At 43.7% G+C, this 72,089-nt stretch overlaps 1 protein-coding gene across 2 annotated transcripts; it reads right to left on the minus strand.

Moving 5' to 3' along the window:
- Positions 1 to 20,981: 20,981 nt before the first annotated feature.
- LOC113122362 (aldehyde dehydrogenase, mitochondrial) lies at positions 20,982 to 57,069 on the minus strand. 2 transcript variants are annotated; one of them, XM_026293660.2, is made up of 13 exons: positions 56,875 to 57,069; positions 50,691 to 50,795; positions 43,161 to 43,301; positions 42,636 to 42,715; positions 42,351 to 42,462; positions 41,646 to 41,774; positions 39,416 to 39,529; positions 35,321 to 35,423; positions 32,175 to 32,359; positions 31,857 to 32,021; positions 26,993 to 27,150; positions 26,630 to 26,744; positions 20,982 to 21,405 (listed from the first exon to the last, which is right to left on the minus strand). In XM_026293660.2, the coding sequence occupies exons 1-13, from the start codon at positions 56,992 to 56,994 to the stop codon at positions 21,373 to 21,375; spliced, it is 1,560 nt and encodes a 519-aa protein (XP_026149445.1). In that variant the 5' UTR covers positions 56,995 to 57,069; the 3' UTR covers positions 20,982 to 21,372. The 2 variants fall into 2 exon arrangements, with proteins under 2 accessions (XP_026149445.1, XP_026149446.1); XM_026293661.2 differs by lacking the exon at positions 50,691 to 50,795.
- Between the last annotated feature and the right edge of the window lie 15,020 nt (positions 57,070 to 72,089).

The raw sequence follows: 72,089 nt of genomic DNA on the forward strand, positions 1-72,089 counted from the left end.
AGTGTTAGGGTAGAAGGTTGTAAATAACTGCCAACAATTTGTTTCTTTGATGGTAAGAAGACTGAAGATAGTACCTGAACAAACGTGGAGTCTGTTCAAGATTAGTCCACCCCTTTCTTGTCAAAATGTATATAAACTGGTCTTTTAACACAGACGGCAGAGGACTTTCTGCAAGGACGTCCTCTCCGGGCCCGTGATTAAACCTGAGATGATTCATCACACTTGTGGTTGTTTTCTGAGAATTAGCAACTCTCAAACTTAAAGAAATTTCTACCACACACCCAGGGAAGTGAGGGCTGCAACAGGAATGGTTCAGACAGGCAGTGATGGAAGGAGTGCCCCCATCTGTTAAGACGCCATGATGGCTAACCCCGACCTACCGGGAAGTGAGTCTTCCGTCTGGGAAAGACACCTATTGCATCACCTCCAAAGAGCCAAGGACGATAAGACTAAGGGAGAAAACGACATGAAAGAATTACAAACACAACTGCTTAAATTACAATTGGGGGAAGCCAGAAAAAAGGTGAATGATAACGAGAAAGACCATAAACTAGGAAAACAACTGGTCGCTCAGCCCACTTCAAACCCCGCTATCCAGGACACGCCCGACCTCTTCCCTATCCCACCGTGGGTAGATCCCCACCCCCCACAAGGAGGACGGTGGGGCCAGAACAGCTGGAGAATATATAAGCCTTACAGGGGAGCTCGGGGAGGAGGATATGGCAGGGGGGGGGGAGTCTGCGGTCCGCCCCGGGGAGACGACATTTGCTTTAGGTGCGGTCAGCTGGGACATTGGTCCAGAGAATGTCCAACTATGGGAGGCCCTAGACAACCACCAAGGGGCCATGGAGGGCCCTCTAGGGGGAATGCACCCACTCGACAAGCGCCAAACGCACCTACTTATCAGGCGCCAAACCCATCCGCCGCACCCCAAGGGCAGTTCCCAATGATGGAAGGGGGGGACTGGAATGATCACCCCTCCCAGTATTGACACACCCCACAGAGAAATCCCAGCAGTAGGGGACAGGCAGACCCCATACTGCAGATGCGGATAGCACAACAAACGCTGCCATTTCTTGTTGACACAGGTGCCACATATTCCACTCTGACAGGGGCGCCTGACCAAAGTGACATTTCACACCACACTGTTGATGTGGTGGGGTTCTCTGGGGTACCTCAAAGACTGCCTGTTACCAAGCCGCTACCTATTCAGATCGCCGGCCAGCTGTTAGCCCATGAGTTCGTTGTCTCACCCCAGGTCCCAGTTAATCTCATGGGCAGAGACCTCCTGACTCGTATTGGGGCCTCTATACTCTGTGGGCCGGAGGGCCTGCAAGTCTCTTTCCCAAATGGGGAAAAGGTGGATTGTTCCTCCAGCACCACATCCCTTGGGGGTCAATGGATAATTCGACCACTTCCAGGGCAACATGAAACAACAGACATTTACTGGGGAATACTAGAACCTGAAGCTCCCACCTTCAAGGGCATTATAAGCACATACATGGAGTGGAAACCGTGGATCTCTCTCTTGGAGCCATACACCAACCCCCCTGACCATCCCCATGTAACATTGTTCTATGACAGAAACTCCTGTGATTGGTATCAGGAAGAATTTCTAAATCATTTGGAAGGGCGGTCAAAGACAATGGAGTGCTCTGAGCTCTTCGTGGGTCCTGAGGGAGTGGCTGCGGGCATCAAACTCACTCCTGAGCAGATGATCTGGTATGAGATGGCAAATGAGGCCGCTCCACATATTTCCTTAGCCTTACATCCAGGGCACCAAGCTAAAGAAATAGGTCCTATGGTAAAGGGAGCCCTTGCACTCACTGATTGGGCTTCAACCCAATTGCCTGCGATCCACTTTTCTCCCTCTTCCAAAATGTACAGAATTACTTGTTCGACGACTGATTTGACCATCCTTGAACATTGTCAGCTGTCAAGAGATCATGGCAGAGACAAAACTGACCATGATCTGGCAGAGCACCTCCTACAACAACTCCCAGACAGTCTCTGGTCCCAGGGCTCCACGGACGTGGGCATCTGTAAATCCTGCCCTCCCATTTCTTTCGACGTTTCCGCCGAGGGGCCAATATGGCAGGCTCAATATCCCCATAAGCATTAAGCAGAGGTGGGAATTTATGAAACTATACAGGGCCTCCTGAAATCCAGTGTCCTTGAACCTTCCACCTCAGCCTGGAACACTCCCATCCTCCCAGTTGAGAAACCGGGAACGGGTAAATATCGTATGGTCCATGATCTTAGGAAAATAAACTTGGTTACAGTCACTCCTACTTTACCTGTTCCTAATCCCTACACTGCACTGACCAATCTTACTCCAGAACAGAGATGGTTCACTTGTATTGACCTAGCGAATGCCTTCTTCTGCCTCCCTCTTCATCCAGACTGCAGGGACATTTTTTCTTTCACTTTTCAGGGCTAACAGTTGAGGTATACTCGGGTGCCACAGGCTTCGTCCTCTCACCGGGTCTTTTTAATCAAGTCCTGAAAAATATGTTGGCTGGCTGCCCCTTCCTACCTGGTACTACTGTCATCCGGTATGTGGATGATATCTTGATTGCATCGTGCACTGACACAGACTTCCTTGCAGCAACGCTTTCAGTGCTACAGGGGTTGGCAGAAAAGGGCTTTAAAGTCAGTAAATCTAAGCTTCAAGTTGCCAGGAAACAAGTTTCCTTCCTAGATCGCATTCTTCATCATCTTCATCTTCATTAGATCTCGGTCAAAGGTGCTGGATTCTCACCATCCCATCGGTCCACCATCCTGCATCATCCCAAATCACAAACTGAAGGATATGCTGTCCTTCTTAGGTTTAACAGGCTTCAGCAGAAACTATATCCCCAACTACACTCAAGCTACTCAGCCTCTTCGCAAACTGGTCAATGATGAAGGCATGAGAAACCTTGCAGCTAGACTTCAATGGGACACAGCCACAGAGATGGCCTTCATCTCCCTGAAAATGACCCTAGCACAGGCAGCAGACTTAGCTCTCCCTGACTACACAGCACCATTCTTCCTGGATGTTTCTGGAACAGGAGACACTGTAAACGGTATCCTGTTTCAGAAAAAAGGGGGAGGTAGAAGGGTACTTATGTACGTAAGTGTGATGCTTGACAACATGGAAAAAAGACATCCAGGATGCACACAACATGCAGCTGGAGTAGCAAAGCTCATACAAAAAACAGCACACATGGTCATGGGACACCCTCAGCACAGAGAGCAGAGATGGTAGCTGTAGTAGCAGCACTAAAGGTGGGAGCAGGAAAGAAAGTTAATATCTACACAGACTCTGCATATGCAGTGGGAGCAGCACAGGTAGACTTGAGACAATGGATCAGGACAGGGTTCCTCACCACGGATCAAAAGCCTATAAAACATGAAGAAGAAATGAAGGAACTGGCAGAGGCACTGAAGTTGCCGCAGGAAGTGGCTATCATAAAGTGCAGAGGACATGATCCCTCGGAAGGTCTCATAGCAAGAGGAAACAGAGTCGCTGATGAAGCAGCAAAAAAGCTAGCAGGATACCAGGTCCGACTACAGATGGTAATTACTGAATCTGTTCTCACGGAGCTCCTGCCACCCATAACTTTGGATCTGATTAAGCAAGCACAAAAGGGGGCCTCTCCCCAAGAGAAATCAGTGTGGACACAAAGAGGAGCCACAGAAACGGATGGGTTGTGGAGAAGTCCGGATGGCAGGTTGGTCCTGCCCCCAGGACTGAGGAAGAGTGTGCTGGAGGAAGCACATGGGCTTGGGCACGTCGGACACCGCCAAATGGACAGAAATTTGGCTCACTGGTGGCATCCATTCATGACAGATATGACCACAAATTTTGTGAAAAGTTGTAAGCTATGCACAGAATATAACCCGAAGCCCACAGTGAAGCCTCATATGGGAGCATTTCCCATTCAGGTAAGACCAGGACAAGAGGTGGTGGTTGACTTTACAGATATGGGAGAGAGAGTGCAAGGGTACAGGTACGTATTGGTGATGGTAGATGCCTTTACAGATTGGCCGGAGGCTTGGCCTACAAAAAGAGAAGACAGCAAAACAGTCATTAAATGTCTCATCAACCATTACATCCCCAGACATGGCTTCCCCGAGAAGGTTAGGTCAGATAATGGTACTCATTTTAAAAACAGTGACCTGCAGGAGGTGGAAAAGGCATTGGGGATAAAGCATGCATTCGGTACAGTGTATCACCCACAGTCCCAAGGAAAGGTTAAGAGGATGAATCAAAACTTAAAAACCAAATTGGCTAAAATCTGTGCACAGACCAAATTGAACTGGGTAGATGCACTCCCCATAGCCCTTATGGCAATTCGGAGTTCGTTGAATCAGGCCACAGGGTTTACTCCTTATGAGCTCTTAACAGGAAGACAATTCCGAGGCCCAAACTCAAGTACCAAGTTAGCAAAGCAGGTTGAACAGTCACACAAGTACCAACCATATTTTAATGAACTTAAAGCTTTGGTGTCAGCTTTTGCATTACAGGTGAAGGAGAACCAGGAGGGGGAGAAAGGAGCTGATCCACACATGGCAGAGTGGGTTCTGCTAAAGGTCATCAAACGGAAGTGGACAGAACCCTGGTGGACAGGCCCCTACCGAGTGGTGGAAAGAATGTCTCATGCTGTCCGGCTGGACGGCAAAGGAGAGACGTGGTTTCATTGGAGCCAGTGTGTGCCGGCACTGGAACCAGGGCACACCCTGCAAGACATCCAGAAGGAGCAGGAGGAGAGCGCATCTCAAAAGGGGGACTCGGCTGAGTCTCCCATTCAGTCTGGTCCTCAACAACAAGGGCAGAATAATCCCTTGGACCAGGCTCTGGCTGGGGTAGTCTACCCCCAGACCAGCAACACGCCTGATCCGGATGGGTCAGGCTGAAGAATAGAAGAAAAGAATCTGAGGAAGCTAACATCCAAGAAAGAGACTCTTGTGTAAAGTAAAACGACTTAAATCTCCTGCAATTAAAATTGCCAGGGCAATACATAAGGGGGGGAGCACACGAGTCAAAATGGGAATGTGGGGTAGCTGGAAATGGATGGGGATGCTAAGGGGGTTGTCTGTCTTAATAATAGGAATGACTCTTGTTTTACAGAATTTGCAGGATACCTCCACTGAGCCACACCCGCTGGTATCTGATCCTCCAGGGGAGTATTCACACAATAAGTTAATTGGTCCAACCCGACAGGATAGGGACACATCAAAGAACAGGATACTGACCAGGTATAAGAGGGGAACTTATTTTGGCAGACAGAAAAGGAGCTTCTGGAGCTCACCATGTATACCGCGGTTAGTACTCAATTATACTAAAGGTTCGTCCACCACGTTTACATTTGACAATGTGATAGACTGTGGAATATACCACACCACATGGAAAGGATATGATATTTACGTGTGCGCCCCGCCCGTTAGCGTTAAGGATTGCGAGAGCCGAGGGATACATGACATGTGGGGTCCCTGCGAGTGGGGACACAGGACTAAATACACAGGTAATTGGAATCCCCTGAACTACTGGGACTCATATCTAGACCAGGCGCGCGTCAACTGGTGGAACAAGGTCAGCTTTCAAAGAGATTTCAACCCTTCCTCAAACCCTCTGTCCCTGTCACTGTCTCAGGTACAGGATTCTTCCTATAACCATCCCCACACTTATTTTTTCCTAGGGGTCGACATTGTCGGGAGAGACCCGGTGGGTACTATTAAGATTAACTTTCTAAACGCTCCTATACCTCCAATGTCCTACAATTCTTTGGCCGCCAACACCACCACTCCCAGCCCTCCTACGCCCGACTCTAGAGTTATTCAGGTCAATTTTACCAAATTAAAACCTCGATGTAATTGAAAGGGCCACAGGTTACGCAGAGACAAATTTATGGCTAGAATGGATCGCCAATACTGCCAACGAACAGGGGGTGGGTAACTGCATTGCCTGCGCAGCTGCAAGGCCTCGGTTGTTTACTGAACCAGCTCCACTTCACTTGAGTGATACGTGGGGTTACGGTAGCATGCTAAATCTGACAAAGGCTGCCTCTCCCACTAACTTTACCACTTTGGCGTCTATCTTTCCTCCCATTGACAATAAGACAAAAACGGGTCCTTTCACCCCATTCAAAGGCCAAGCTAGATATACTTGTTTTAATTTTACCCACCCTAGCCCTAAGACTAATGTTGGGGCCATAGACCCCACATGGTGTAACCACACAGTTCAAAATGCTAGCTTAGTTATTGGCCCGTGGGAAGGGTAGGCCTATATTATTACTGTGGAGACCGAAGACTGTTGGTTAGAAAACAGAACGAAACTACTGGAGTTTGTGCAATGGTGAGGCTGGGGGCCCCACTGACATTGATTGGAAAAAATTTGAAGCCCCTGGAGTCTCCGGTCACTCCAGTCCAGCTAACTGCAAGAAGACGTCGGCACGTCCTTAAAAAACAGAAAGTCAATGCATTTGATCCAACGAAGGGAAGTCCCACTTATATAGATGCGATAGGTGCCCCCCGTGGTGTCCCCGACGAGTATAAGCTGGCTGACCAAATCGCAGCAGGGTTCGAAAATATACCGATTATCGCGGCTCTTTTCCCTGTCACTCCCAATAAGAATGTTGACCGTATAAATTACGTTCATTATAATGTCCTCCACCTCACTAACTTAACAAGAGACGCAGTAGAAGGTTTAGCTGACCAATTGGCTCCAACTTCACTCATGTCAGTTCAAAACAGGATGGCGTTAGATATGTTATTAGCCGAAAAAGGGGGTGTGTGTGCCATGTTTGGAGAAATGTGCTGTACTTTTATTCCTAATAACACTGCCCCGGATGGCTCCGTCTCCAAAGCATTAGAAGGGTTGCGCACTCTATCAAAGACGATGCATGAGCACAAATGGCCTGAAGTCGTTGTCAACGTTGTCTTTTCCAACCACTTCCACAGGTTGCATGGCATGTGGCGCGGTTTGTATGAGAGCTATTGGAGATGAGGATTTGATGGTTTTGTAAGTTTTAATTTGCTCTTTTCTTTTTAGGGTGGGACAAGCAGCGATGAGGTGACCCTGCTCAGGGCAGTAAAAACACTTGCATTTTTCAGAGGCCACTGGGAGTGCACGACGGAAACTTTTGGGAGATGTAATTTTCCTCTCAGCTGAGCTCAGGTCATGCTGGACTAGTGGAGAAAAAACGCTCTTGTGCATTAAAGCAAACTCGTCCGCCATGACAGCAGCATTATCAAGGGACGTGACTTTTTGTTCATTTAGATAAATTACAATTTTCTCCGGCAACCAATTTTTGAACTCCTCCAGTAATATGAGCTCATACAGATTGTCTAAGGTTTTAACCTTACTGGCCTGACACCACTTATCAAAAAGAACGCCCTTTTCCCGTGCAAACTCTACATATGTCTGGGTGGCAGTTTTTTCACAATTCCTAAGTTTTTGCCTATAAGCTTCTGGCACTAACCCATCAGCACGGGGGACTGTGGCTTTTACCTTATCATAATCTAAACTGTCTTCAATAGACAAGGATGTACACACTTCTTGGGCTTTTCCCACAAATTTGCACTGAAGAAGAAGAGGCCACACAGTCTTTGGCCAATTTAAGGTGGCAGCTATACGTTCAAATACGTTGAAGTAAGAATCTATTTCTGACTCTCTGAAAGGTGGTACTAGAGCGATGTGCCTGCTTACGTCAAAGTTATCCTGGGGCCTAGAAGAGGGTGGCTGAAATGAGGGACTGACAGATACAGCGGATCCCCGCTCTAACTCCAGAGCCCTTAGTTTTAAATGCATGGCTTCCACCTCCAACTGTTTGTTTCTCAGCTCCATCTCCCTTATTTACAGAGTTAATTTTAACTCCTCTGTGGTCAGTCCAGTCTGGCCTGCGAGGTCTTTAGGTGGGGTAGGAATACCAGCTAGCTCATCCTGCCCGACTCCATCTATGGGAGTTGGTTCACCAAACGACCCCCTTTCAGTTAGCTTTGCTATGAGGAGTTGTTTTATCTCCTCTTTTTTAGCATTGATCGGCACATGCACATCAAAGAAATTAGCAATAAGCACCAAATCAGCTTTGCGACATCTATCTAATTTGTCTTCAGTTGGATTCATAGTGAAATCCTCCAACTTAAACTCCATGCTGCCACCACCACAAAAGAAAAAAACTGCCAAACAGACAAGTAGAGAAAAAACACTTACTTACCAAAACCATGCTGACGAATTCGGCAAAAGAGTTAAGAACGGACCAGCCCCCAAATCTATGTTACGCCCGGCCTAGGGGATACCGGGACATAACACGATGTGAGTTTTCTCAAAAACTCTCCCACTCTCAAATAAATCCAGCAGTCCACTGAATGCAATTAAAGGAAACCATTTATTTTCCAAGTTAAGTCAAAGTAACTCTGTCCAACACTATAATGCCCAAAATAACAAACAAAAACGCTAAAGTAGCCCTACTATTTCCTACCCAAACAAAACCAACAAAAGACAGGTATTCTAACCCTGGTCTCCTAACATAAACAGGAGAAAACATAAGAAAATAACTGGGCTTCTTACCACAATGAAGAGTATTTAGTACTCAATATTTACAGTGCAAGTAAAGTCACAAAAGTTCTTACTCAAACTAACCATTTGTTCTACACATCTTAGACTTCTTACAAATACAGAGTTCACAACAATGAGTGCTGGTTTGGGAGTGGCAGAGATGGAGAAGAGCTCTCGGCTGCAGTCAGTGTGAGCTTCATATACTCTTCCCGGAAGGACTGGACCAATCCAGGAACATCAATTCACTTCGAATGGACCAATCCCATGGATCCACCTAGACTCCACGCCCACTCCTTTCTCTATCACATACACACACATACACACCAAGAACTGGGGAGGAGAGAGCTAACAAACAACTCACAACAAACCTTACAAATAATGACCCAGGGTCATAACATTAGTAACCTGTGGATGTGGTTGTATCCCCTGTGCTAGATCGCTTTGCACCCGTTTAATTGCCACTGCTGTAGAAGGTAAACAGGATGTTAAACAGATGATGCCCCTCCTCGCCACAGGCACTCTGGAGAAGGAAGAACATGAGTTCTTGCAACAGTATGATCTCTAGAAGAGATCAAAAGGGGGAATTGTGAGGGGTCAAAGATAAAAGATAATCACTGGTGTAAAGACCGTGAAAATATTACTGAGCATATACTGGTGTAGAGACCATATATAGGAGGTGAAATATTATTGAGCATACGCTGATGTAAAGGCCATATATGGGAACGAGCTGAGCAGCAAGAGTTACAGTTGAGAAGGGCGTAATCAGACTATATAACCACTGCATGTTTCCTTGTTTTCAGTTCTGTGGCTGCATGCATTAGAAATAGTGTCACAGAACTCCAGATATATCTGACTGTATTTGCTCATGTAATCTGTTTTGCTGTGGAAACAATAAAAGTATAGAATCTTCAATAGGCTACTGACTGATCTCTTCAAATAAACCAACTCGGGGGGACACAGGTGAAGTTCTTGTCCCAACAACCCAAACCAGCGCCTTATGAGATGGTGTCTTTTTCTTCAGCCATACCACTTGGACATCCACCATGTTAAGGGTGTAAATAATGTTTTGGCTGATACATTGTCCAGAGGGCTACCACACTAAAATATAACAAAATAAAGTCCAGATTCTCGTATAAGGTCCCATGATTCTCCTTCAGCACTTTGTCCTTTCAAAATAAAAGCCCTGAAACAGCAACATCATCTTAAAATGGTTGTATACAGCTTCAGGCACCAATTGAGGTAATTTTTAATGTCAGCCATGGTGTCTGCCCCCAGGACATGGTGAGACTTTCACAATAAAAGTCTACAGCTATTTATAGAACAATATTACATTTTTGTAATGTTACAGCCCCCGGCCTCTTCGCTCCTTCTCCCTCGGCATTTTGCTGTGGTTCTTTGTATTCCCCTCGTTCTGTGTCTGTGTACTGTTGATTGTGTGCGTTTTCGACTATGAGAATCAACATCCGACCGTGTCCAGTGGAGCTGTCCCCTAGGTTCTTGCCGTTGGCTGAGGGATCTGCGACTCTGCAGCTGTGACGTCATCATCCATGGACCGCGCCTCCTCACCCGATTGGCTTAGCACCTGAGCTCTCCACCAACCGGTTACGTCCACACCTCCGCACGCCAGTACTTAGGGAGTGCTGATTCCCAGTGCTGGGAGCAGACCCTGGGCAATCTCTTACGATGCTTTGGTTATTGTCACACATTGTGTTATGGTATGAGCCGACCAGGGGTCGTTTGCCCCGTTGTATGTTCTGGATTGTGTGTGTGTGCTGTGTTATGTGTGTGCTGGCTGTACCTTCTTATGGGCAGTCTGGCTCGTAGCGATGTTTTAACTTAGGAACTGCTTGGAACATGGTGGCTTTGATAGCCGGTTAACCCTTTTGTTAGCTTGTGTATTGTACTCAGCTTGTAGCTGAGAGTGGTATGCATCTCGTTTATTAACCTTTACGGTGTTACGGGACTACGTTCCCACCTTTCGTTCGTTGTTTTGTTTTGTGTTGTTTTTTTGTTATTGTGTTGTTTTCCATTACTTGTACTAGTTATTGGTGATATGACAAACTCTGGTGCTTTTGGTTCCTTATAAGCCGTTGGCTTTGTTCTTTTGTTTACCTTGTGATTTATGTTGGTACCAGAATTTGTCCCTCCCTTAGTTATTGTTATTGGAAAGCTCAATTTTCTTTGGATCTGTGAATAACAGATCTTGCCTTTTAACACCTTGGCTCTTATGTTCCTCCAACCTTACCCCTAGCATTTTTGGGTTGTAACAGTAAAGTAATAAGGAATATTCAAAATAAAGTCCAGATTCTTTTGTAAGGTCCCATGGGTCTCCTGCAGCTCTTTATCCTTTCAAAATAAAAGCCTTTTCATAGCATTTTCTCAAAATAAAAGCACCCTCACTACAGTTTGTATTTCTTGATTATTCCAACTGTGTCAGGTGATTCAAAACGTGCTTCTGCGATGCAGTTTGCCTAAGCTTTTTGTGGTGGTCAGCAATCCCAACGCAATTTCGTCAGAAAGTGCATCGTCTAGTTATTATTGTTGGGATTGCTGTGCAAACAAGATATGTTCTTCGTTTTTTCTCTTTATTATTATTCCACCGTTTTTCGGTCACTATCCAGTCCTACACCATTCGACGTAGAAACGTCATTCAAACACCGTTGCGTTCAGCTCGATGAGGAGAGGGTGGCAATATCTTTTATATTTTCTGAGATATTCCAGGTTTTGTCTGAAAATTTTCCCATAGAAATGAATGGGGGAAATGTTCAAATCCTCTTCAACTTTGTCCTCTTTCAGCTTTAAATGTGTCAGCATACTTTCAGCTAGAAACACCATTTGACCTTTAAATGGGTCAGAAGTTAACACTGTATTCAGCTTTTTGATATCTTTTATGGTTTTTCTTTAATCACAGTCTTTTCTGAATTTTGAATTGGTGTGTATGGGAGCGGAATGTTCACAGCTAGAGTGGTGACATCATCGCTAGAGTGGGAGAAGCTGTTAAGTTTATTGAAAATTTTTTTTGCCTTCATGGCCGCAATTTTGCCTCTTCATACACCATTTTCTCAAAAGTAGTAGAGATTTTTGTCTTCTTTCAGGTAATGCTGATCTCATTTTGACCCATGGTTTTTCCACCAGAGGTTGGTAAGGAAACCAAATGCCATAGGATGTTCAGTGTTTCTAGACAAGCTGCTGAGTTTGTTGCTCTCTGGGTAAGCGAATCACTTTCTCTTGCAAGTGTGTCGTGTTGTGTTGTAGTGTTGTGTTGTAGTTATCAAGCTCCTCTCCTGTGGAACCAGCTCCCAGCCTGGGTTCAGGAGGCAGACACTCCCTGTACTCTTAAGGCTAGACTTAAAACCTTCCTCTTTGATAAAGCATATAGTTAGGGCTGGTTTTAGGCAACCCTGAACCATCCCTTAGTTATGCTGTTATAGGCCTAGACTGCCTGAGGACCATCGGTGCACTGAGCTCCCCTACCCTAACACCCCCCCTTTCCCTTGCCCTCCCCTCTCTTCCTCTCCTCCCACCTCACATGTATTATTGCACCATTGAATGTCACTAACCTTGCTCTCTCTCTCTCCCCTAGTTTGTGCTCCATGTTAAACCTTGGTGTGTGGCAGGACTGTGCTCCCTGTTGGTGTTGCTCTCCGGGTAAGCGAATCACTTTTGTCTTGCAAGCGTGTCGAGTTGTGTGTGTTGTATAGTTCATCTACAGACTAGCAACAGACTAGCTATAGTTTAACAAACCTAAAAACCAACTAAACTCTAAACAATTCATTAACTGCTACAGGAGGCGAGGATCACTGATTTGGAAGCGCGGCTCTGCACCTTTGAACAAAAGCCAGCTAGCTTAGCCCCCTGTTAGCAGGTGTGGAGCCACCGAGCTCAGTCTCAGGGTCTGTTAGCAGTCCAAGGGCAGCTCCGGAGCAACCCGGAGAATTAGCCTGGGTGACGGTCCGACGGAAATGTATTCCTAAGCAGAAGCCCATGCCTATTCAATAGATTTTCCCCGCTCAGCGACACACCCGCTGAGAAACCGGCTCTGATAATTGGTGATTCAATAGTCAGAAATGTGAAGCTAGAGACACCAGCGACCATAGTCAAATGTATTCCTGGGGCCAGAGCGGGCGACATCGAGTCAAATCTGAAGCTGCTGGCTAAGGCTAATCGTAAATACGGGAAAATTGTTATTCACGTCGGCAGCAATGACACCCAATTACGCCAATCGGAGGTCACTAAAATTAATGTTGAGTCGGTGTGTAACTTTGCTAAATTAATGTCGGACTCCGTAGTTTTCTCGGGACCCCTCCCCAATCTGACCAGCGATGACATGTTTAGCTGCATGTCGTCGTTCCGTCGCTGGCTGTCTAGGTGGTATCCAGCAAATGATGTGGGCTTCATAGACAATTGGGCCACTTTCTGGGGAAAACCAGGTCTGGTAGCGAGAGACGGCATCCATCCCACTTTGAATGGTGCAGCTCTCATCTCTAGAAATTTGGCCAAGTTTATTAGCCAACCTAAAGCTAAATCCAGAGTGGGGACCGGGACGCAGAGACTCAGTCTAAAACGTCTCTCTGCAGTTTCCTTAGAGCCGCCGCCCCCCCTTAAACCACATAGAGACTGTGTCTGCCCCTCGAACATATAAATCAAATAAATCAGAAGTTAACAGAAGAAGAACTGTTCATAAAAACTTAATAAAAATTAAGACCACTCCTCTTATTGAACAGAAAAACAGAACTGTCAAATGTGGATTAATAAATATCAGGTCTCTTTCATCTAAATCTCTGTTAGTAAATTATTTGATAACTGATCACCAAATTGACCTACTTTATCTTACTGAAACCTGGTTACAGCAGGATGAATATGTCAGTCTGAATGAATCAACCCCCCTCAGTCATAAAAATTATCATGTTCTTTGAAGCACAGGTCAAGGTGGAGAAGTAGCTGCAATCTTCCACTCAAACTTATTATTAAACTTTAATTCTCAGAACAATTAGAACTCATTTGAGAGCCTCACTCTCTCGCATCCAAATTGGAAAACACAAAAACCAGTTCTACTTGTCATTGTGTACCCTCCACCTGTCCCTTACTCAGAGTTTTTAACTGAATTCCCAGACTTCCTGTCTGATTTAGTGCTTAGTTCAGTTAAATTCATTATAGTAGGAGATTTTAACATTCATGTAGATGCTGAAAATAACAACCTCAGCATTGCATTTAATTCTATATTAGATTGAATTGGTTTCATTCAAAATGTTAACAAGCCCACCCACTGTTTTAATCACACCCTTGATCTTGTTCTGACCTATGGCATCGAAATTGAACATTTCATAGTTTTTCCCCAAAATCCTGTTTTGTCAGATCATTCTTTAATAACTTTTGAATTTAAAATGATGGATCATGCAGCGTTTGGAAGAAAATTCCACTACAGCAGATGTTTATCCGACAACGCTGTTAATAAATTTAAGAAAATGATTCCATCTTTATTTACATCTATGCCAAGTATAAACATAGTGGAGGGCAGCTGCTTCAATCCCACTCCCTACCAAGTTGATTATATTGTTGACAGTGCTGTAACCTGTTGGGACATGAACTTCACCTGTGTCCTGCCGAGTTGGTTCATGAGAAGAGATCAGTCAGTAGCCTATAGAAGATTCTATACTTTTATTGTTTCCACAGCAAAACAGATTACATGAGCAAATACAGTCAGATATATCTGGAGTTCTGTGGTACTATTTCTAGTGCATGCAGCCACAGAACTGAAAACAAGGAAACACAGTGGTTATATAGTATGGGTTAAGCCCTTCTCAAATGAAACTCTTGTCCACACACTTTTGTCGGTTAGCTACTCAACACATTCTTGCCGCACAGCTCGTTCTCATATATGGCCTTTACAGCATATGCTCAGTAATATTTCACCTCCCATTTATGGTCTCTACACCAGTGTATGCTCAGTAATTTTCCACTTCTCATATACATAGGCATACACCAGTGATTACAATAATTCAATCTTTTATCTTTGACCCCTCACAAACCTCACTGTGTGAAACGCTTGATTCTGTAGCCCCTCTGAAAAAGAAGTTAGTGAATCAGAGAAGACTAGCCCCATGGTATAATTTACATATTCGTACCTTAAAGCAGGCATCACGAAGGCTGGAAAGGAAGTGGCGTTCCACAAACTTAGAGGAAATTTTTCTAGCCTGGAAAAACAGTCTACTAACATAAAAAAGCTCTCCGTAAAGCCAGAACTGCATACTATTCATCACTAATAGAGGAAAATAAGAACAATCCCAGGTTTCTTTTCAGCACTGTAGCCAGGCTGACAAAAAGTCACAGCTCTGTTGAGCCCAGTGTTCCCTTAGCTCTCAGCAGTGATGAATTTATGAGTTTCTTTACAAATAAAATCACAACTATTAGAGATAAAATTCAGCAGATGCTTCATATACCTGCAATAAATGAATCTTCTACTACAGTAGCTCTTGAATCATCTGTAGGACCTCAGTTATGTTTAGACTGCTTCTCTCCCATAGATCTCTCTGAATTTACATCAGTAGTTGCTTCATCCAAATCATCAATGTGTCTCTTAGACCCCATCCCGACTAGACTGCTTAAAGACACCCTGCCATTAATTAACTCTTAATTAGACTTGGTAAATTTATCTGTAGTATCAGGCTACATACCACAGGCCTTTAAGGCTGCAGTAATCAAACCCTTACTCAAAAAGCCTAGTCTTGATCCAGGAGTCTTGGCTAATTATAGACCAATATCCAACTTACCATTTTTTTCTAAAATCCTAGAAAAAGCTGTTGCTAAGCAGCTATCAGACCACTAACACAGGAATGAACTATTTGAGAAATAACTCAATATCAGAAATAACTTTTCTAAAATTATACCTACTCTAGATGGCCTCCAGCACTACTGTAAAAATCCTTGGAGTTATTTTTGACCTGGACATGTCCTTTAACTCACACATAAAACAAATCTCTAGAACTGCATTCTTTCACCTGCGCAACATTTCCAAAATTAGGAACATCCTGTCTCAAAATGATGCAGAAAAACTAGTCCATGCATTTGTTACCTCAAGGCTAGATTACTGTAACTCATTACTATCTGGATGTCCCAATATCTCCATAAAAAGCCTCCAGTTAATCCAGAATTTCGCAGCCAGAGTCCTGACAGGAACTAGCAAGAGAGATCATATTTCTCCTATATTGGCTTCTCTTCATTGACTCCCTGTAAAATACAGAATAGAATTTAAAATCCTTCTTCCTTAACCATCCCTTAGTTATGCTGCTATAGGCCTAGACTGCCCGAGGACCATTGGTGCACTGAGCTCCCCCCCCCCCCCCCCCCCCCCCCCCCCCTTGCCTTCCCCTCCCCTCTCTTCCTCTCCTCCCACCTCATGTATATTCCACCATTGAATGTCACTAACCTTGTGCTCTCTCCCTCTCTCTCTGTTCTCTCTGTACCTTCTGCAGATGTCCCTGGTCCTGGAGCTGTATATCGCTGATGTGCAGTTACTGGTCCCACCAACCTGCAGTGTCTATTTGTTGTTTATTGTTGCTGTTCTTTTCTCTCTGCTCTATCCACTCACCCCAACCGGTCGAGGCAGATGGCCGCCCAAACTGAGCCCGGTTCTGCTGGAGGTTTTTTCCTGTTAAAGGGACTTTTTCCTCTCCACTGTCGCCAAGTGCTTGCTCATAAGGGAATTGTTGGGTTTTTAGTTTTAGTTTTTGTAAAGTGCCTTGAGATGATTTGTATTGTGATTTGGCGCTATACAAATAAAATTGAATTGAATTGAATTCCACCAGGTGGCCAAACCCACAGATAGTGACTGCTCAATCTCTCATTCACTCCCATTATAAAAGATATCCAGGTGTTCTGGTGAAAAACACAAATGAAGGCTGTTTCTACTCACCACAAATCCTTCATTTTTGGAATATTTTCACAAGAAGTGGATCAGTCTCTTTGTTGAAGCCTTCTGGCACTGTTAGTGAAAGAATTGTTTTGATTGGTCTTATAGACCTTCTGTATTCCTCCATTTTGTGAGGTGAAGTTTTGTCAGATTCTCCATTCTGCGTGTGCAAAGTGCTGTGTCACTGTCACTCCCCCTCCCACTCTGGGCTTAGGTCACCAACAGCTCACAAAGCAGCAGTATAAGGTACATTCAAAATAAAGTCCAGATTCTTGTATAAGGTCTCATGAGTCTCATGCAGCTCTTTGTCCTTTCAAAATAAAAGCCTTTTTATATAATTTTCTCAAAATAAAAGCACCCTCACTACAGTTCGTAGTTCTTGATTATTCCAACTGCGTCAGGTGATTCAAAACGTGCTTCGTTTGATTAGCGGTCGGCAACGCTGTTTGCCTCGAACTTTTTGTGGCAGTCAGCAATCCTAACACAGTTTCTTCAGAAATTGCATCGTCTACTTTCATCTTATTCTTCCATACGTTTTTTCGGTGTCTAACTTCTTCCACATACTTTGTGCTAGAAAGACCGTTCAGGTATCAAAACGTTCAACTTCTTAAGGACATTTATGCTTGTATTTAACTGTCAGCATACTTTCAACTAGAAACACCATTCGGTCAGAAGGCATTAATCTATTAGTCTTGTATTCAGCTTTTTGATATCTGTTACGGTTTTTGATTAATCGCAGTTTAAGTTTTATGGTGTTTTTAGATCTTTTCTGAATTTTACATTGGTGTATGAGAGGCCTAGACTGCCCGAGGCATCGGTGCACTGAACTCCCCTACCCCTCCCCTCCATTCCCTTCCCCTCTCTTCCTCTCCTCCCCCCTCATGTATATTCCACCACTGAATGTCATTAACCTTGTGCTCTCTCCCTTTCTCTCTCTGTACATTCTGCAGGTGTCCCTGGTCCTGGAGCTGTATATCGCTGATGTGCAGTTACTGGCCCCACCAACCTGCAGTGTCTATTTGTTGTTTATTGTTGCTGTTCTTTTCTCTCTCCTCTATCCACTCACCCCAACCAGTCGAGGCAGATTGCCGCCCAAACTGAGCCCGGTTCTGCTGGAGGTTTTTTCTTCTGTTAAAGGGAATTTTTCCTTTCCACTGTCGCCAAGTGTTTGTTCATAAGGGATTTGTTGGGCTTTTAGTTTTTGTAAAGTGCCTTGAGATGATTTGTATTGTGATTTGGCGCTATACAAATGAAATTGAATTGAACTGAATTGAATTCTTGCTGACACTCTTTTATCACACATCACACCTGACACTTTCCTCCACCCGTTTCAATCTGCTTGCACACGTCTCTTCACTTCTTTTCCACACTCTCCGTTGCTCTGGACTGTTGACCCTAGGTACTTAACATCCACCACCTTCTTCATCTCTACTCCCTGTAACCTCACCTTTCTACTTGAATCCCTCTCATTTACACACAAGTACTCTGTTTTACTGCGGCTAACCTTCATTCCTCTCCTTTCCAGAGCAAACCTCCACCTGTCTAGATTTTCCTCCACCTGCTCCCTGCTCTCACTACAGATGACAATGTCATCTGCAAACATCATGATCAACGGAGACTCTTGTCTAACCTCATCTGTCAGTCTGTCCATCACCACAGCAAACAAGAAGGGGCTCAAAGCCGATCCTTGGTGCAGTCCCACCTCCACCTTGAACTCCTCTGTCACCCCTACAGCACACCTCACCACTGTCTTACAGCTCTCATACATGTCCTGCACCACTCAAACATACAGTGGGTACAGAAAGTATTCAGACCCCTTTAAATTTTTCACTCTTTGTGTCATTGCAGCCATTTGCCAAAATCAAAAAAGTTCATTTTATTTCTCATTAATGTACACTCAGCACCCCATCTTGACAGAAAAAAAAACAGAAATGTAGAAATTTTTGCAAATTTATTAAAAAAGAAAAACTGAAATATCACATGGTCATAAGTATTCAGACCCTGTGCTCAGTATTGAGTAGAAGCACCCTTTTGAGCTAGTACAGCCATGAGTCTTCTTGGGAATGATGCAACAAGTTTTTCACACCTGGATTTGGGGATCCTCTCCAGTTCTGTCAGGTTGGATGGTGAATGTTGGTGGACAGCCATTTTCAGGTCTCTCCAGAGATGCTCAATTGGGTTTAGGTCAGGGCTCTGGCTGGGCCAGTCAAGAACGGTCACAGAGTTGTTCCGAAGCCACTCATGACTTAAGCCACAATGACTTAGGGTCATTGTCCTGTTGAAAGGTGAACCTTTGGCCCAGTCTGAGGTCCTGAGTACTCTGGAAGAGGTTTTCTTCCAGGATATCGTGGTACTTCATCTTTCCTTCAATTGCAACCAGTCGTCCTGTCCCTGCAGCTGAAAAACACCCCCACAACATGATGCTCCCACCACCATGTTTCACTGTAGGGATTGTATTGCGCAGGTGATGAGCAGTGCCTGGTTTTCTCTGCACATACCGCTTAGAATTAACGCCAAAAAGTTCAATCTTGGTCTCATCAGACCACAGAATCTTATTTCTCATAGTCTGGGAGTCCATGTGGTTTTTGGCAAACGCCACAATTCTGTCTCTGAGCTCCTTGGGCAGTTCCTTCGACCTCATGATTCTCATTTGCTCTGACATGCACTGTGAGCTGTAAGGTCTTATATAGACAGGTGTGTGCCTTTCCAAATGAAGTCCAATCACTTTAATTAAACACAGCTGGACTCCAATAAAGGAGCAGAACCATCTCAAGGAGGATCAGAAGAAATGGACAGCATGTGAGTTAAATATGAGTGTCACTACAAAGGGTCTGAATACTTATGACCATGTGATATTTCAGTTTTTCTTTTTTAATAAATTTGCAAAAATTTCTACATTTCTGTTTTTTTCTGTCAAGATGGGGCGCTGAGTGTACATTAATGAGCCATAAGATGAACTTTTTTACTTTTGGCAAATGGCTGCAATGACACAAAGAGTGAAAAATTTAAAGGGGTCTGAATACTTTCCGTACCCACTGTACTTCTCTGTCAACACATTTCCATTCCTATCCTTAATCACCCTAACCTGCTGCACATCCTTCCCATCGCTGTCTCTGCCTCGTCAAACTGTACAAATCCACCTCTCCCTTCACTTTACGCTGCATCTCCCTGTACTCCTGTCTGTTCTCTTCTGTCCTCTCAGTGTCCCACTTCTTCTTAGCTAACCCTTTCCTCTTAACACACTGCTGAACTTCCTCATTCCACCACCAAGTCTCCTTATCTGCTTTCCTCTCTCCAGATGACACACCAAGTACCCTCCTACCTGTCTCCCTGATCACTTTAGCTGTAGCTATCCAGTCATCTGGAAGAACCTCCTGACCTCCCAGAGCCCGTTTCAGCTCCTACCTGAAAGCCACACAACACTCTTCCTTTTTCAACTTCCACCACTTGGTCCTGTGCTCTGCCCTTGTCCTCTACATCTTTTTCACCACCATCCTATGCTGTCTTGCTACAATCTCCCCAACCACTACTTTGCAGTCACTGATCTCTTTCAGGTTGAAACGTCTGCACAAGATGTAATCAACTTGTGCTCCTCCCTCCACTCTTATATGTCACCCTATGCTCCTCCCTTTTCTGGAAAAATGTGTTCACTACAGCCATTTCCATCCTCTTTGCGAAGTCAACCACCATCTGTCCTTCTGCCTGTCCTGCATACCAAACTTACCCATCACTTCCTCGTCACCTCTGTTTCCCTCACCAACATGTCCATTGAAGTCTGCCCCAATCACCACTCTCTCACCACTAGGGATACCCTACGGCTGGATACCCATAGTTTTCCCTGACACAGTCCCTACATTCAAAGTCCCTACTGTAAGTCCTACACTCCTGCCCTTCCTCTTCTCTCTTTGCCTACGAACACGCCTTCCTCCTCTCCTTCTTCGACCAACAGTAGTCCAACTTCCACTCGCAAGTCAACAGCACCAGTGGTGGTCGTTGTTAACCGAGGCCGCGACCGATCCGGTATGGAAATCATGTTTGTGATTCGCATGTTTGATTTGGCTTAAATTTTACGTCGGATGCTCTTCCTGACACAACCCTCTTTATTTACCTGGACTTGGGACAGGCACATGAAGACACTGGATTGTGCCCCCCTGTGGTTGCATTAAACACCCTACCCTTAAAAAATCCTATTTAATCAGGGTGTATTATGTAAGGAGTATTTTTTTTAGGATACTGGATTGTTTTGCAAATGATTTTTAGAGCTGCACTAATGAGTGATATGGGATGATAACTAGATGGGAGTACTGGGAGTAATGGAAGTTCTGTTACCATTCTATAAAATATTGGGGCCTCCATTGTCAATATTTCCTTATAGAATTTTGTCTGACCCCACGTTCTTCCACCAAAAGAGATTTCTGTTGTTTTCACGTTTGCCTCTGGGCACTTTAAACAAAAGGAGAAAGCAGTAAGAAGCTTTGATGTAAACATCCCGTGTAACAAAATAACATACAAAGTTGACAGGAAACCAAATTACTGAAATACATTTATTATGAAAATTTCAAAATCAGAGCCAACACATTACAAAAGTTGACTTTTTAGTTTTATGATTTCAACAAAAGTGGAGAATTTAGCACTTAAAAACTAAAATGCAAAACACTTTTGAGACGTCAAATATTCTGTTTAATGCTCAACTCTATTCACTATTTAAGCTTAATTTGAAAAGTGTAAATTTTAAGCACATACATTTTCACAGCAAAAAAAAGATCCACAGTGCTCAAATAGATGGGATTCTACCCTGGCTTCAACAGCTGTGTGCGGTGCATTTATAGAAAAATTACCAGTAAAATTGCCTAGGACATATCACAGAGCAATATCCCACTGATGTTTCTTTTCAGCTGTTGACTGGGCTCGGTGCACATGCCTAAGAATTCTTCTGTGGTACCTTGATGGTCACCTGACAATACAAAAGCAAGAATTACTCAGTTTGTGTGCTTATAAGGCCAATGAATCTTCATCTTTAAATTTGGTGTCCATTATGTTATTTTTCCCCCACTCTCAATGTAGTAACCCAAATACTTTGAAATACATTATTCAGTCTTCAGTCTAAGTTAGTGTTGGGAAAAATATTATTAGCAGTTACATCCTATTTAGCTTGTTAAATATTGTTTATGCACACATTGTTGCAAAGAGTTATGCAGACCTGACACGCTAAAGAAAGGTTAAAAGCACTGTCTCCACGGTGTGAAGAGACATACAAGGTAATGAAAGGAGCGTAGGTCCCTGCAGAAGGAACACACCGCTTACACTCACACTAATATTGCATACTAATATACCTATGTAGATGTAGATACAGTATTGTTCAAAATAATAGCAGTACAATGTGACTAACCAGAATAATCCAGGTTTTTAGTATATTTTTTATTGCTACATGGCAAACAAGTTACCAGTAGGTGCAGTAGATTCTCAGAAAACAAACAAGACCCAGCATTCATGATATGCACGCTCTTAAGGCTGTGCAATTGGGCAATTAGTTGAAAGGGGTGTGTTCAAAAAAAATCTTCAGCAAAGCTTCACATCTGTGTGGCATGGAGTCAACCAACTTGTGGCACCTTTCAGCTGTTATTCCACTCCATGATTCTTTAACAACATTCCACAATTCATTTACATTTCTTGGTTTTGCTTCAGAAACGGCATTTTTGATATCACCCCACAAGTTCTTGAATGGATTAAGGTTCAGGGATTGGGCTGGCCACTCCATAACATTAATTTTGTTGGTTTGGAACCAAGACTTTGCTCGTTTACTAGTGTGTTTGGGGTTATTGTCTTTTTGAAACAACCATTTCAAGGGCATGTCCTCTTCAGCATAAGGCAACATGACCTCTTCAAGTATTTTGACATATGCAAACTGATCCATGATCCCTGGTATGCGATAAATAGGCCCAACACCATTGTAGGAGAAACATGCCCATGTCATGATGCTTGCACCACCATGCTTCACTGTCTTCACTGTGGCTTGAATTCAGAGTTTGGGGGTCGTCTCACAAACTGTCTATGGCCCTTGGACCCAAAAAGAACAATTTTACTCTCATCAGTCCACAAAATGTTCCTCCATTTCTCTTTAGGTCAGTTGATGTGTTCTTTGGCAAATTGTAACCTCTTCTGCACATGCCTTTTTTTTTTTTTAACAGAGGGACTTTGTGGGGGATTCTTGAAAATAGATTAGCTTCACACAGATGTCTTCTAACTGTCACAGTACTTACAGGTAACTCCAGACTGTCTTTGATCATCCTGGAGCTGATCATTGGCTGAGCCTTTGCCATTCTGGTTATTCTTCGATCCATTTTGATAGGTGTCTTCCGTTTTCTCTCTGGTTTTGCCCTCCATTTTAAGGCACTGGAGATCATTTTAGCTGAACAGCCTATAATTTTTTGCACCTCTTTATAGGTTTTCCCCTCTCCAATCAACTTTTTAATGAAAGTACGCTGTTCTTCTGAACAATGTCTTGAATGACCCATTTTCCTCAGGCTTTCAAATGCATGTTCAACAAGTGCTGGCTTCATCCTTAACCCTCTGGGGTCTGAGGGGGTTTTTGGGGCCTGGACAAATTTTGACATGTCCTGACATTTGTGCTTTTTTTAGTGTTTTTTTTAAACATATTAATGTCTAAAGTCTAATAACACTGTAATCAGCACAAAATTGGCTACAATAATATGTGAGCAGCAAGTTTATACATGATTGTGTTTTTGAGAAAAAAGTGTTTATGCATGGTTAGTGCAAAACTACAATTTTTTACTCACTGAAATAAGACCATAAAACACAAACAGAACATTGGTTCACAAGACTTTGGAGACCTGCATGTTGTAGGCTAAAGTGTTTACTTCACAGTGCTGTGAATGTCATCTTGTTCACACATTCACAGTAAACAATACACTGATTTAAATTTTCTAAGACTCTTTTTGTACTGAAAGGCCATATGCAAGAGGGTGTGTCTGAGGATGAATAGTCATGTGATTTACCTGAGAACACAAAAGACGCACTGAACGTCCAGACAAAGGCGCGCATAATGAGCCTTTCAGTCAATGTAGATGGGACGGATTAGTGCAGCACAATACAACACAATGAGGAGCCAAACGATCCTCATTTGAGTTAAAATCAGTGTTTTTACTCTGAGGACAAGCTAAACTATTTGTCTCTGTGTGGAATATAAGGAGCGCCGCTTCACGTGCGTAACGCGTCATCATCCAAACGCGCAGAAAAAGTGAGTGAATTCTATGATGAAGTTTGATATTTTGTGTCATTTCTCGGGGGTGTGCACATATTTACCTGGTTCACCTGAGATTATTTACATGTGAACAGTGGACAGTGTACAAGGCGGGACCGCATTACCTGTAATGAGGTGAGAAAAACGGACTTCTCCTTTGACGCATCTTTTCCTGATAAGGCCGAAACAAACTTAAATTACTCCGTCAATTCTGATCGTACAGATAAAAGAAGTATATCATTCAAATCTGTAAAGGGTCTATTTTTAGTGGTATACCATCATAATAAAAACAAAACGTTTTTCTGCGTGTTTGGATGATGGCGTGTTACGCACGTGAAGCGGCGCTCCTTATATTCCACACAGAGACAAATAGTTTAGCTTGTCCTCAGAATAAAAACACTGATTTTAACTCAAATGAGGATCGTTTGGCTCCTCATTGTGTTGTATTGTGCTGCACTAATCCGTCCCATCTACATTGACTGAAAGGCTCATTATGCGCGTCTTTGTCTGGTCGTTCAGTGCGTCTTTTGTGTTCTCAGGTAAATCACATGACTATTCATCCTCAAGACACACCCTTTCTGGACAAAAAGTGTTAGAAAATTTAAATCAGTGTATTGTTTACTGTGAATGTGTGAACAAGATGACTTTCACAACAGCGGAGTAAACACTTTAGCCTACAACATGCAGGTCTCCAAAGTCTTGTGAACCAATGTTCTGCTTGTGTTTTATGGTCTTATTTCAGTGAGTAAAAAATTGTAGTTTTGCACTAACCATGCATAAACACTTTTTTCTCAAAAACACAATCATGTATAAACTTGCTGCTCACATATTACTGTAGCCAATTTTGTGCTGATTACAGTGTTATTAGACTTTAAACAATATGTTTAAAAGACACTGAAAAAAGCACAAATGTCAGAACATGTCAAAATTTGTCCAGGCCCCCAAAACCCCCTCAGACCCCAGAGGGTTAAGTACAACAAGTCTACATCTCTGCTTAATACATAGAATTTTATTTAATTTTAAACTTACCTTCTGACACAACTATTTTGCAAAAAATATTAAGACATGAACAGCGAAGAAATTCTGATCTTAATTAAGGCCTCCTTTAACCTAAATTCCTCATTAAGAAAATTAAATGAAGAAATAAATTAAACTGAACTGGCATGACATTCCATGTCCCTAGAGCCAGTTTCAGTGGTGGGTCCATAGGAGGATGACCCCAAGTCTTCATTTTGGGCTTTACCCGGGCGACGTCATGGTCCTTGTTCTTAATTTATCCATAAGGGGATTTTGAACCGCTCTAAGTTTGACTTGTTACCTAGGAACTGTTTGCCTTGGGAGACCTTACTAGGAGTAGAAAGGCCCCTAGTAGGGTAGTCCCCAACATCGCTCCTAGGATCACCCGGGCACTCAAACTCCTCCACCACGATAAGGTGGTGGTTCAAGGAGAGTTCAAGCTCCTCGGTGGCAGGGCGTCGGGGGGTGGACAAGAGCCGCCCTGTCTCTGGATGTTGTTGGGCTGTCTCGGCTGACATGATTTTGCAACATCACGTGGTGATTGGGGACAGTACCTCTGGACTGGCAGACCGGGGTGGTGGTTGTGGAACACTGGACCAGCTCTGTACTGGGTGCTTGAGGGTTCATGGGAGTTTGCTCAACCAGTCTACATATGCTTTGTGGACTTGGCGAAGGCATTCGACCGTGTCCCTTGCGACCTGTGGGAGGTGCTTTGGGAGTATGGGGTCTGGGGCCCTTTACTAAGGGCTGTCCGGTCTCTGTATGACCAGAGCAGGAGTCTGGCTCGCATTGCTGGCAGTAAGTCAGACCTGTTCCCAGTGCATGTTGGACTCCGGCAGGGCTTTGGACTCCAGCCGGGCTGCCCTTTGTCACTGGTTCTGTTCACTATTTTTATGGACAGAATTTCTAGGTGCAGTCAGGGGGCAGAGGGAGTCCAGTTTAGGAACCATAGGGTTGCATCTCTGCTTTTTGCAGATGATGATGTCCTGTTGGCCCCATTGAGACAGGACCTTCAGCATGCGCTGTGGCGATTTGCAGCCGAGTGCAAAGCGGCTATGGTTCTCAACCGGAAAAAATGGGTTGCACTCTCTGGGTCGGAGGAGAGATCCTGCCTCAAGTAGAGGAGTTAAAGTATCTTGGGGTCTTGTTCACGAGTGAGGGAAAAACGGAGTGGGAGATTGACAGACGGATCGGTGCCACAGCAATGTGATCGATGTACCGCTCTGTCATGGTGAAGAAGGAGCTGAGTTGAAAGACAAAGCTCTCAATTTATCAGTCAATCTACGTTCCAATGCTCAACTACGGTCATGAGCTTTGGGTCATGAACGAAAGGACAAGATCTCGGATACAAGCGGCTGAAATGAGTTTCCTCTGCAGGGTGGCTGGGCATTCCCTCACTGATAGGGTGAGGAGCTCGGTCACCCGGGAGGAGCTAGGAGTCGATCCGCTGCTCCTCCACATCGAGAAGACCCAGCTAAGGTGGCTCGGGCATCTGTTCCGGATGACACCTGGATGACTCACTGGGGAGGTTAAGGGGAAGACCCAGGACACACCGAAAGGACTATGTCTCTTGACTGGCCTGGGAACGCCTCGGTATCCCCCCAGAAATGCTGGAGGAAGTGTCTAGGGAAAGGGAAGTCTGGGCATCCTTGCTTAGACCACTGCTCCTGTGACCCGATCCCGGATAAGCAGCAGAAAATGGATGGATGGATGAACTGGCATGACAAAAAGTTCTTATGCAAATACAAGGATAGCTAACTATGTTTACTGATTTTAAAAAGAACAAAATACTGGCAAACTGATGATTTAGTAATTGTAGTAAACAACTCTACATTTTAGTAATTTAGCATTAGCTTGTGTAGGAAGGGCAAACTGCTGATGGTATAATTTTAATAATTACCGTTTTGACTTCTGTGTAGTTGTCCAGACCATACTCTCCTAGTTCTCTGCCATTACCTGAAGCTTTATAACCTCCAAATGGAGCCTGAGCCCCAAACACATCATAACAGTTAATCCTGCAGAGGACACAAAGACACAGAAAGACACAGATAAAAAAATAATACAAAAACTCATAAGATGATAAAGATATTTATCCATTTATGGCCCTCAGTCTAAAAACCTTGGACACACCTAAGCTACACAAATAAAACCCATGCTGTAAAATGCAAAAATGATCCTGTGAATATTCATGAGAGAATATTCATGAATAACTGCAGCTTACAGACTCACGCTTGTCTAGTAATGTTTTTAGTAATATTCTTACCAAACTGTGCCAGCACGGAGGCCATTGGAGACATAGTTGGCCTTATCAATGTCCTTAGTAAACACAGCAGCTGCTAGACCATATTTTGTATCATTGGCTCTCATTACCACCTCCTCCATTGTCTTAAACTTCAAGATCTGCATCACTGGACCAAAAATCTGCATGAGAAAACATTACAGAAAAAAATTATGAAACACTTTATCCACTTTAAGCAATTATTAATGTAACTAAGGTATGGCCAATAAGTTAATCACTTAAATGGAACAAATGTTTTCTTTTTACATTTACTCTCCTCCCCAGTAGTAAGAAGTAGTATGAACACCTCTTATTTGTAGTGATCTGTACCACACTTTGGCCTAGTACTAAATAATGTATTTCATGTGTTATTTTTCATTTTCAATATGGTGAAGACAATTTCTTACTAGTGGCAGCGGTCCATAATCACTATGCCCACTGTTTGTGACACTAAAAAAAACTCTATGGTTAGACTTAAAAAGTTGCTAGGTAGGAGACAAAAGAAAGAAGAAGGATGCAAGGACCACAAAAATTACATTTATAAAGCATCTCAATACAGAAAAAATTACTGCAATCTCCCAATGCATGCTGGCTCATTGAAGAAGAACTTCTTTAAGTTTAAAGTACTTTATTAATCCCCAAGGGGAAATTAAATTGTTACAGCAGTTGTTCTAATTTAAAGTTTTTAAACTTAATATTTAAATTATATTAAATAATAGTAATTAATAAAGTAAAGTAATTATTTATTTTGGGGTGTGTGTGCATGCATGCATGTGTGTGTATGTGGTGTGTGTGTGTGAGTTATTGTTTATATTGTGGAATTATAGTCTTATTGTTCTCACATTACAAAGTGTTTAATTTCATTTAACAGACTATACTTGTTATGCATGTTTTCTCATAATGAATTTAGAAAACAATAATTAAAGCAGTTCTAGTTTTTATGATTTGGATTTTACCATTAGCTAATATTATGGTGTCTCAGAGAACTTCAACATGTGTCCTGAAATAGCAATGTCACTAAGAGACACGCTGTTCCTTCCTGAAGGTCAGTGTGGAAGGCTTTAGAAGTTATTCTCCAAACCTACTGTAAGTTAATGTTTTTAGTCCTGGGTTAATTTACCATGCTCCTCATAAATTCATTCACAGAGATTCTGACTGTGAAAGAACTGCTTTTGAGGCTGCAGTAACTACTGTCCTTAACCGTTTTTTCTTTTTGTGTGTTTCCCAGTATTAGCTCTTTTGAAGCTCTGCCTGTCAGTGACAACTATAACTTATCTCCACAGATTTCACCAACTATAATCCCCAGGGCATACCTCCTGTCTGGACTCCACCAAGAGACTCAACAGTCTCCTGTTGTCTCTCCTATTTAGTGTGAAATAGGATATAATGTGATGTAACTCTGGCCACAAAATGAGAGTGCATCTGGCATTCAGCTGAAGATGGTGAATGCCACTTTACGGAACTCTCCCATTCAGTTTACTGTACACCCTACAATCTTGAAAGATGTGTGATTGAGCTGCCAGCTCAGGGCTACTGTGACAAATCAAGATTTGCAATTGGCACACTACAAAAGACAGAATTATGTACCTATGAGGGCTGCCTAAGGAAGACACAACAAGTGGGACACTGTCCGTAGGACAGAAGAGAACAGACAGGAGAGATGGAGTACAGGGAGATGTAGCATAAGATGAAGGTAGAGGTGACAATGGCCAAACAAAGGGCGTATGAGGATTTGTATGATAGGTTGGCCACAAAGGAGGGAGAGGTGGATATGTACAGGTTGGCGAGGCAGAGAGACAGAGATGGGAAGGATGTGCAAGCAGGTTAGGGTGATCAGGGGCAGGGATGGAAATGTGTTGACAGGTGCCACAAGTGTGATGGAAAGATGGAAGGAATACTTTGAAGAGTTGATGAATGAGGAAAATGTTAGTTAGCACAGAGTAGAAGAGGTGACTGTTGTGGAGCAGGAAGTAGCAAACATCAGTAAGGATGAAGTGAGAAAGACGTTGAAGAGGATGAAGAGTGGAAATGTAGTTGGTCCGCACGACATACCTGTGGAGGTATGGAAGTGTTTAGCAGAGGTGGCAGAGTTTTTGACTGGACTCTACTTAACAAGATCTTGGAGAGTGAGAGGATGCCTGAGGAATTGAGAAGTGTATTGGTGCCCATTTATAAGAACAAGGGAGACATGCAGAGTTGTGGAAACTACAGAGCAATAAAGCTGTTGAGTCACACAATGAAGTTATGCGAAAGAGTAGTGGAGGCTAGGCTGAGGTCAGAAGTGAGCATTTGTGAGCAGCGGTATGGTTTCATGTCAAGTAAGAGTACCACACATGCAATATTTGCTTTGAGAATGCTGATCGACAAGTACAGAGAAGGCCAGAAAGAGCTGCGTTGTGTCTTTGTAGATTTGGAAAAAGCGTATGACAGGGTGCTGAGAGAGGAGCTGTGGTTTTGTATGAGGAAATCTGGAGTGGCAGAGAAGTATGTCCGAGTGGTGCAGGACAGGTATGAGAACTGTAAGACAGTGGTGAGGTGTGCTGTAGGGGTGACAGAGGAGTTCAAGGTGGAGGTGGGACTCCACCAAAGATCAGCTTTGAGCCCCTTCTTGTGCGCAAATGAGAGGGGTTCAAGTAGAACGGTGAGGTTACAGGGAGTAGAGGTGAAAAAGGTGGAGGATTTTAAGTAACTAGGGTCAACCAGTCCAGAGCAACGGAGAGCATGGAATAGAAGTGAAGAGACGTATGCAAGCAGTTTGGAACAGGTGGAGGAAAGTGTCAGGTGTGATGTGTGACAAAAGCGTGTCAGCAAGAATGAAAGGAAAGGTGTACAAGACGGTGGTGGGACCAGCAATGTTGAGAGGAGACAGGAGGCAGAGCTGGATGTAGAAGAGCTGAAGATGCTGAGGTTTTCTTTGGGAGTAACGAGGATGGATAGGATCAGGAATGAGAACATCAGAGGGCAGCTCATGTTAGATGTTTTGGAGAAAAAGCCACGGAAGCCAGACAGATGGTTTGGACATGTTCAGAGGAGGGACAGTGAATACACTGGTAAAAGGATGTCGAGGTTAGAGCTGCCAGGAAGGAGGCCTAGAGGAAGACCAAAGAGGAGGTTCATGGATGTAGTGAAGGAGGACATTACAATAGTTGATGTGGGTAAGGAGGATACAGAGGGTTGAATGGAGGCGGATGATTCATTGTGGCGACCCCTGAAGGGAGTAGCCGAAAAGAAAAGAAGAAGTAGTTTTTGTTGTAGAAAATTAAGCTAAGCAGCAATCTTTAAAAAACCTTAAAGGAATAGTTCATGCCTGTGGATACTACTCTTGTCGCACTCAATTCAATTCAATTCAATTTTATTTGTATAGCGCCAAATCACAATACAAATCATCTCAAGGCACTTTACAAAAACTAAAACTAAAAACTAAAAACCCAACAATTCCCTTATGAGCAAGCACTTGGCGACAGTGGAGAGGAAAAAACTCCCTTTAACGGAAGAAAAAACCTCCAGCAGAACCGGGCTCAGTTTGGGCGGCCATCTGCCTCGACCGGTTGGGGTGAGTGGATAGAGCAGAGAGAAAAGAACAGCAACAATAAGCAACAAATAGACACTGCAGGTTGGTGGGACCAGTAACTGCACATCAGCGATATACAGCTCCAGGACCAGGGACACCTGCAGAAGGTACAGAGAGAATATAGAGAGAGGGAGAGAGCACAAACTAGGGGAGAGAGAGAACACAAGGTTAGTAAGATTCAATGGTGGAATATACATGAGGTGGGAGGAGAGAAGAGAGGGGAGGGGAAGGGAAAGGGGGGGGTTAGGGTAGGGGAGCTCAGTGCACCGATGGTCCTCGGGCAGTCTAGGCCTATAGCAGCATAACTAAGGGATGGTTCAGGGTTGCCTGAAGCCAGCCCTAACTATACGCTTTGTCAAAGAGGAAGGTTTTAAGTCTAGCCTTAAAAGTATAGAGAGTGTCTGCCTCCTGAACCCAGGCTAGGAGCTGGTTCCATAGGAGAGGAGCATGATAACTAAAGGCTCTGCCTCCCATTCTGCTTTTGGAAACTCTGGGAACCACAAGTAGACCTGCACTCTGAGAGCGAAGTGGTCTATTGGGATAATATGGTACTATGAGGTCTTTAAGGTATGAAGGAGCTTGATTATGAAGGGATTTGTATGTGAGAAGAAGGATTTTAAATTCTATTCTATATTTTACAGGGAGCCAATGAAGAGAAGCCAATATAGGAGAAATATGATCTCTCCTGCTAGTTCCTGTCAGGACTCTGGCTGCGGCCTTCTGGATTAATTGGAGGCTTTTTATGGAGATATTGGGACATCCAGATAGTAATGAGTTACAGTAATCTAGCCTTGAGGTAACAAATGCATGGACTAGTTTTTCTGCATCATTTTGAGACAGGGTGTTCCTAATTTTGGAAATGTTGCGCAGGTGAAAGAATGCAGTTCTAGAGATTTGTTTTATGTGTGAGTTAAAGGACATGTCCTGGACAAAAATAACTCCAAGGTTTTTTACAGTAGTGCTAGAGGCCAGGGTTATGCCATCTAGAGTAGCTATTATTTGAGAAAAGTTATTTCTGAGATTTTTTGGCCCAAATATAATGACTTCTGTTTTCTCCGAGTTTAAAAGTAAAAAGTTACTGGTCATCCAGGCCTTTATGTCAGTTAGACAGGCTTGAAGTCTGGTTAACTGGTTAACTGATGACAGACATCAGATCAGACCAGCCTGGCCCTCCTAAGTAAAGCCATGAAAGACAATCTTTCACATTAACTCGATTTCCTGCGGGTCAGTTTATATAAGACAGAGATTAGACATTTTAAAGTTTTCATACTGTCCTACCTCCTCCCTGGCAATAGTCATGTTGTCCTGGACATCCCCAAACACTGTTGGTTGGATAAAGTAACCTCTGTCTGCAGCCACTCCCCCTCCACACATCAGTTTGGCTCCCTCTCTCCTCCCACTGCTGATGTAGCCCAGAATCTTGTTGAACTGCTCCTCATCTACCTGGACAGGTCATCAGAGAGGTGTTAAAAAGGAGATATCATCGTTGGTTCTGTAAGGTGGGCATTTGGTGTGATCTTGCTTTCAAAATTATAACTAATTACTATTACTAATTAGTAATAAAAAAAATATTTTATGACATTGACTGTGTGTTACCTGAGGTCCCTGCTCAGTATTTAAGTCAAAAGGGTTCCCAACCACTCGTCTCTTAGCTCGCTCAACACTGCGCTCAACAAACTCATCATAGATGTCTGCTTGGACGTAGGTTCGAGAGCCAGCACAGCAACACTGGCCTTGGTTGAAAAATAGAGCAAAGTGGGACTGCTCCACTGCATCTTCCACTGAATGAGGAAATCACACAGACAACCATAACTTTCATAGGAAAAATATTCTTAAAATGTATAACTTATAAATATGCTTTTGATGACCTCCAGTGGTTTCATTTTCTCACCTTTCTGTAGTAATGTACACTGTCGTCATATTAGCTTTGGCTCTAATTATGTCATACATACACCATGTTATTGTTTCAAAAAAATCATATGCAATGTCAAAGCATTTACTTATATCTAGAACTGCCATCTTTTGGCAGTCTCTGTCAGCTTCTTATTTTAACAGTTCAGTGCTATACTTCTGTGTTGTAATAACAAGTTGAACAGTTCCTAACCCAGTTCCAGTAATTTCAACAGTCTCATTAGTTGTCTTGTTTGCATGATGATGGTCAATAATTCAGCTCTTCTGAAACATGGTAACATCTTCCAATCTTGTATTCCAACAAGACTGTCAACAACTCACTGCATCAGTGAGGGTAAGAAAACTGTTGCCAAATGAACAGTTACAGTAGTAGCGGTTCAAAATGTCACTCTGCAACAATCAGTGGCCACTTTAACCGCAACTGTTCGTCATTTGTTCTGCAGCACGGCATGTGTTATACTATAATGTCTGTAGGTGGCGCTCAGCTTACACTACCACATAAAGCAGCCTATGCATGCACAGACCATAGTCCATACTATAATTAATTGTACACTTACAAACTGAAGTGAAAAGCTGTGTGTTGTAAACTATGACTATTGTGTGTGAATCATGTATTACTTTAATAATTTGTAAATTTGGAAGTTTATGAGGACAGTCAGTTCATTCTTAAAATGCCCTGTTCAACTAAACTGCGATTATATCGAAATATAATCGAACAATCAAATAAGTTTCTTACAAAACTTATTTGATTGTTCGATTATATTTCGATATACTGATTGAATGATGTTCTGCTTTTTCCTACAGAAACAGCAACTCCTAGGCTCTAGTGGGGAAGGTTTGGTGGAGGTGAACACCTACAGAGATTATAGAGCTGTCATTCAGGAGATAATATAAATATTTATAATATTAACAGTAATGTTAAAATCTGTTTGATGATCTGAATCATTTAGGTGTGTCAAATGATTTTTTATATATAAAAAATAATCAGGAAGGTGGCAAGTTCTTTTTCACAGCACTGAAATCCAGAAATAAAATTGCATTTGATCATGAAAAATGAGGTGTATACCACTTTATTGTAGTTTGGTTCAGCTGCACTATTGTAAAATGTCTTTTTAGATGCAAAACACATGCAGTATTAATATGATGTTAATGTGTAACTATGTCACAATGAGTGCAATATTCCTAAGGAAAACCCTATTTTTAAAAAAAATTGTAGTGCATTTTTAAACAATTTAACAATGTTTTTTGTTTTTGTCCATTAGGTATGTTTGTCCATCCTGTTTTATTGGTTTCCTCTTTATCTTTTCATTTTCTTGTTTTCATGTATTTTCAATTATTTAACTTAATACTATCAAAATATTAGTGTTTTAGGCTTTGTGTCTTGTTTTTATTTTGTTGCTGTCATCCCGTTTGTCAGCTGTTTTCCTGACAAACAAAATTCCTAAAGACTAACCCAGTATGCGCAGTGCAGCCTAAATCATCTAGAATTTTTTTCAGCAGAAATGGATGGTCTTAGTAGTAGTAGGTCTTTGATGTGCTTAAATAATTATGTAATTACTTGCATATATTACACAGTGCTTTATTTTATTTGGTGTTTTTATTTACTGTAAATATGTACTGTCATGGGATGGAGTTTTGAGTTCCGGTTTTGGACTTTTATTTTGGTTAATTTCCTGTCTAGCACCTATGTTGTGGTTCATTATTAAAATAATAATTATTAAATTATTAAAATCATTATTGTGGTTCATTATGTGTTCATTATTAGTATTTGTTTCACCTGTCTTTAGTTAGCTTTTGTCTTAAATCTATTTATATCCCATGTTCTTTGTTCGTTGTCGGAGCGTTATAAGATGCACACTTATGTTAGCGATCGAGCAGGGACAGTTGATCGTTTTAATGACGAGTGGCGTAGTTATTTTGCCTGCCTGCCAAGTGGTGGAATTAACGTGCCTATGCCTGGTGAGTCCAGGCTAATAAAGAACTGTGTCCTACATTCTGCGCCTCTCCTTCATCCTTCACACCCACTACTTCATAACATGTACAAATTTGCATTCCACACAAAGACACGAGTGGTTTTAGTGCTCAGGAGCAGCGGTGTAGACAGAAGTGCAGAAGACTGTTCCGGCCTTATAACATATATAAGTTGCTTCAGTGTATGAATTGCATTTCTAATTATATCAATTATAGTCTAAATTAGTGTATGAAGAATGTAGGCTAAGCATAACATCAAGCAGAAGTGCATTACAAAATAAATTTATGTAAGTAATGTTAAACAACTGTGCCAACGGGGGAAATGAAACAGTGTCTCCTCCTCATCTCTCAGGTTGTCTGAATACTCACTCCAAAACATAAGCATTTTTACTTTTTCTGCAGTACAGTATTATCTTTAATTGAGTCAAGAGTGTCATCTAACGCTAGAGATTACTTAGCAAAATTACTGTAAATGTACACATAGAAGTCACTTCTCCGTATAAGTCACAGGACAAGCTAGAGGAGTAAAAAAAAACTGCGACTTATAGACCGGAAAATACAGTTACTTCTGGTGTTATTCTCCATGTTTAATAGGGCTTTGAGTAGATACATGAAACCTGGTGTAACAGATTATAATTTATTTTGGCACAGGACCTTTACGTTTGCACATCCACAAAGAGGCTAATAGGTTTTGCAACATCTGGTGGCAGAAAGAAAGACTGCATGTCGGACTTTTTTTTTTAACCCTGTGCAGAAGTAAAACCACTGTATTCCTGAAGTAAAGCTACCACCAGGACACCGCAAACATAAGACACTGAAAAAGTGTGACGTTTTGAATAGCTATGACTGTAGATACATACTGTTGGCATCAGAGAGAATGATATTAGGACTCTTTCCTCCCAGCTCCAGAGTGACTTTCTTCAGGTTACTGCTGCCAGAAGCCTGCTGGATTAAATGACCCACCTAATGGACACAGATGGGGTAAAACAGAAGTGACCCCTGAAATATTTTTTGCATTCAAAAACTATTATAGTTTTTTTTTTTTAATTAATTAGTTTTCTTATGACACCGCAAGTTTCTTTTAGCAAAAATGCAAGTTACATAATTTGTAAAGCCATTATACTTTACTATATACACTTTACTATATACACTCTTTTGTGTATATATGTACGGTTTGTGTATATATGAACTGTTTCATTCACACCCTTGATCTTGTTCTGACCAATGGCATCAAAATTGAACATTTCATAGTTTTTCCCCAAAATCCTGTTTTGTCAGATCCTTCTTTAATAACTTTCGAATTTAAGATAATGGATCATGCAGCATTCTGAAGAAAATTCCACCACAGTAGATGTTTATCTGACAATGCTGTTAATAAATTTAAGAAAATTATTCCATCTTTATTTACATTTATGCCATGTGCCAACACAGTGGAGGGCAGCTGCTTCAATCCTACTCCCTACCAAATTGATCATGTTGTTGACAGTGCTGTAGCCTCACTGCGTGAAACGCTTGATACTGTGACCCCTCTGAAAAAGAAGTTAGTGAATCAGAGGAGATTAGCTCCATGGTACAGTTTACATATTTGTACCTTAAAGCAGGCATCATGAAGGCTGGAAAGGAAGTGGCGTTCCACAACATTAGAGAAATTTTATCTAGCCTGGAAAACGAGTCTATTAACATATAAAAAAAGCTCTCCATAAAGCCAGAACTGCATACTATATAAGAAATATATAATATAAGAAAATAAGAACAATCCCAGGTTTCTTTTCAGCACTGTAGCCAGGCTGACAAAAAGTCACAGGTCTGTTGAGCCCAGTGTTCCCTTAGCTCTCAGCAGTGATGTCTTTATGAGTTTCTTTACAAATAAAATCACAACTATTAGAGAAAATTCAGCAGATGCTTCCTATACCTGCAATAAATGAGTCTTCTACTACAGTAGCTCTTGAATTATCTGTAGGACCTCAGTTAGCCTACAACATGCAGGTCTCCAAAGTCTTGTGAACCAATGTTCTGTTTTATGGTCTTATTTCAGTGAGTAAAAAAATGTAGTTTTGCACTAACCATGCATAAACACTTTTTTCTCAAAAACACAATCATGTATAAACTTGCTGCTCACATATTATTGTAGCCAATTTTGTGCTGATTACAGTGTTATTAGACTTTAGACATTAATATGTTTAAAAAACACTGAAAAAAGCACAAATGTCAGGACATGTCAAAATTTGTCCAGGCCCCAAAAACCCCCTCAGACCCCAGAGGGTTAAACCAGTTACACTGAGACCCCCTCTCCTGTTTCTCTTACCGGAATCACACACCTCCATCTTGACCGCACTGCACGTGAACCCCCCCCCGGAGCGTCCCAGACATTCGTTCAGTTCCAATCCTATTTATTGGACAGATTCCAGATTGTTCATGTCCATGATGAACCTTCCACACGCACAAAAGTTAGTCATGGAGTTCCACAAGGTTCTGTGCTAGAACTGATTCTGTTCACCTTGTACATGCTTCCTCTAGGCAATGTTATTAGGAAGCACTCTATTAATTACTACTACTATGCAGATGACACTCAGCTGTATCTATCGAAATCTGTATGAAACTCTGTTAACACAAACCAGTTAACCAGACTTCAAGCATGTCTAAATGACATAAAGGCCTGGATGACCATTAACTTTCTACTTTTAAATTCAGAGAAAACAGAGGTTATTGTATTTGGGCCTAAAAACCTCAGAAATAGATTTTCTAAAATTATAGCTACTTTAGATGGCATAACCCTGGCCTCCAACACTACTGTGAAAAACCTTGGAGTTATTTTTGACCTGGACACGTCCTGAACTCTCACATAAAACAAATCTCTAGAACTGCCTTCTTTCACTTGTGCAACATTGCCAAAATTAGATGCCAAAATTCTGTCTCAAAATGACGCAGAAAAACTATTCCATGCATTTGTTACCTCCAGGCTAGATTACTGTAACTCATTACTATCTGGATGTCCCAGTAACTCCATAAAAAGCCTCCAGTTAATCCAGAATGCTGCAGCCAGAGTCCTGACAGGAACTAGCAAGAGAGATCACATTTCTCCTAACAGCTTCTCTTCATTAGCTCCTTATAAAATACAGAATAGAATTTAAAATCCTTCTTCTCACATACAAATCCCTTCATAATCAAGCTCCTTCATACCTTAAAGACCTCATAGTACCATATTATCCCAATTGAGCACTTCACTCTCAGAGTGCAGGTCTACTTGTGGTTCCAAAAAATAGAATGGGAGACAGAGCCTTTAGCTATCAAGCTCCTCTCCTGTGGAACCAGCTCCCAGCTTGGGTTCAGGAGGCAGACACTCTCTGTACTTTATAGGCTAGACTTAAAACCTTCCTTTTTGACAAAGCGTATGGTGCCCGAGGACCACCGGTGCACTAAGCTCCCCTATCCTAGCCCTCCCCTCCCCTCCCTTCCCCTCTCCTCCCTCCTCATATGTATATTCCACCATTGAATGTCACTAACTTTGCACTCTCTCCCTCTCTCTATCCTCTCTCCCTGTACTTTCTGCAGGTGTCCCTGGTCCTGGAGCCGTATATTGCTGATGTGCAGTTACTGGCCCCACCAACCTACAGTGTCTAGTGTCTATTTGTTTATTGTTGCTGATCTTTTCTCTCTTCTCTGTCCACTCACCCCAACCGGTTGAGGCAGATGGCCGCCCACACTGAGCCCAATTCTGCTGGAGGTTTTTTCCTCCATTAAAGGGAGTTTTTCCTCTCCACTGTCGCCAAGTGCTTGCTCATAAGGGATTTGTTGGGATTTTTTTGTTTGTTTTTTGTAAAGCGCCTTGAGATGATTTGTATTGTGATTTGGCACTATACAAATAAAATTGAATTGAACTGTAGGAACCACAAGAACTACAATACTACTTACATTGCTGTTTTTGGGGACTTTACAAGCTCCTTCTTTGGAGTACATATTTTTCAGAACAATAGGAAATGCAAGTGATGTACGTCGAGTCATCAAACACTAAGCCAATGCAGCACCAGCAACCGGCATTTCTAAAAAATAAAAAAGTAACAGTTTTCACATGGGGGGGCGAAACAAAAAAAAAACACAAATGGACCAATGTCGATGTCCAGGCTGCCTATCCGACAGATAAAATTCAGATAGCTGAATCCATTTGATAGCTCAAAGCAGAACGTGAAAATTTTTACTAGCATTGTTGTTGAATGTCATGTAGAAGTGATGTCGCTGTAACAACAATCAGCAAGCTGATTTTACTTCAAGTTCAACATTCCTAATGGGGGGTGTGAACAAACAAGCTTGTGAAACGGCAGCTAAACATAACGTTATAACAGAGGATGAATCTTCACCAACTTAAAGCACAGCTTCCAAAGCAAAGACAAAAATATATGACAAGGTATATATCTCCGTCGGCTTCACCAGTACAATGGCAGGTAATGAGGAGAGACCATAGTGTGTTGTGTGTCTGAAAATGCTAACAACTGAAAATACTAACATTAGATGCCACTAACATTAATTTTTTAGGGGGAAATATGCAATATAAAATGGGACACAGAGTATGAAAATATACTTATCTAAAAAGGGGAGACCATGCAGAAAAGGTTTGGGAAACACTGTGTTAAACTATCTATTGATCCCGTCCCCTTTTTACTGTGTTTATTGCAAGAGAAGTTATTTTCTTTTTCCAGAGAAAACCCAGTTATTCTGTGATCTAGAACCCATCCCTTAAAAAAAACCAAGAAAACATATATCTGTGAAAAATATATTATGTACCCCAGTACACTCCACCCCAAATCTAGAAGGCAGGGTTATGTTTATTGTAGATAAGTACAACAGTAATAATCAAAGGGATAAATCAATCGGATATAGAGTAGTCCTACATACAGTACTACATATACAGTATGTTACTTTCCAGCCAATAACTAAAGACAAAAATAGTATTATCCTACCTCTGTGGATCCCGTGAAGGCCACTTTGTCAACATCCATGTGTCTTGCAATGGCAGCACCAGCTGATGGCCCCATGCCAGGCAAGACATTCACAACACCTTCAGGAAAACCCACCTGGAAAGTCAGCAAAGCCTTTAGAAAATATGGTCATTTTGGTCAAATTTGGTCAGTAAATTAGCTTATAAGACTTTACTCTGACCCAAACTGGCCTGGGCTTGATAACCTCACATGCGAGGCTAATAAATGCTTCAGAAGTTAACAAGTTAATCAAACTGGGGAGCAAGGATTGTGTACTGAAGAAGTGACATTTTGTTAGCACTTCAGGAGATACCAGGTTCCAAAGGTTGTGGCAATTAGGGGTAGGAAGGTTTACAAATTTTCATAAATGCATACTCCCAGACAGCATGTACACGTTTTCCATATGATAGTCTAATGTCTCTACCCAGGATGTGAATTACAGCCTGCTCCAAAGGGGTGCAGAGCTAACGAGAAGTGATAACTTACTGATGAGATTTCCATGAGGTTGAAAAGATTCGACATTAGCAAAACTTTGCTTAAATATATACAATGGCTTTTTAAACCATTGTAAAGCAGATGAGCTACAGTCAGATGTTACCAGAACAAGTTGTCCTTCATGCTGGAGACTGTCCCTGCTCATAGCAGCTGCACAGAGACCAGTTTGTCCTGCACTGAGGACAGCTCAGTTTGATAAAGTTTAACTTGTAGCTTGCTGTCTACCACTACAGGTGGAATATGGATATTTTCCTAACTTCAGTGCAGTGCTGCAGAACTGAGTTGCACAGTTGCTCAGAATTATTGAAATCCATGTACATAGAAATCCTCCTTGACCTCAGTGTCGCCTTCAACACCATCGTACTTAACCGTTTGTAGTCATCCTTTGGTATCACCAGTTCAGCACTAAACCGGTTCACCTCCTACCTCTCTCATCGTTACCACTATGTCTCTGTTAACAATTGCAAAACTCACACCACCCCAGTCACCCACGTTGTCCCACAAGGCTCAGGGCTTGGCCCTGTCCTCTTCATCCTCTACATGTTGCCCCTTGGGTAAATCATACACCACCCTGGACTTCATTTTCACTGTTATGCTGACAATACACAACTGTACATTTCCAAATCCATCACCCCAGTCACTCTCTCCACGATCACAAACTGCCTGACTGACATCAAAATCTGGATGGCCAATAACTTCTTGAAACTCAACAACAATAAAACAGAACTCATTATTGGACCCAAAGCTCTCCTCCCCTGTGCCCAGGATTTCTCCCTCCTTATTGACAGTGATAAAGTCACTGAGCAGGTCTATGAGTTCATGAGCTTCTGTCATAAAGCAAGTGTTGATTAACTGCAGGGGTCTGTAATATTTTAGCTATTTGATGTTTCTTCTGGCAATAAACTGAAAATGCCTAAATTTACAAATAAAGTAACATTTCTTTAAAAGTACAGATAGCACATAAAACCCAACAAAAGATTAAAAGCATACTGACATAGTATAACAAAAAATAGTATAAAACAATGTTAATAAACTTAAGATAATAAACTTGACAGCAGGGATTTTTACAAATTGACTGTTAATGCAAATCTATATATTTAACTCACATCAGACAGGGGAAGACGGGTCACCCTGTGATCCACAGAGCTAAACTTCTGAACACTCCAGTTATCTTGTTATAACAAGATACTTAGATTACAGTATGGCCAACACATACACATGTACTTGTAGACATGATTCCACTCATAGTTGCAATTATTTCAAGGATATTTATTTTGGATGTCTTGCATCGTGTTCTTGCAAGTTTTTTTCCTAAACTAGATTTCTAGCTAGTTTTGTTTGGTAGCCTAATGTCATTAATTTCATGACCACAAAACTGAGGCTACAACATATAATATAATATAATATAATATAATATAATATAATATAATATAATATAATATAATATATCACTTATAAGCAAAAAGAAAACAAATCTACCAATTGAAGAGAGCCATGTCTAACTTGGGAACACAGAAGACCAATGTCTTCAAAAATGTAAGAATTGGCTACTTTAATTAAATGTTTTTTTTACCCATGGAATGGCTATGTGTAAATATGGCATTTATTAACAACATAAAAATTGATCTTAATGTTCCTTTGTGTAGTATTTATGATAATTTTGCTGGTTAAGTAATGGAGTAGAAATGGCATAGAAAGAAACAAAAAAAAAAAGTACCTCTTTAATCAAGCTGGCTACATAAAGTGCTGTTAGTGGTGTCTGCTCTGCAACTTTCATCACCACAGTATTACCGGTTGCAAGGGCAGGGCCGAGTTTCCAGGCCTGCATCAATAGAGGGAAGTTCCACTAGAAATAAAGGAGAGATGGAAGAAAGACCAGGGTTTAAGACATGAGCTGTGTCCCAGTTCAGTGGGCCACATCCTTCGAAGGCTGATTGCATGTTGCGAAAAGGGCCGTCAAATGCGGCCTTCTTTCCTCAGGAAACAAAGGCTTCATGTGATGTATCCTTTGCGGTTTAACATATCTCAACATTTTTTGCAAAAGGTGACAAAAAGGTGAAAGGTGGTGAGGCAGTCAAAGTAAAAATACAATTTCCAGTACCTAAATTAAAATGCTATTACTTTAGTAGAAAGTTAACTTTAGTTAAAGTTTACACTGTTGGCCAAAAGCAGCATTACACAGTGAGATACATCACTCACTAGGGCTGGGAGTGACTCAATGGTACAGACAGCAACAGTTGACACAAACCAAGACCTCCGTAGATTAGAGCATCTCATTTTGGCTCAGCCCAGTGTTTGGCCAATCAGAAGCTAGAACATGGATTGCCCATCCCTGGTTTAAACTTTGAAGATGTGCTCATTCTGCTAAAAGAAAACAGAAATATTTTCATCCCTGCCTACCTACACATCCAACCCCCCTCACCGGTATGATCTGTCCACAGACTCCAATGGGTTCATGTCTCGTGTAGCAGAAATAGTCTCCATCGATTGGGATGGTTTTTCCCTCCCATTTATCAGCCCAGCCTGCATAGTACCTAAGGACGACACAATGGGTTTAGACCTGTTAGTAAAAAAATCTGTGCTCCAAAGGTTTTTCAAAGCAGAGCTACTTTACTTTATTTTGAAAACATTTTGCTTCTTTGTGGCCAAAAATGGTACACAACAAATCTTTAAAAGAACATAAAATCTTGTGTTGTGCGTTTGTCACCTCAGACATTTCACCACATTGGGAAGATCCACAGTATAGGAAACGGCATATGGCTTCCCATTGTCAAGGGTCTCCAGTTCCTGTGGCAACAAGACAATATCTTATAGTACATTTAATACAACAGACCACAGGAAAGGGTTGTGTCAGACATTGTGCTCTGTAGTACAATGTAGAGTCATTTATCATATGTGTATAGAGACTGTATAATAAAAGGGTCAAGTTTGATTTACACAGAACCAACTCATCCAAATACTTAGTGGCAGAATTTCTTCAGTCCTCCAGAAAGTTCAAATGATTAAGTCTGGTGATTTTCTGTTTTTCATCTACACATCCCATACATTGACTAAAACTAACAATACATTTTGTGTACTCACTGACATTAGCATTTGGCTTCTTTGTCTTTATACCACCAGTATTGTCCTGTTAACAACACAGTGACTAGGTAATGGACAACTAAACTAACTAAAAGAATTTCTTTTCACCAGCTCCTGTTTAGTGAGGTTCTTCTATTGGATGATGACTCACAGCAAGATAGGCAGCATCCCTCTCAATGGCACCAGCCAAACGACTGAGTAGCAGGCCGCGATGAGAGGCATCCATCCGCCGCCATGGTGACCCCAACCTGAAGGCATTATGTGCCGCTTTCACTGCCTTGTCTACATCTGCCTGTAAATATTAACACCAGAACATGATAGTGAGTTGGTGGTTTTAAGTAAGAATGTATGTTGGTAAAATTAAGTTAATCAAAATTTCCATTGGCGACTGACAATCGCAACTAACTTTATTTGATCCAAATATAAATATCCATAATATATTTTAAAACGCAACAGCCATGTTATTCCATTCAGTTGAATTCAATTTCATCTGTATAATGCCACATCACAATGAAAAATATTCTTTACATAGAAACCCAGCAAAGTCCTCCAAAGCAAGCACTTGGTGACTTTAGAGAGGAAAAACTCCCTTTAATGAAAGAAACCTCAAGCAGAACCAGGCTCAGTTTGGGCAGCCATCTGTCTTGACCGGTTGCAATTTAGCAATTTGAGGGCCCAAGGCGAACATCTGTATGGGGCGCTCCACATCCAGGGCTTCTTTAGTCATGCCTTTAACTTCTTCTCACTTCAACTTCTTCGACCTCACAAAGCAATGTATTACCCTTGTATTACTCCTGCCCTTCTTTAACCGTTTCTTGAATCTTTTTTATCGTCTTACACTGTTTCTTCTATGTCACCACTATATTTTCTTCTGTAATTATTTTCATCTTTCCCTCCTTTTCTCTTCCGATGTCACTGAGTTCCTCCAGTTTTCATTCTTTCTCCTTGTTATTTCTTTCTCCTCCTCAAATGTTATTTTCATGTCTTTCTTCCTTTCTCCTCTTTTGTCTCTGAAATATGATGTTACCTTGGCCAAAGAACCTACTAACTGTTTGCTCTCCTCTCATTTTCTTTGCTTCTCAGCACCGCTTGGGTACCTCAGTTTCATGGTTATAACTGTAGGTGCGTTCAAGGTGAACTGCGCCTGGATTGTAGACAAGAACAGGCGGCCACAGCAGTGGGCAGCAAAAAACAGCTGTGTTTAAATCAGACACTTTCGAGCATCTTAAAGAGACGTGAACAGGAAGTCAATGACGTCCAGCCTTGTCCCTAATCCCTCAATCACTATTGTTAGAGAAATTAAAATGTTTACCCTCAGGTTTGTTAATCCACTTTACTTTAAAGTCAAAAGCACTGTTGAGTAGGGCCTGTTACCTCTTGCCTCTTCCTAAGGTCAGTCTGTTCTGACCTTCACTTTCTGATAAGACACTTAGTATCGAAACCCAGATGTTTTGCAGTTTCATGGGAAACTGCCTCCTCTTTCTTCTTCTATCACATGACTGTTTGTATCATAGCATTAAAATGATGTGCTGCCCAGCTAAGGGCCAGTGATCCTCATGCTGTACTAAGGTGCTGTGTGACTGTTACTCCTTGCAAGTAAAACTTCTATATAATCTTACCGAAGTTCGTCCTCTGAGTCTATTTTTTAAAAAGAATTTACCTAACAACTTGGGGGCTCGTCCGGGATCGCAATATCTCCTCTTCCTTCCAGGCTTGGACCTACAAACCATGCACGGGGGAGTCTTAAGACTCCTGACTGAAAGCCCTCCGCCCCGGTCCCATAAGGCAAAGGCAAAGGCAAATTTATTTGTATAGCACCTTTCATACACTACGCAACTCAAAGTGCTTTACAAGGCATACAATTACATTAAAAGCATTAAAAGCATTGAAAGAGCGTTTAAAATAAAGACATTCAACATAAAATAAATTTAAATCAAGTAAAGTAAATTAAAATAAAACATAAAAGCACATTAAGAAAACAAAGATAACAATTATTCGAAGGCAGCAGTAAACAGTGTTTTCAGTCCTGATTTGAATGAGCTGACAGTTGGAGCAGACCTCAGGTGTTCAGGAAGTTTGTTCCACAAGTGAGGAGCGTAGTGACTAAATGCTGCTTCACTTTGTTTGGTTCTGGTTCTGGGAACACACAATAGACCTGTCCCAGATGACCTGAGGGGTCTGGAAACCTCATAGGGAACCAATATATCTTGGATATATTTTGGTCCACAACCATTTAGTGCTTTATAAACTAGCAATAAAATTTTAAAATCTATCCTTTGACTAACGGGAAGCCAGTGTAGTGATCTGAGAACTGGTGTGATATGGTCCAGTTTCTTGGTGTTTGTAAGGACTCTGGCAGCAGCATTCTGGATTAGCTGCAGCTGCCTGATTGACTTTTTGCTAAGACCTGTGAACAAGCCATTACAATAATCTAACCTACTGAAGATAAATGCGTGAACAAGTTTTTCTGCATCTTGTGTAGACAGAAAACCTTTTATTCTAGCAATGTTTTTCAGGTGGTAATAGGAAGATTTAGTGATGGATTTTATGTGGTTGTTAAAATTCAGGTCTGAGTCAATGATTACACCAAGGTTTCTGGCTTGATTTGTAGCTTTCAATGACATGGAGTCAAGGTGAGCAATGACCTTTGACCTTTCATTTTTGGGGCCAAAAACAATCACTTCTGTCTTGTCTGTATTAAGCTGGAGAAAATTCTGGCACATCCATTCTTTGACTTGATTAATACACTCACATAATGAAATTAGAGGACTATAATCATGAGATGATACTGATATATAAAGTTGGGATAGCATACATGTCACCAGCTAAACATTTATCCTCCATGACTACATTGCTTTCACAGCCACATCTCACTATTGAACGATGTACAACCTTTAATCCTGCTACATTAATGCCTATAGCTGAGGATGGTGGGCCATGACTATATTGCTGAAACTGAGAATAGAGTGTTGCCCAGGGTTAACCAAACTGACACACCTTATAAAGATGCTGAAATGACAGTGTTAGTAGATGGATCTTGTAAAAAACCAGAAATCAGATTGATCCTTAAACCCTTAAAGATGTTTTAAAGCTGAATCACTACCATCTCATTTATCATTGCAGGCAGTGAGATGTATTACCTCTGTCTGGTTCTTCCCTAGACAGCCCACACCGTGTGAAAAGAGACACTGTAGCAGCCGGCAGTTTTGATAACAGAGTATATATTGATGCCATCAGAGTGCCCAGAGGAGTTCCCGACGAGTATAAAGCCAGAAACCAAGTTGCAGCAGGGTTTGAATCTTTTCTGTTTTGGTGGTTAACCATTTATAAAATGTTGATTGGATAAATTATTTGTATTATAACCAGCAGAGATTCATTAACTACACTAGAGATGCTGTCAGAGGTTTAGCAGAGCAGTTAGGTAAAACTAGTCTTATGATCTGGCAGAACCGGATGGCATTAGACATGTTGCTGGCTAAGGAGGGAGGTGTTTGTAAAATGTTTGGATCTGCCTGTTGTACCTTTATTCCTAACAACACTTCCCCAGATGGATCTGTCACTCGAGCTTTACAAGGACTCCAAGCCTTATCTGAGGAGCTCGCTGAGAATGCTGGTATTGACAACCCCTTCACTTCTTGGCTGGAAGGAATGTTTGGTAAATGGAGCGGCCTGATCCAGTCCATACTCATCTCAATGGCTGTGATGACTGCCATTTTAGTCACCTGTGGTTGCTGTTGCATTCCATGTATTAGAGGCCTTTGTCAACGCCTTATTGACACAACAATTAACAAACAAATGTATCAGTCCATTTCACAGGATGACCAGGACCCTGAAACTCCTCCAGAGCCAATGAAGGAGGACCTGACTGTGTCTTTTACAGACTATGATAAATTTCTGAACATGGAAGTTGTGGATTACTTGGAGACAGCTGACAGTTCATGTTGACGACACCGTTGGAGACATCTGTCAACTTGGGGATGGTGCTGGTGGTAAGTTTCAGATCAGATGGCTCATATTCATTTGGAAATGGAGCTGTAGCACTCTAGCAGAGGTAGTGGGATGCCAAGACAACCCACCTGTATACCGGCCAACACCAAGGTTTGTGTAATGCTACACTAATGGCCATTGGTAACGTTACCAGTAAATGTGTGCTCACAACTTTGGTTGTAAAACCCAATGCATTGGTGTTGACTGTACAGAAATGAGAACACTGACAGTTTGCATAACGATGAACAAAAAAGGACAAGTCTAAGACTGAACTCTTAACTAAGAGTTAATCTTGATTTGGGGGTAAAGGTGGGAGAACCCACTGTAATAAAGTGGTATGTTAAAATGACAAAAAGGGTATATTGGCAAGGTCATGAAACTGCAAAAGGAAAGAAAAGATAAAATTTAAAAGGACAGTCAAACTCAAGGAAACTGGTTAATTTAACCCTCAGGGGTCGACAAACACGCTGGCGCGTTTTGACGCATCTTCTCCTGATAACGCCGAAACAAACTTAAATTACTCCATCAGTTTTGATCGTGCAGATAAAAGCAATATATCATTCAAATATGTAACGGGTCCCCCAGTCTTTTACTGAAAACTTGTGTTTTTCTTTTATTTGCTGGTTCCATAGTCTTACACTGAAGGACAGGTGAGAACCTGTTCAAAAATTACAGGAGTCAAACAGAGAGACTTGGCGGCAGTTCGTGACCAACAAAAGCACAAGCCTCACCAGACCATGTTTTAAATTATGAATTTTCTTTGTTGCCCCCAGAACGTCAGTATATTCTATCCTGATGTAAAACTAATTGCTATTTAAAATCCTTTATTCCCCCTGCAATTCGCCTTTTAAATTCTTTGTAATGTCTACCCTTTTTCTAAAAATATATTTATTTGATTTTACATGCTTGTTATTCCTCGTGTTCTGGTCAGCGTGTAGCTTTTTTTTTTTTTTTTAAATGATCTATAATCTTTAGTGTATATATTTTATTTTTGTTTTTTTAATGCATCAATGGCACTTATGGGTATGGGTGTGTGTGTGTGAGAGAACCTCGCACTGCTCAAACCAATTACCCCCGCTGGGGATTAATAAAGTTGTCTGAAGTCTGAAGAAAAATGTTCTCTAAAGATATGGCATGGTGGACATTACAACACAGGCCAGGTACTGTAACAAAACATCCTTGTCTCAATTGTTCTCCAACTTAGGTCGTAACTAATTCTATTAAAAACTAGACGATGCAATTTCTGAAGAAATTGCGTTGGGATTGCTGATTGCCACAAAAAGCTTGAGGCAAACGGCGTTGCCGAAGCACGTTTTGAATCGCCTGACGCAGTTGCAATGATCACGAAATACAAACTGTAGTGAGGGTGCTTTTATTTTGAGAAAATGCTATAAAAAGGTTTTTATTTTGAAAGGACAAAGAGCTGCAGGAGACTCATGGGAACTTACAAAAGAATCTGGACTTTATTTTGAATATTCCTTATACTTTACAAAAATGTGATATCTTCCTGTAAATAACTGTAGACCTTTATTGTGAAAGTCTGACCATGTCAGAAAACCATGGCTGATATTGAAAATGGCCTCACTTGGTACCCGAAGCTGTATGCCAATAGGCAACGTCCGTTTTAATTACCAACCACAGACAGCTGTTGTTCTGCTATTGCTTTGTGAGCTGTTGCTATGGTGACCTAAGCCCGGAGTGGGAGTGACACAGCATTTTACACAAGCAGATTGGAGAAGCTGAGAAAACTTCACCTCACAAAATGGAGGACTACAGAAAAACTATATAAAAACCTATCAAAATAATTCTTTCACCAACAGTGACAGGAAGCTTGAACTAAGAGACTGATCCACTTTTTGAGAAGATACTCCAAAAAATGAAGGATTGGTGGCAAGTTAGAAACAGCCTTCATTTGTGTTTTTCACCAGAAATGCTAGAGCTCTTTATAATGGGTATGAATGAGAGATTGAGCAGTCACTCTCTATCTGTTTGGCCACCTGGTGGAAAAACTGTGGGTCCTATCAAAATGAGAACAGCATTACCTGAAAGAAGACAAAAATCTCTACTACTTTTGAGAAAATGGTGTATGAAGATTCAAAATTGTGGCCGTGACGGCAAGTTAGAGAGAAAAATTTTCCATAAACTTAACAGCTTCTCCTCTCTAGCGATGATGTCACCACTCTAGCTGTGAACATTCCGTTCCCATAGACACCAATGTAAAATTCAGAAAAAGCCTAAAAAAAAACAACATAAAACTTAAACTGCGATTAAAGAAAACCCGTAATAGATATCAAAAAACTGAATACAAGACTTATAGATTAATGCCTTCTGACCCGTTTAAAGATTGAATGGTGTTTGTAGATGAAAGTATGCTGACAGTTAAAGCTGAAAGTGGACAAAGTTGAAGGGGATTTTAACGTTCTCTCCATTCATGGGAAAAAATTCAGACAAAACCTGGAATATTTCGGAAATTATAAAAGATATCGCTGGAAAAAGTAGAAGCAACCCTCTCCTCATTGAGCTGAATGCGACTGTGTTTGAATGACGTTTCTACGTTGGACTAGATAGCGACCGAAAAACGGCGGAACAATAATAAAGAGAAAAAACGAAGAACATATCTTGGGATCGCTGCTTTGCACAGCAATCCCAACAATAAGTAGCAACTATGCTGTGTTGTTAGCTACAAGTCTCTTTGGGCTAGCAAGACAGACAAAATTTTGTCTATTTTTCATGCTCAAGAAGAGAGAGAGCACCAGAGTTCACAGTATGAAAACGTGATCAATAAATGCACAATTTTACTCCTTAGTAATTACAGTCAGTTAATTTAAAATGTAAGTAGAGTAGCATTCAAGGTAAGTGAAACAAAAACCAAAACCAGATTAATGATTTTTGTCTCATTTTCAGTCAGTCAGTGAAGATACTGGCTCGATTAAGTTAATGAGAGCACCAAGGGAGAGATAACTGCATTAGATTTTAGTGTGGTAGTGTCAGGTGCAGGTGACCAAGCAGCACAGTTCCATACATCTCATTCAACAAGGATAGTATGACAAAGCAAGGAGAACTAGAAATTACTTTTCTGTAATACCAATACACCATTTTCACATTTCAAGCACCACAATTCAGGATGAAACCAGACTGACTTCAAATCCCACACTTCAAGCATTGGCTCTATCTTACCAAGCATGGGTATGGATGACAATGACTGATCATAAGCAAGGAAATAGTCTGGGGAAACCATGAAAGACTGTTTTAAGACAAAAACTGTGAGATGCTTTGTGATTCACATAGAGAAGACACTAATGGCCTCACATCCAGTATTAAGGACTACATCAATGTCTTTCTTCAGAACATCATAGACACCAAGAGGGTGTAGTGTTTCTCAAATAAGTCCCAGATGACACCTCAAATTGAACTCCAGCTTAATCAAAAAAATAAATCTTAAAACGTCTGGAAATAAAGGATATAAAAAGCATCCAGACGGAGCTGAAGAGTAAGATTAGGAAGAGTAAAAACCACTAAAGGAAGAAGATCAACTGTAGTAGTTGACTAAGATCTGGAGAAACAACTCTGGATTTAAAAAAACCCAGTACCAGGCAGGGTGAGGTCACCACTGAGTGGGCTAATGAACTAAATAGTATAATCAGAAATAAAGAAATGTAAATTTAAGCAGTTTTATATGACAGCGTTTGTTTACCTCATCAGCCTCTGCAACTTGACAGATTACTTCCCCAGTTGCCGGGTTGATGGTAGGGAAAGTTTTCCCACTTGCTGCATCCTGCCACTGGTTGTTGATGAACAGCTGAAACATTTAAATATATCATTACAAAAGCTACATTTGTACAGAAACAAACATTTACTTGACTGTTGACTTCACTGTGTAATTCAATTTATTATAAGATACACACTTTTTGTAGCTTTATAGTTTTTTTCCACGTAGTATTTTTTAATATTTTTAGTTTCTTATTTATCTTACATCCTTGGTACGTCTGGCACTCTGCTGTGTACTTGTACATTACTGTTGCAACAATGCAATTTCCACATTGCGGGACAAATAAAGGTTTTCTTATCTTATATTTTTAAAAATTCTAATTTTATTTATTAACACAAAAAGGGAAACTACTTTTTCCCATCTGTAGTTTCTTACCTCTTTAGTCTATTTTATTTATTGTTGTAACATAATTCTGGGTTTTTGGACTCTGGGGAATTGGGTGGCACATTAAACGTTCTGACGGGGGTTATGGATCATCTTTATTGAGCATTTGTGTTACAAAATGCTTCACACATAATCAATCTCCATATTAATGAATATTAGCAAAAATCAATATAAACAAGATATAAGATCTATACTACCATTTCAAAGTTTGGACACACCCCACAATTGAGTTAAGTTTATCCAACTTCCCAACTGGCAGTGTACAGTATTTTAAGAAAATAAATCTGAACACTAAAATTAAATAAAATGAAGAAAGAATCTCTGATAATCGTGTTTTAGGAAGAAACAAAGAGGTTGATTTTGCTGTCCTGATTTTCAGTCCTACATTTCTAGATAGATAAGGCTTTGTATATAGTGCTGTTTCCATTTCAGTTTTATCACTACTGGGCTGTACTCGACTCGGTCAATTTCCATTACAATTGTGTACCACCTTACCATGGGTGGGGCCGTAGTACCATGGCAGCACAAAACTGCCTTGATGCCACAAGCATAGAAACGTCCACATCTCCTCGTAGGACCACTGTGTGGTTTTGCAAGTAGCGTTAGCCATTTGCCTCGGTAAAGAGGAGGTACTACAAAGTACCTGCTACCAAGTACTATCCCCTAACGGAAAAACTAAAAAAAAAAACGAATACAGCCAACTTGAGTAATGCTAGTGGAAAAGCCCCATTCGTTTTTTAGCCTAGAGCAGGAGACCCCAACTCCAGCCCTCGCGGTCCACTTGTCCTGCTTCTTTTTCCATCTATCCCTGCCCTTGCCATTTCTGATTGGCTGAACACAAGCATGACAGTGGACCTCGAGGAGTCGGAGACCCTTGGTCTAGAGGTTCAAAACTGCATATTTGCCTGTCAAAAGTCTAGATGTAGTGGACTGGTGGCGTAAATGGGCACAGCTTATAAACATCACATGCTCAAATTACCAATTCATAGACGAATTAAAACCACCAGGTGATTCAGTTATTAAGTGCAACCACAAAGGGGCACAATCCAGTGTCTTCATGTGGCGGTCCCAAGTCTGGGTAAATGCAGAGGGTTGTTTCCGACGGTTGTGTCATGACTGGACAGCTACAGCTAAAGTGATCAGGAGGACAGGTAGGAATGTACTTGGTGTGTCATCTGGAAAGAGGAAAGCAGATAAGGAGACGGTGGTAGAATGAGGAAGTTCAGGAGTGTGTTAAGAGGCAAGGGTTAGCTAAGGAGAAGTGGGACACAGAGGACAGAAGAGAACAGACAGGAGTACAGGGAGATGCAGCATAAGATGAAGGTAGAGGTGGCAAAGGCCAAACAAAGAGCATATGAGGATTTGTATAATAGGTTGAACACTAAGGAGGGAGAGGTGAATTTGTACAGGTTGGCGAGGCAGAGAGACAGAGATGGGAAGGATGTGCAAACAGGTTAGGGTGATCAAGGACAGGGATGGAAGTGTGTTGACAGGTGCCACAAGTGTGTGGAAAGATGGAAGGAATACTTTGAAGAGTTGATGAATGAGGATAATGTTAGAGAGCACAGAGTAGAAGAGGTGACTGTTGTGGAGCAGGAAGTAGCAAACATCAGTAAGGATGAAGTGAGAAAGACGTTGAAGAGGATGAAGAGTGGAAATGCAGTTGGTCCGCACGACATACCTGTGGAGGTATGGAAGTGTTTAGGAGAGGTGGCAGAGTTTTTGACTGGACTACTTAACAAGATCTTGGCACTTGGCGAGTGAGAGGATGCCTGAGGAATGGAGGAGAAGTGTATTGGTGCCCATTTTTAAGAACAAGGGAGACATGCAGAGTTGTGGAAACTACAGAGCAATAAAGTTGATGAGTCACACAATGAAGTTATGCGAAAGAGTAGTGGACACTAGGCTGAGGTCAGAAATGAACATTTGTGAGCAGCGGTATGGTTTCATGTCAAGTAAGAGTACCACACATGCAATATTTGCTTTGAGAATGCTGATCGAGAAGTACAGAGAAGGCCAGAAAGAGCTGCGTTGTGTCTTTGTAGATTTGGAAAAAGCATATGACAGGGTGCCGAGAGAGGAGCTGTGGTTTTGTATGAGGAAGTCTGGAGTGGCAGAGAAGTATGTCCGAGTGGTGCAGGACAGGTATGAGAACTGTAAGACAGTGGTGAGGTGTGCTGTAGGGGTGACAGAGAAGTTCAAGGTGGAGGTGGGACTGCACCAAAGATCAGCTTTGAGCCCCTTCTTGTGCGCAAATGAGAGGGGTTCAAGTAGAACGGTGAGGTTACAGGGAGTAGAGGTGAAAAAGGTGGAGGATTTTAAGTACCTAGGGTCAACCAGTCCAGAGCAACGGAGAGCGTGGAATAGAAGTGAAGAGACGTATACAAGCAGGTTGGAACGGGTAAAGGAAAGTGTTAGGTGTGATGTGTGACAAAAGCGTGTCAGCAAGAATGAAAGGAAAGGTGTACAAGCAATGCTGTATGGTTTAGAGACAGTGCCACTGAGAAAAAGGCAAGAGGAAGAAGCTGGAAGTAGCAGAGCCGAAGATGCTGAGGTTTTCTTTGGGAGTAATGAGGATGGATAGGATCAGGAATGAGTACATCAGAGGGACAGCTCATGTTAGATGTTTTGGAGAAAAAGCCACAGAAGCCAGACTGAGATGGTTTGGACATGTTCAGAGGAGGAACAGTGAATACATTGGTAAAAGGATGCTGACGTTAGAGCTGCCAGGAAGGAGGCCTAGAGGAAGACCAAAGAGGAGGTTCTTGGATGTAGTGAAGGCGGATATGAGGATAGTTGGTGTGTGTGAGGAGGATACAGAGGATAGGGTTGAATGGAGGCAGATGATTCATTGTAGCGACTGAAGGGAGCAGCCGAAAGGAAAAGGTGACTCAGTTATTAACTACTGTTGTATAACCTCACTCTACAATGTTGAACTGTTTTTTCTAAAAACAGATTTCGCAAGTTTGTCTTTGCTCAATACTACATAGACTCATGTTGTTACTTTTACATTTATTTTATGTTGTCTCCTTGGCTGAACACACCTGAATGCCACAGGTGGCGGTCCGGATTAATTTGTGGCCTGTTAACTGGTGACACATTGGCGTATGTGAGACAGATGTTTTGTGGGCTTGGCTTTTCAGGACCCATTGTCAACAAACCAGGAAATTCTGATCGTGCTGTCTCTATATCAACTTCATTTATCCTTATATTTTCAAAACATAAAAAAAAAAAAAAAAAAAAAAAAAAAACATGTGCCAAGGCATTCATTTACAAATAAAAATATTACGCTGATTCATTACAAAAAGCAATTTTTTTTTTCCTTCACATGGTCAAACAATAACAAATGTGCTTTGGAGTCGAACCATTGACGCTTTGATAACACATCACATTGACTTCCATGTTATGCCATTTGGATAGCTGAATAAAGGTCCAATTGCCACTGTTAATCATGGAAGTGACTGTTAATCCAAGTTACTTATTCATTGTAACTTTATTCCAGATAAACCAGACTGTGCTAGATTTGAAACAAACTATAGATATTTTGTTTTTAAATAGTCTCACAGAGAAAACCTTGTGATAAAACACAGTATGGGTTTAAAATTACTACATTAAAATATTAAAAAAGCAAAGCATTAAAACAAGAATTAATCAGTCACCTACCATCTGCCTTTAAACCATCCTCTTTTCTTATGTAGGTATATATCATAATATGTGAACTGATTGAAAGAAATTACATAAATAGCAAATGCAATAAATAACTAGAGGTTGACCGATATGGGTTTTCTCTGGCTGATGCCGATATTTAGAAATCAGGGCAGCCGATGGCCGATATATGATGCCGATTCTTTTGGCCGATTTTAATTTTCCCCCTTCATCTCACAAGGTATAAAAGTGCCCAGGAATAAAAAGTGTATTATTGTTATGTTTGTAGTATTTTTTGTCCTTGCTTTTTCTGCTCCCATTGCACTTGGCCTTCGCTGATGTTGGCTGAGTGAAATACTGCCATACTGGGTTAAATTTCTTTTCAGCCATGAGACTATAATTATAAAAAAAAAAAATTACAAGATTTGTCATTTTAAACTCACTTTTTCTATAATTACATTATCCCATGCACATCTAATATGTTTTGGAAAAAAACAGGATTGATTTATTGCAGGGTACCTGTCATGATCCTTATGATTGTTGACAGACACTGCTATAATTCAAAGGGCCATAGTCTAAGAATATGCGTAAACAAACAATGTATGCAACAAGTCATTAGCATGTGAAAGTAGAAACGCGCGCAATTCAGACAAAACCTCAGGCTTAAACGTGCACATTAACTTTCCTCATTAAAAGTGTATTTTTTGGTGGGCGCATCGTGCCCGTGTTGCGTGTCGGACGCACAGGCATTTATTGAGGAACGTTATCCTGCGTGTTTTAGCAAGAATATTCGTCTGAATTTCACACGCGTTTCTACTTTAAGATTTGTTGCACAATGACGGTCAGCGTCAATTCTAATATGCTACAATGTACTTACACGTTGGAAACGAATGGTTTTCAACGGCCATCAATAGCTGAAGCCGTGTGTATGCGACTAATAATTTAGCCGCTGGGCTTGTTAGCATGTTTTGGTACCCGTGCCTACGCCTAAACTACAGACCAGACAATCGCTCTCCAAAAGTAGCTTCATATTCAACCAATGAAATGTATAAGACTAAATTAAAAACGAAAGGTAAGTACTTTCTTACCGTTTTGAACGCACCGATCGGTCGACCTATATAAACAACCATTTTTGAAATCATATCAAACTTTGTTTTAAAAAAAACAAAAAAAACAAAAAACTGCTGATACATAAGTACTATTTCTAAGGCTCCATGTTTTTGAAGGTAGTGTTCTGTTTCCTTACGGCCAAGCTACGAACAGATGGTTATCTGGATGTGGAGTGTTTCATAATTTTGGAGGCCTTTTTTGCCAGTCATGGTTCATAAAATAAATTTTGTGCTGTAAGGGAATAATACATCATATTAAAAATTACATACCAGAAGAAAGAACACAGTGCACATATTTAGTATTTATTTCATTTTCATAACTTGTTTCAGTACAGACTTTTAAGCATTTAAATAATTAGAGTGAGCATGTGACATGTAGCCCCGTCATGTGGGGTAAAATGTCACTGGATTTTAGAACAGATAAAATAATCAATTTTTTATTGTGTTTGTTTTTAATATGACTTCAAACTCAGAAGGTAATTCAGCTACAGAAAAAAGTGATTAATTATTGAACTTCAATAAATCCGGGACCATGACCAATAAACCACTTCAAACTACAACTGGATAATCATTTCAATCAAACTTGTCAAAAACTCAAATCTCAAACCAAGTCCAACCTTACTACTCAGACTGATCATCAGAATCACAGTTCTGGCTTCTTCTTTTACCTGCTTTCTGCACAACACAAATGTCACCAGTTGACAGGCCACAGGTCAATCCGGAACAGTGGCAATAAACGAGCGCTGCGTCATTTAATAAACAGAAACTAGTCAAACATGCAGAGTACTCCTGGATCGTGAACCACTTGACCATATTAGCATGGTTACTTTTCAAAAGCATTGAAAATATGTTTTCATCTCACAGTTTAACGAGATTCCACAACGCAGTAACACTTGGTGATTATGTAATTGACCAACTGACTAACATCAAATCAAATGGCTAACTAAATTAGCGTTAAGTTAATGTCACACCTTGGTATAGTGGACTTCAGGTTGAGTGCTGGGTGGTGGAATGGCGACAGCTGAATAGTGACACACCGACAGTCGGCTGAGTCCAGGGATGACCCGAATAAACACGGTACGGAGCATCATGTTTCTCTCTCCACGCCAAACACAAACTATTACTACTTCCAGCGCTTCCTCTTCTACTTCGCCTTCTCCTTCTTCTTCCTCGCTGTTTTACGGCAGCTTGCATCCACTCGTTGCATTACTGCCACCTAACTCCTGTATTCCACACCACCGTTCTATAGCTTTATATTCTCTTATTAGCCTAGTCTTTCTTAAATAGCCTAACACGCTCCTTCCTCTCCCACTCCTTACAGATTTTATTACACTTTATAATACACTCTCTGCTAATCCTAATCCCTGGAACTGTCAGACCATATTTATCCTTTTCCTAGAATATTTAAGAGCTACACTGTAGCCGCAGCCAATGGCTACGACCACGATGCCAACTTGCTACTAACTAACTTGTCTATGTGAATGTGTGCAGTTGCTACTTACTGATTATTTTATAAACTTATTAGACTGTAGCTATGGCTAATGTTAAAACTAAATGCTTTGGCAATTGCTGTGTTCTATACTGTATTTGTTGGCTACCACAGCAGCAACCATGGCTGTGGCAAACTACATACATAATTTTTATTAATATTCAAGTTAGCAAATAAAATACATAATAAAACTACAACTGGTGGAATTGCCATTATATATTGGCTGATAGTTTGTCTTAAATTCCACATAAGCACATTTTCATTTCTGATTGCATGATTACCCTAAATGAAAATTCAGAGTATCTCCAAGAGAAACCATTGTTTGAGCTAAATCTAACTCAAAACTAATCAGAATTCACACAGTTCTTACACTGTTGCTACAGCCATAGCCACTGCTACTATGTCAACAGTCATGGATGCAACAGCTCGATAGCCAACTATTTCTATGCAGCCCCTAAAGTCCTGAATGGTTGTATTTATTTATGTATTTATTTATTTAGTGTGTGTACAAGGTGTTGTCTTTTGGGATAAGTTATCTTGTGCCCACAAGTTATTTATTCATCAAGATATGTTAAAGAAGAAAAAGAAGAAGTACTTAATTATTCCTCAAGGGGAAATTCAATTGTTACAGCAGTTATTCAAATTTAAAGTTATTACATTTAATATTATTAAAATTATATTAATTAATAGTATTTAATAGAGTAATTAATAAAGTATTAAAGTAATTATTTTGAGGGTTTTGTGTATGTGTGTGCAGTTACTGGCCCCACCAACCTGCAGTGTCTATTTGCTGTTTATTGTTGCTGTTCTTTTCTCTCTCCTCTATCCACTCACCCCAACCGGTCAAGGCAACGACCCAAACTGAGCCCGGTACTGCTGGAGGTTTTTTTCTTCTGTTAAAGGGAGTTTTTCCTCTCCACTGTCGCCAAGTGTTTGCTCATAAGGGATTTGTTGGGTTTTTAGTTTTTGTAAAGTGCCTTGAGATGATTTGTATTGTGATTTGGTGCTATACAAATAAAACTGAATTGAATTGAATTGAATTGAACAGTGCACTCGCTACTACAGACTGATAAAACATCTTCAGTAGCTTGTTTCACACGCCAAAGGAACAGAATCTCCTGAGGAAGAACAATCTGCTCTGTCCTTTCTTGAAGAATGCATCTGTATTGTTTGACCAGTCCAGTTTGTTGTTAATGTGGACTCCAAGATATTTGTAGGAGTCCACAATCTCTACTTCGTCTCCAAGGATGGAGACAGGGACTGGGGTCTTCCTGCTCCTCCTAAAGTCCACCACCAGTTCTCTGGTTTTCTTGATATTGAGCTTTAGACAGTTGTTGTTACACCAATCAACACAGCTTTTTATCAAGTGTCTGTACTCCTCCTCGTTATCATTATTGATGCATCCAATGATAGAAGAGTCATCAGAGAACTTCTGGAGGTGACAGGTTCCTGAGTTATAGCAGAGGTCTGAGGTACACTTGAGGTGTAGACTGTAAACAGGAATGGTGCCAGTACAGTTCCTTGGGGTGCACCGGTGCTGCTTATCACCACATCAGATATGCAGCCATCTAAGCAAACAAACTGTGGCCACCCAGTGAGGTAGTCGTTGATCTACTCCACCATGTCTGCGGGAACTTCCATATCCTGCATCTTAGCACTTAGCAGGTGGGGCTGAATAGTGTTGAAAGCACTTGAAAAGTCAAAGAACATGACTCTCACAGTGTTGTCCTGCCTCTCCAGATGGGAGTATGCTCTGTGCATTACGAAGATGATGGCATCTTCCACTCCGATGTGTTCTTGATATGCAAACTCCGGGGGGTCCAGAAATTCAGACACTTGAGACCTCAGGTGTTGCAGGACCAGTCTCTCAAACACTTTCATGACATGTGATGTTAGCGCTACTGGTCTGAAGTCTCTAAGGGTCCTGGGATGGCCTCTTTTTGGTAATGGGACAATACAGGAAGTTTTCCATAACTTAGGCACCTTTTTGAGCCTCAGAGAGAGGTTGAAGAGTTTCTGAAAAACCTCTGCAAGCTGTCCAGCACACACCTTAAGTACTCTGGGGCTGAACTAATCTGGTCCCTTTGCTCTGTTGGTCTTTAGTTTGAATAATTCCTTCCTCACCTGTTCTTTGTCAGAGGCTGGGCCTGTGTCTTGTGTTGATGAGGAGTCAGATGGTGAGGGCAAGGGAGGAGGTATTGGAGGTGAGGTATACTTCAATGTTGTATGGCTGCTGATGGAATAGATGGCATCAGTTGGCAATGGGGAGGCAGCATTGGCAGAGATGTTGGGTGGAAGGATGTGAAGAGACCTCAAGGCATCAGCTAAGGTGGTGGAGGGAGGATGGGTGGTGTGTGAGGACACTGGGTCAGAGTAAGAAGCAGAGGAGGTGTCAAATCTATTAAAGAACAGGTTCATTAGCAAACTTTGAGTCTCCTTCTACAGCAGTGTGACTTCTTATAGCCAGTCATTATTTTCATCCCATTCCACACCTCTTTGATATTATTCTGTCTCAACTTGTGCTCTACTCTGTCTCTATAGAGCTGCTTTGCCTCCCTCAGCTTCCTCTTGAGTTCCTTCTGCACTGCTCTGAGTTCCTCCTTGTCTCTTGCCATGAATTCCCTCTTTTTCTTGTTGAGGAGACCTTTAATGTCCTTATTTATCCATGGCTTATTATTGGGGAAACAATGATTTTTTTTGGATGGAACAACATTGTCCTCACAGAAGTGGATGTAATCTGTGATACAGTGAGAGATGTCTTTGATGTCCTCACCATTAGCGCCCATGAAAAGGTCCCAGTTTGTAACCCTGAAGCACTCCTGCAGGGCCTCCTCAGCATCCTTTGACCAAACTTTCACATACAGTGGGTATGGAAAGTATTCAGACCCCTTTAAATTTTTCACTCTTTGTGCCATTGCAGCCATTAATGTACACTCAGCACCCCATCTTGACAGAAAAAAACAGAAATGTAGAAATTTTTGCAAATATTTAACTCACATGCTGTCCATTTCTTCTGATCCTCCTTGAGATGGTTCTGCTCCTTCATTGGAGTCCAGCTGTGTTTAATTAAACTGATTGGACTTGATTAGGAAAGGCACACACCTGTCTATATAAGACCATACATCTCACAGTGCATGTCAGAGCAAATGAGAATCATGAGGTCGAAGGAACTGCCCAAGGAGCTCAGAGACAGTATTGTGGTAAGGCTCAGATCGGGCCAAGGTTACAAAAGAATTTCTGCAGCACTCAAGGTTCCTAAGAGCACAGTGGCCTCCATAATCCTCAAATGGAAAAGGTTTGGGACGACCAGAACTCTTCCTAGACCTGGCCGTCCAGCCAAACTGAGCAATCGTGGGAGAAGAGCCTTGGTGAGAGAGGTAAAGAAGAACCCAAAGATCACTGTGGCTGAGCTCCAGAGATGCAGTAGGGAGATGGGAGAAAGTTCCACAAAGTCAACTATCACTGCAGACCTCCACCAGTCGGGGCTTTATGGCAGAGTGGCCCAACGGAAGCCTCTCCTCAGTGCAAGACACATGAAAGCCCGCATAGAGTTTGCCAAAAACCACATGAAGGACTCCCAGACTATGAGAAATAAGATTCTCTGGTCTGATGAGACCAAGATTGAACTTTTTGGTGTTAATTCTAAGCGGTATGTGTGGAGAAAACCAGGCACTGCTCATCACCTGCCCAATACAATCCCTACAGTGAAACATGGTGGTGGGAGCATCATGTTGTGGGGGTGTTTTTCAGCTGCAGGGACAGGACGACTGGTTGCAATTGAAGGAAAGATGAATGCGGCCAAGTACAGAGATATCCTGGAAGAAAACCTCTTCCAGAGTACTCAGGACCTCAGACTGGGCCGAAGGTTCACCTTTCAACAGGACAATGACCCTAAGCACACAGCTAAAATAACAAAGGAGTGGCTTCGAACAACTCTGTGACCGTTCTTGACCGGCCCAGCCCTGACCTAAACCCAATTGAGCATCTCTGGAGAGACCTGAAAATGGCTGTCCACCAACGTTCACCATCCAACCTGACAGAACTGGAGAGGATCTGCAAGGAAGAATGGCAGAGGATCCCCAAATCCAGGTGTGAAAAACTTGTTGCATCATTCCCAAGAAGACTCATGGTGTCAGGTATCCCGGGGTAGTGCGGGAGAAAAGAGGTGAGGACCCAGGTGCAGGACAACAAAAGGCTTTAATTCCAGCTCAGGCAGGGAAACCAAAAGTTCTCCGCCACACGGCGGGCAGGTAGGCGAGGGCAGATCCAAGATACACACAGTTACGGTGAACTTAACTTACTCAGTTCAGAGCATTCACTGCAATGATCCAGCGAGGAACACAGGAACAAGGGAGGTATAAATAGGGGAACACAAAAGGTAATCAAAACACAGGTGAACATAACGGGGACAGGTGAAACTCATGAACATAATTACACAAAGCTGCCAGAGACCCGAACGGGGGGAAAACAGGAAGACATTACAAAACAAGAGTCCTCTGGCAGGAAGTCCCAAAGGGGAGTCATGACAGTACCCCCCCCTTAAGGCCGGATACCAGACGGCCGAAACAAAAAAGAGCACTGTCCAAAACAGAAAATCCAGGGTGGGCGGGGGGGGCTCTGAGTCCATAACTGGGCTCTGGCAGAGCAGAGTTCCAGGTGGCTCCGGGGGTCACCCCCGGGACGAACAAAGTCTAAGGCTGTCCGGGTGGACGGCTCTAGAGACGGGCAACGGTCCGAGGCCGTTCGGGACGACGGCCCCTGAGGCGGGCGAAGATTCGGAGCCGTGCGGGAGGGCGGCTCCGCAGGCAAGCGTGGGTCCGGGGCCGTTCGGGAGGACGGCCTCTGAGACAGGCGAGGGTCCGGGGCCGTTCGGGAGGACGGCCTCTGAGACAGGCGAGGGACCGGGGCCGTTCGGGAGGACGGCCTCTGAGACAGGCGAGGGACCGGGGCCGTTCGGGAGGACGGCCTCTGAGACAGGCGAGGGACCGGGGCCGTTCGGGAGGACGGCCTCTGAGACAGGCGAGGGACCGGGGCCGTTCGGGAGGCTTGGGTAGCCACTGTATTGGCGGCGACGGCTCCGGGGACTCTGGAGATGGCGGCCGAGGAGATGCAGGGGATGCTGACGGCCGGGGAGGCTGCTGCTGAGGCGGCCGAGGAGATGCAGGGGATGCTGAGGGCCGGGGAGGCTGCTGCAGAGGCGGCTGAGACGGCCGGGGAGGCTGCTGCAGAGGCGGCTGAGACGGCCGGGGAGGCTGCTGCAGAGGCGGCTGAGACGGCCGGGGAGGCTGCTGCAGAGGCGGCTGAGACGGCCGGGGAGGCTGCTGCAGAGGCGGCTGAGACGGCCGGGGAGGCTGCTGCAGAGGCGGCTGAGACGGCCGGGGAGGCTGCTGCAGAGGCGGCTGAGACGGCCGGGGAGGCTGCTGCAGAGGCGGCTGAGACGGCCGGGGAGGCTCTGGAGCCAAAGGCCTGAAAGGCGGTACCAGAGGACCCGGCTGCGGCACTGACCCTGGAGGCTGCGGCTGCAGCTGAGATGGCTGTCGCGGCGGCAGCTCTGGGAGCCCTGACTCGGGCTGCTGAGGAAGCTCTGGCTCTGGCTCTGGCTCGGGCTGCTGAGGAAGCTCTGGCTCTGGCTCGGGCTGCTGCGGCTCTGCTGGAGACGAAGGCAGCGGCTGCTGCTGCTGCGGCACAGGGGACGAAGGCAGCGGCTCCTGCTGCACTGGAGACGGAGGCAGCGGCGGCTGCGGCTTTGGACCCTCCAGAGACGGCTGCGGCGGCTGCGGCTCGGGATCCTCCGGAGACGGCTGCTGTGGCACAGGAGGCGAGGGCAGCGGCTGCTGCTGCTGCTGCTGCTGCTGCCGCTGCTGCACAGGAGACGAAGGCAGCGGCTGCTGCTGCTGCTGCTGCTGCTGCCGCTGCTGCACAGGAGACGAAGGCAGCGGCTGCTGCCGCACTGGAGACGGAGGCAGCGGCGGCTGCGACTCTGGATCCTCCGGAGACGGCTGCTTGGGAGTCGGCTGCTCGGGAGTCGGCTGCTCGGGAAACGGCAGCCCGGGAGTCGGCTGCTCGGGAGTCGGCTGCTCGGGAGTCGGCTGCTCGGGAGTCGGCTGCTCGGGGAAGTCTGCTGGCTGCCACGTCGGCGGCAGCTGGTCGGGGAACTCAGGGGCTGGCTGCTGCGGCTCTTGCTGCTGAGACGGCCGAGGAAACTGCTGCAGAGGCGGTGGCGAGGATCTAGGGCAGAGCTCCAGCGGGGGCGCTGTCGGCGGCGCACCGGAGCTCACGGAACCAGGCAGGGAACAGGGACCAGGCTCCAGCGGGGACGGTGACGTCGGCGCACTGGAGATCTGGCTGGCCGGGTTGAGCTCCAGCGAGGACGCTGACGTCGGCGCACTGGAGATCGGGCTGGTCGGGTTGAGCTCCAGCGATGTCAGCCATGACACCCCGCTGGGGCTCGGGACACAGGAGTCGTGCTCCAGAGGGGACGGCTTCGTCGGCACACTGGAGCTGGGAAAACCGGTGGAGACCTCAGCGGGGGCGGCGTTGTGGGCGCGCTGAGGGATCCAGGGCAGCACCTCGGCGGGGACGTCATCGTCGGCGCACCTAGGCTCTGGAAGCTGGACCGGGACCTCAGCGGGGACGTCTTCGTCGGCGCACTGAGGGTCCGGAGCCTGGGACAAGCCCTCAGTGGGGGCGCCGTCGTCGGCACGCTGAGAGCTCGGAGGTGGAGACTTGGCTGGGCAGGGCTCCAGTGTTAACGGCCGAGTCGGCACGCTGGAGGTCGGGCAGGCAGGACTGGGCTCCGGCGGGGACGGCCACGTCGGCACACCGGAGCTCACGGGACTAGGCTGGGAAGGTGCCTCAGCGGGGACGTCATCATCGACGCACTGAGGAGCTCGAATCCTTGGGGGAGCTTCAGCGGGGACGCTGTCGTCGGCGCACTGAGGCCCCAGGATCCGGGGCAGAACCTCAGCGGGGACGCAGTCGTCGGCGAACTGAGGGTCCTGAAACTGGGGAAGGCCCTCAGTAGGGACGCTGTCGTCGGCATGCTGAGGGCTGGGGAGACTTAGGAGAGGTGAGAGGGGAACCTCAGCGGGGACGCCATCGTCGGCACACTGAGGCTGCAGGATCCGTGGGGAAGCCTCAGCGGGGACGCTGATGTCGGTGCACTGAGGGTTTAGGATCCTGGGCGGAACCTCCGCGGGGACGCTGTCGTCGGCGCACGGAGGTTCGGTTTGCTGCGGCAGCGCCGAGGTGGTGGCTGGGAGCTCCAGTGACGGGCAGCGGCTGGGCTCGGACTGCCGAGCTGAGAGGGAAGGAGCCGAGGTAGTGGGAGGCCGAAACTCCGGTGGAGGCGACTGGAGCACCGCGAGGCACCTGCTTTTGACGCCTTGGAAAGGAGCCAGCTGTTCTCTGCCTTCCTCCAGAAGAGCGTGGAGGGAGGAGAAGAGCTGGAACGCCGTCTTTTGGCTTTCCTTCGAGGTGTCCGCCGGCGTCCGCTGCAGTCCCCGCAGCTGTTGGCCACACACCATTAGTCCCAGCGTGTAATCTGGGGCGAAACCCAGACACATCCGGAGCGCTTTCACACAGTCCTTAAGAAACGGCTCCGGGAACAAATTCTCGGCCGGTCCTGCTGGGTCCGTTTCTGGCTGGATCATTCTGTCAGGTATCCCGGGGTAGTGCGGGAGAAAAGAGGTGAGGACCCAGGTGCAGGACAACAAAAGGCTTTAATTCCAGCTCAGGCAGGGAAACCAAAAGTTCTCCGCCACACGGCGGGCAGGTAGGCGAGGGCAGATCCAAGATACACACAGTTACGGTGAACTTAACTTACTCAGTTCAGAGCATTCACTGCAATGATCCAGCGAGGAACACAGGAACAAGGGAGGTATAAATAGGGGAACACAAAAGGTAATCAAAACACAGGTGAACATAACGGGGACAGGTGAAACTCATGAACATAATTACACAAAGCTGCCAGAGACCCGAACGGGGGGAAAACAGGAAGACATTACAAAACAAGAGTCCTCTGGCAGGAAGTCCCAAAGGGGAGTCATGACACATGGCTGTACTAGCTCAAAAGGGTGCTTCTACTTAATACTGAGCACAGGGTCTGAATACTTATGACCATGTGATATTTCAGTTTTCCTTTTTTAATAAATTTGCAAAAATTTCTACATTTCTGTTTTTTTCTGTCAAGATGGAGTGCTGAGTGTACATTAATGAAAAATAAAATGAACTTTTTTGATTTTGGCAAATGGCTGCAATGACACAAAGAGTGAAAAATTTAAAGGGGTCTGAATACTTTCCGTACCCACTGTACCTCTTGGTAGCAGACTGTTGTCTTACTACAGGCTTATATGTTGGTAGTAGATATATTAAGTTGTGGTCTGATCGAAGAGTTTTCTGTTTCAGATCATGGACTGCCTTGTGATCTGCTTTTGAGATAAGTAGCTTTCCTTTGTGTTAGTTAAGTCTAGATTCTCCTAGAAAACCTTGTCTGTGTTACGCTGGATCCCCTCGCTATGTCCTGTATTCATGTTGTCTTAGTTTCCCAATGTTCCAAGCCATGTATTCATGTTTCTTTGTCTTTGAATTAATTCGCTTTGTTCCCCGTGACCTGTTTTTTTAGTTCATGTTTCCCTATAGTCTCCAATTGTGTGTGACCCAGACTTTCATGTCTTGACCCCTTAATTCTTGTTTCCCTTTTTTTTTTGTCTGGTGAGTCTGGTGAGTCCCGATCGTGCGACCCAGATTCTATGTTCTGTCCCCGTAGTCCCTTGTTTCCCTGCATGTCATGAGGATCTGGTGAGGCCCGATTGTGCGACCCGGATTCCCATGCCACATCCCCTTAAGTCCCTGTATCCTCGTGTTTCCCTGTAGTCTGGTGAGTCCCTAGTATGAGTGACCCAGACTTTCGTGCCCCGTCTTAGCGCTCGTTTCCTTGTAGTCCGGTGGGTCCCCAGTGTGTGTGTGGCCCGGACTTTCATGCCTAGTTCTCTGTAGCCCTAGTTTCCTTGTAGTCCGGTGGTATCCCCAGTGTGTATGTGCCCTGGACTTTCATGCCTAGTTCTCTGTTTTCCTGTTTCTCTGTAGTCTGGTGAGTCCACTAGTGAGTGTGTGACCCGGATTTCCCTGCCTTGTCTTCCCTAGCTCATGTTTCCCATGTCTCAGTGTTTCTTGTTTTGACCCAGCCTATGCCAAGCCATGATCTGTTTTATTTGTTCTGTTTTTGCCGTGCCTTGTGAATAAAGAGTCAGTTTAGCACTTGAGTACCAGAGTGGGCATATTATTGGTCCAAAACCAACCTCTAGATCGTGACAGAGAGCGTGACAAAAGAAGGAAAGAGAGAGTGCAGAGCAACACGGGTCTTTGTCCAAGAAAGAGAGAAAGAGCACAAGGTGTTCCAAGCTGACTGGATGCATGTGGAAAGAAGAATGTCATGTGAGGGAGAGGCAGTATGAAGATGGAGACAAAAGGTCTAAACAGAAACAAACAGAACCAGAACATATAGTATATAGATCAAAAGATTGTTCTGACGCTAAATCTCTGTATCCTGTTCTGTCTGAGTTACACAAGGTAGATCCAGACCTGGACTCTGCTCCCCCACCTCCTCCTTATCACAAACAAAGACAATACACTGGAAGAGAGACTCCAGCCAGCGTCCCCCCACTGGAGTATGAGGCACCAGGAAACAACACATCTGAAACACCTCCACCAGAGACTGACTCTGAAAGTGTGAAGCGAGACACCATGCTGACCAGATCCAAAGGGCAGAGCCACTCGTCTGGTGAAGAAGAGGAAACAAAATGGTATGCATGCTTTAACACTTCCCATGATAGAAGTTGCGGGGGCCAATGGTCCCCAATTTGCATTCCGTCTCTGGACAGACATGGACATGAGAGAAGCAATGGACAAATTACCAATCCAAAAAAGAATGCCAACAAATGGGGAGAGGATTTTCTGTACATGGTACAGGACTACAAACCAACATTTCAGGAACTGGAATGACTGTTGAAACAACACCTGGGTTGGGAGTATTACAAAATCAGACACCTTTTCACTAACACAAGCCTCATTCTTCGTTTGAAACAACAAGACTGGGGACACATGAACAATGCCCTATACAGAGATGCCGTCATTCAATTGGTACAGGGGAAATTTTAAAGCAAAATTCCCACTCAAACAAGATATGGGTATGATCAGCACAATGCATCAGAGGTCGGAGGAATCTGTGGGAGCCTTTCTTTCCCAGCTTACTGAAGCTTATGACATCCACAGCGGTCATGTCCCACCTGAAGATGGGCTGGGAGGAAACCCTATGAAGTCCACCTGAAGGATGCCTTTTAAAACAGGCTGAAACCTGACGTCACTGAGGCAGTGAACCAGACCTGTTTCACTTGGAAAACCTGCATTCTGCAGCACGCAGACCATGCAGAAGAAACACAAAGGCGAAATGAAGAACAAAGAAGACAGAGGCGGCAACAAAAAGCTGATCTCACACACCATGTTCAGTGCTATGGCCAATCAGACCACTCGTGGTAGAGGATGAGGAAGGGGCCGTGGCAGGGGATGAAGACATTACCACCACGACCCAGAAGTCTGTTTCCAATGTGGAGAAAAAGGACATTGGGCAAGAAACTGCTCTGTGAATAAACAAAAAGCGGACTGACTTTGAGAGAGGGTGGAGCAGATGCCAGGTCAGCTGACACCTACACAGGAACAAACACCTGACCAGGTAACTCCAATCCACTACACATAGGAAGATAGAGCCAAAGTATAAATTGCTAAATTGTTCCATGTACTGTGATTCTGACAAATATAAGATATTCCCAGAACTTTGTCTTTCTATTGATAAACATGAAGTGACATTTCTGGTTGATTCAGGAGCTACAAGCTCTGTACTGAAAACTGATTCACTACCATACACTCCTAAAATTAGTGGTAGGTCTTGTCTCACAGTAGGTGCTAGTGGAAAACCTGTTTTGGAAAGCTGCTCTGTTCCTCTCAAATGCACTTTGGGGAAACAGACCACCAAACATTATGTCACAAAATTGTCCTGTAAATTTATTGGGTAGAGATTAGATGTATCAGTTTGGCATAGTGTTGCACTCAACACCTAATGGAATAAAGGTATTCATCTTTTTTGGCTAGTTCAGCACAGTCATGTGGTTGTCTTGTATCCGTGTGTAGGCCCCTTGCCATATTCACTCCTTCCGTATAGAATGAGATATGTGGCTGCAGCAGGATTTCAGAGATCTTTGTTTTCCTTGCTGTTGAGAAGGTTGAATGCGCTTAAAAATGCCACCACGCTGTGGTCCGTGTTCACTTTTAGCTCATGGCACATCACAATGTGACTTGTTTTTGTGACTGCCTTAGCTAGATCTGCCAGGTATCTTGTGCATCCTGCTTGTCCAGTTTCCATGTTGTTGAGTTTTGAACTGTGGTACATCAGTACTCGTCTCTCTCCCTCCTTTTTCTGAAAAAGCACGCCATTAACAATGCCAGCTTTTTCAGAAACATCCATACACTGCATGGGGTACATCATGGATAGGGGATATTGAGGTGGCACTGGAGTTGGACATGGGAAGAGTTGCAGTGGTTGAGATGGAGCAGGAGCCGGCACAGGTGTCGTTAGAGCTTCTCCTGCTGGCTGCTCATAATGCTGGGGTGGTCCAGGTGGTGGAGCGTTGGGTGTGGCCACCATCAATTTGGCCTTTTCTTTCTTTGCCTTGTTGGTTTCCTCATCTCCTCTGGCGACCTGTTGCTTTAACAACCTTTTGGTAAGGGCCTGCACTTCCTCTTCCTCTTGGACTCTTTTATCCTGGTGTCTGCGGTAGTGGTGCTCAAGGTGTTGAGGTCTGTGAGGTCATCTTCTGAAGACCCACAACCTCAGTGAGAGCCTTTTGGACCCCTTCTGGTAGGCCCTTGACACACTGCATTCTCCATAGAGCTTGGATGGCTTTGCTGGAGTCATGTCTGGCACCCATGTGTCGCTCAGCTACCCTCTTGAGTGACTTGGGCTACTTGGGGAGGGGACCAGCCATCGGGATCTGCCCAGTTGTCTATCTGCCCACAACTCATCTCTTCCAGGCCCTAGGTATTTTTCATCCAAGGCATCAAAGTCATCCTCCTCTTCTTCATCACTGCTACAAGGGCTCCTTACATCAGGTGCTCCAAACTGCCCTGGTTCTGCTCCCGGTGGAGTAGGATCTCCTAGGGAGCTTCCTCTCCATGAGACTTCCTCCACTCTCCTAGAGAGTTCCTGGAATTGCTTCACACAACATAACACAACCGGTGCATAGTGGATTGGGCAGTGGTCGAGGACGGGGACCTCGGCGACCCGATCCCTGGATGCTGAAACTGGCTCTAGGGACATGGAATGTCACCTCACTGGGGGGGAAGGAGCCTGAGCTTGTGAGGGAGGTTGAGCGGTACCGACTAGAGATAGTCGGGCTCACCTCCACGCACAGCCTGGGCTCTGGAACCCAGCTCCTTGAGAGGGGCTGGACTCTCTTCTACTCTGGAGTTGCTCGCGGTGAGCGGCGGCGAGCTGGTGTGGGCTTGCTCATAGCTCCCCAGCTCAGCCGCAACGTGTTGGAGTTTTCCCCCCAGAGTGAAAGGGTTGTTTCCCTGCGCCTTCGGGTCGGGGATAGGTCTCTCACTGTTGTTTCGGCTTATGGGCCGAACAACAGTGCTGAGTACCCGGCCTTTTTGGAGTCTCTCGGGGGGGTGCTGAAAGGTGCTCCTACCGGGGACTCCATAATTCTGTTGCGGGACTTCAACGCTCACGTGGGCAGCGACAGTGAAACCTGGAGGGGCGTGATTGGGAGGAACGGCCTCCCCGATACGAACCCGAGTGGTGTTCTGTTGTTGGACTTCTGTGCTAGTCACAGTTTGTCCATAACGAACACCATGTTCAAGCATAAGGGTGTCCATCAGTGCACATGGCACCAGGACACCCTAGGCCGGAGGTCAATGATCGACTTTGTAGTCGTGTCATCTGACATTCGGCCGTATGTCTTGGACACTCGGGTGAAGAGAGGGGCAGAGCTGTCAACTGATCACCACCTGGTGGTGAGTTGGATCCGCTGGCGGAGGAGGAAGCGGGACAGATTTGGCAGGCCCAAACGTACTGTGAGGGTCTGTTGGGAATGTTTGGCCGAACCCACTGTCAGAGGGGTCTTTAACTCACACCTCCGAGAGAGCTTCTACCAGATCCCGGGGGCGGCTGGGGACATTGAGTCCGAATGGACCATGTTTTCCACCTCCATTGTCGACGCGGCGGCTAGGAGCTGTGGCCGTAAGGTTTCGGGTGCCTGTCGTGGCGGCAATCCCCGAACCCAGTGGTGGACACCGGAGGTAAGGGATGCCGTCAAGCTGAAGAAGGAGTCCTACCGAGCTTGGTTGGCTTGTGGGACTTCCGAAGCAGCTGACAGGTACCGCAGGGCTAAGCGTGCTGCAGCCCAGGCGGTGATGGAGGCAAAAACTCGGGTATGGGAGGAGTTCGGTGAGGCCATGGAGAAGGACTACCTGTCAGCCCCGAAGAAATTCTGGCAAACCGTCCGGCGCCTCAGGAGGGGGAAGCAGTGCTCTACCAATGTTTACAGTGGAAGTGGTGGGCTGCTGACCTCGACTGGGGGATATTGTCGGACGGTGGAAGGAATACTTCGAGGATCTCCTCAATCCTGTCAACACGTCTTCCATTAGGGAAGCAGGGGCTGGGGATTCGGAGGCTGATCCATCCATCACCCAAGCCGAAGTCACTGAGGTAGTTCGGCAGCTCCTCGGTGGCAAAGCACCGGGGGTGGATGAGATCCGTCCCGAGTACCTCAAGTCTCTGGATGTTGTTGGGCTGTCATGGCTGACACGCCTGTGCAACATCGCGTGGCGTTCGGGGACAGTACCCCTGGATTGGCAGACCGGGGTGGTGGTTCCTCTTTTTAAGAAGGGGGACCGGAGGGTGTGTTCCAACTATAGAGGGATCACACTCCTCAGCCTCCCGGGGAAGGTCTATGCCAGGGTGCTGGAGAGGAGGATCCGGCCGGTGGTCGAACCTCGGATTCAGGAGGAACAATGCGGTTTCCGTCCTGGGCGTGGAACACTGGACCAGCTCTACACACTCTCGAGGGTGCTCGAGGGTTCATGGGAGTTTGCCCAACCAGTCCACATGTGTTTTGTGGACTTGGAGAAGGCATTCGACCGGGTCCCTCGTGACATCCTGTGGGAGGTGCTCCAGGAGTATGGGGTCCGGGGCTCTTTGCTGGGGGCTATCCGGTCTCTGTACAAACGGAGCAGGAGCTTGGTTCGCATTGCCGGCAGTAAGTCAGACCTGTTCCCAGTACACGTTGGACTCCGGCAGGGCTGCCCTTTGTCACCGGTTCTGTTCATTACTTTTATGGACAGAATTTCTAGGCGCAGCCAGGGGCCGGAGGGAGTCCAGTTCGGGGACCACAGGATTTCATCTCTGCTTTTTGCAGATGATGTTGTCCTGTTGGCTCCATCGAGCCAGGATCTCCAGCGTTCACTGGGGCGGTTTGCAACCGAGTGTGAAGCGGCTGGGATGAGAATCAGCACCTCCAAGTCCGAGGCCATGGTACTCAACCGGAAAAAGGTGGTTTGCCATCTCCAGGCCAGGGGAGAGATCCTGCCTCAAGTGGAGGAGTTTAAGTATCTCGGGGTCTTGTTCACGAGTGAGGGAAGGAC

Source organism: Mastacembelus armatus, chromosome 16 (genome assembly GCF_900324485.2).
Source record: "Mastacembelus armatus chromosome 16, fMasArm1.2, whole genome shotgun sequence".
Classification (NCBI taxonomy): domain Eukaryota; kingdom Metazoa; phylum Chordata; class Actinopteri; order Synbranchiformes; family Mastacembelidae; genus Mastacembelus; species Mastacembelus armatus.

Coding starts and splice junctions, on each gene's coding strand:
- LOC113122362 (XM_026293660.2), bottom strand. CDS start 56,994: ATGATGCTCCGTACCGTGTTTATTCGGGTCATCCCTGGACTCAGCCGA. Junction 39,530..41,645: donor TAGCCAGCTTGATTAAAGAG/GTACTTTTTTTT, acceptor CTGACTTTCCAG/GTGGGTTTTCCTGAAGGTGT. Junction 32,360..35,320: donor CATTCTCTCTGATGCCAACA/GTATGTATCTAC, acceptor TTCCTCATTCAG/TGGAAGATGCAGTGGAGCAG.